Genomic DNA, 72,089 nt, shown 5'->3' on the forward strand with positions numbered 1-72,089 from the left:
GCGTGTAGCCTAGTAAGCGCGAAGGTTGAATCGCATACCAATCACCAAATATAAGACATAGCCAGGGTGCGGAAACTTGGTTCTAGCACCCTCCCATACTACTTCAGGTGAGACCTTAGTCTGCGTTCCATGGAATGTTGCTGAAAGGGCCAGTAGTACAAAGATTTGCTTGGCTAAATCAATTCCGAACATGGGTCAGGCCTCACTAAGCCAAAAAATGGTTCCGTTGTGGAGACCAGAATCTACATAAGGGATGTCTGATGTCGTGCCACTGGAACCCAACAAAGAAGGAAATTGAAGAGCAGTTGGATAAGAAGATTCACGAGTTCGCAGCACAGGAAAACAGAACTCTGCAAGTATCTGAGAAAAGGTGGCTGGATCGCTAGGTGTATATAGAAATCCACGAGATTTTCTTTGCATCCTTTCCATATGAACTGTATGAGTGGATCACGAGGTTAGCCGACAGCTAGGGGAGGTGTAGGCTCAACCAAGCGATAGTGTGGACTCCAAAGCTAGTGCGCAGACTAGAAGCCTCAGAGGATAAGATAACGCGAGCTATGGACCACTGGTGTTATAGACATTTTTGTGCCTTACAACTTTGAGCATGAAATGTCCATAATCCAAGGGATCCAAAGTCCCTAAAAGTGTTGTTCCTGCCCCTAAAGGAACAAGGTCAACCAATGACAGCTTCTCCCAGAAGTTCTCCACAAAAAACCACTCAGAACTAGTCAAATCAGGATCAATTCAGATGCTCCACTAGTTGCCTCCGTTGCAAAGCACCCTAATACACTGGCTAGGTGCGTTGCAACGCACTTGAATGCACTACCCAGGTGCGTTGAGTGGGAAAGGACAAGTGGCAGAGTCATTCAACGAGGTGGAAAGACAATGGAAGCTTCCAGAATCTTCTCCAATGACACTTGCCTCACTGAATTCGACCAGTGATGAGTAAGAGGCTCTCAGTCTCCAAGTGGAAGCAAGAACTGACAGAGAGAAGCCACAAGTCAAAACATAAGCTGACTCATCCTCTTTGCTTACATCTATATATGGATCCCTCATCCCAGAGATCCAAAGGCTGGAATTTTGTACTTTGCAGAGAATTGTTGTTGCTTTGAGATTGAGATTAGTACATTGGGTGATTTATGCTTTGTTGGAGGTGAGGAAGGGATTCCTTTGCTGGGAGGTAGATGCTGGATCGGGACTCACTTGGTTGTATCTCCTCTTGGACTTTCTTATCATATCAATAAAATTATTTGAGTTTCTCTTACATGATGCGTATCAATGATGCTTTGTTATATTTGCATGTTTAGCTTAATCTGATCTTGAGCTTTTTATGAATGTATATCTATATCTTCGTGTAGTTTCTCTCTTCTGTGATCTTGCAGGAACTTAGTGAAGCTGGGCCAGTAAGGGAGCAGGGAGTTGGGAGCTATTGAAGGGAGGAGCCATTGGATCAACAAACTAGCGCAAGACACAGGTTAGTTACATCCTTCCTCTTCATTTACATTTCATAAAGAAGAATACTCAAGTAGTTTTCCTTGTTTGTTGCTAAGGCACTGTCACACCTTAGAGTGGGATAGTGTTATAGACATTTTTGTTCCTTACAGCTCTAAGCATGAAATGTCCATAAACCAAGGGCTCCTAAGTCCCTAAAAGTGTTGTTCTAACTCCTAAAGGAACAAAGTCAACAAATTACAGCTTCTCCCAGAAGTTCTCCACCAGAAACTACTCAAAATTGGTCAAAACTGGATCAGCGCACTTGCTCCATGGCCAGGGTGCTATGCAGCGCAACTTGTACACACGGGAATTGCATTTCAGTGCACCTAAATACACTGTGAGGGTGCGATGGACGGAAAAAGACAAGTGGCAGAGACAGTTTGCGAGGTGGATGATCATGGAATCTTCCAGAAACTTCTCATGGGACACTTGCCTCTCAAAATCACCCAAGGATGAGTAAGAGATCAATGAGATCTCCAAGTGGCATCAAGAACTATCAGAGAGAAGACACTAATCAAAAACCCAGAGCTGACTCACACCTCTGCAAATATCTATATATAGATCTCTCATCCCAGAGATCCAGAGGTTAGAGGCTGGAATTTTGTACTTTGCAGAGAATTGCTGTTGGTTTGAGATTGAGATTAGTACATTGGGTGATTTATGCTTTGTTGGAGGTGAGGAAGGGATTCCTTTGCTGGGAGGTAGATTCTGGATCAGGACTCACTTGGTTGTATCTCCTCTTGGACTTTCTTATCATATCAATAAAACTATTTGAGTTTCTTCTACATGCTTGTATATCCGTGATGTTTTGTTATATTTGCATGTTTAGCTTAATCTGTTCCTAAGATTTTTATGAGTGTAAATCTATATCTTCGTGTAGTTTCTCTCTTCTGTGATCTTGCAGGAATTCGGTGAAGCTGGGCCGGTAAGGGAGCAGGGAGCTAGGAGCTATTGAAGAGAGGAGCGATTGGATCAACAAACTAGCGAAAGACACAGGTTAGTTACATCCTTCCTCTTCATTTACATTTCATAAAGAAGAATATTCAAGTAGTTTTATTTTAAATGGAATAATCATCACCTTTCCCTCGTTGATCTTCGAAGTTAGTCTCCCTTCATCGCTAGTTCTTGTGGAATCGCTAGAAAATATTTTGGATAGACTAGATATGTCTGAACAACCGTCAACATCCAAGACTGTGTCGTCCGACACAGCAGTGGCACAGCCTCGTACCGCTAGTCCAACGATGTTCAATGGTATACCATCTGTCCCGGCAAGTTATCAACAACAAGCCAGAGTCCCATTAGGGACTGCTTCGACGACATGGTTAGTTCCTATTTCTTCATCCGGATTATCATCTGGTATTTCTTATGTTGAAACTCAACAAATTGATCCAATGTGTCTTCAAAGGCCAATCTACCCTTTAAGTACTGGATTGCCACCATATGGAGGGCAGTATGCCTTTTCATTGTTCCCTCCCAGAGAACAACCATATGGGAGTTTACAACAAAGTTCAGGTCAAACTAGAATTACATCCAGTGGTTGGGTACCAATACTGCCTCAACAACCAAGGGTTGTATATTCAATGCAACCAGTCCACCTTGTGTCAGATATTCCCACTATACCTGCTATGGTGACTGCATCGCAAGTACAAGCGCTACCTGTTGAATGTCAACCCCAAGTTTCTCAGGTTGCAATACAACAACCTCTTGTCTCAACGACTCAATCACAACCTCAGGTTAGTGACTCCTTATCTGGAGCGACTCAGGCTCAAACAAGTACTATGACTCCTCATCTTGGTCAATCATCCAGTATCGGACAATAGCAAATGGTCCAACAACCAGGGCTAGTTCAATCTCAACAACCGCAATTCCAACAATCATATCAAGGACCTGAGCAACAAGTCTTTGTAAGTAATGGGCAACTGCATTTCCAAAGCGGTTATCAACAACCATACTATAATGGTTATGCCCATCAACCTTGTCAAAGTTGCCAACATCAAATACATTATGCTGGTATACAAAGACCCATTTCTCAGGCAATTCCATCTTATCCTGGGTATGCTTCGCCTAACCTGAATCAACAGTTGCCCTTTGTAGCAACTCTAGAATTACCAGATCTAAACCGGCTGACGAATGATCCAATTGCTTATGCCCCTTGGTGGCCAACGATTCCGCATAAACTTCCGTCAGATATTCCTAAATTTAATGGAAATCCAGGTGAAGATCCGTCGAATCATGTGATGACATTTCATCTGTGGTGTTCATCAAACACCCTAAACGATGATTCAATTAGGCTTCGCCTTTTTCAGAGGACGTTAACTGGTCCGGCAGCAAAATGGTATATCGAATTGCCTAGAGCTTCATTCGACAACTTCAGTACCCTAGCCACAACCTTTTTAACCCATTTTCAGTTACCGATAAGGTACGAAACGGGAACCGAACTTCTTACCAACTTCAAACAAATGACGGCCACTCACATATCTGATCATATACATGAATGGCGACGTCGTCGTAGAATGGTGAAAACGTATGTTCCCGATCAGCTTTTAGCTGAATGGTTTATTAAGTCATTACTGCCTTCCATCATGGAAGATGTGGCAAAAGGGGGAGTCGTCACAGAAGAGCAAGTTATCGCTCGTGCGCAATATTTGGACTTGATTTACACTCAGTCCGGCACGCTCTACGATAAAATACCTGACGCCCCTAGACCGGAATTCTCAGTTCCTCCTCCTCCTAAATCAAACAATGACTCTCATGCCATCGATGGCGTGATTGGCGCGACAGACACGAAATCGACAAAGGCTACATCTAAAAAGGCCTGTAAGATTTCTAGTCAAAATGAAAATGAGGAACTTCTTGCCTCGGAAGTAAATACCATGTCGACCGACAAGGGCAAACAACTGAAGCAACCAGGGGGCAAGAAGAAAAAGAAAGGGAGAAAAAGGAAACCCCCTGCGGGGCGTCATATATGCGATTAGGATCATTGGACGAGAGATTGTCCACATATAGCTGAAGTTAAGAAACTCTTTAAGAGTTCAAAAACCTCAGCAGTATTGACTGATCCGTTTCCAAACCCAGGAACCAAACTGGTTGCTAATCAAAATGCTTCCCGATCCCAAGTGCTTATGTTGTCTATCTCAAAGCAGCAAAATGATGCTTTGACAAGGAATAAAGATTACGGGAATCCACAGCTGTCAAATAACAAGGCTAATGAACAACCTAGTAATTCAACAATAACTTTGACCAAAGTTGTGCCACCCATCATTCCTAAACAAATGATAAAGTCGCCAAAGGGAGTAGTGCACAAATCGACATTTAATCCTCGTGCAAAAATAGCATAGAATTATAATATAATAGAAGACCTGGCCCAATCGCCGTCCGCTATGTCGACACTTGAGGTACCACACAATTGCCTCTCCCAAGAGCAAGCTTTATTATTAGCAATAGGTGGGATTGACCCAATGGATTTTAATCTTGTGGCCTTTGATCATAAAGGATATGACCCTCAGTTACCAGCTCAACTAGCTTTCCTTATTCAAGTGAAAGCCCTCAACAAAACTGTTCATCGAACCATTATTGATGAGGGGGCATCCACATGTATTATGTCGATGAGTTGCTGGAAAAATTTAGGGTCACCACCCTTGTCGCGATCGTCAACAATGTTAAAAGCATTTGATGGACGATCATACACTCCATACAGGATTTTAAGTAACTTGCAGGTTGAACTGGGGGGTAAAACAGTAGAAATTGATGTTGAAGTAATCGACGGAAACCTTGATTACAACATCCTACTGGGTAGGCCCTAGATATATGCCATGGCCGCAGTTGTGTCGACCTACTTCAGGAAGATTGCATTTCCCTTCCAAAGAGGAATTACAATCTTCGACCAACAAACATTTCTCCCCAACAGTTCACAAGTTACGGGAAGCATTCCAATGATCCATGGAAGCAATCATTCGCTCCAAAATATCGGAGTAGGTCTCCTAAAAGACCCTGCCTTAATGGGTACTTTTGCCCTACCACCTCCGAGTAATCTGGCGGAAATGGCCACAGTGGAATATGAAACCTTCTATATCTAATGGATTTGGACTCCGAGGACGGTTCTTATCTCGTGTCGACCTCGTTAAAAAATGAAACAAGGAGTCTTGAGGATGGTTCTTTTACTGTGTCAACCTCATTAAAAAATGAAAAAAAAATCCCCTTTCTCAAAGGTAAACCTTCATTCCAACCACCAAGTTGAATGCAATGAAGCTTGGGGGGCATCCACCTTGATTTGCGTTATTATGCTGGGGGCATACAAACTTATCACGAGCAGTGTTACTGCAGGGTTCAAGCTCGTTAAAAAATAAACCCGCATCGAGCAGTTTTAGCACATAGTTCATGCTCGTTAAAAAATAAACATAAGACCGAGCAAGTGTTTCAACCCGCGTTTAAGCTCGTTAAAAAATGAACTATCCTCTGGTAAATAACTACCGTGAATGTAACATTATCAACCATTAAAGCCTTGGTTGTGTTTGCACAATCACCTCCACTTTTCCATTGGCCGATCATTCACCTCCATTTGATTGTTTACCCATTTTGAGGAACAACTGCGAAGAGTGATTTCACCAGCCATCCTTGTGACACTGCCATGCTTGGAAAGTTCCAACCCTTACCTGGAATCAGCTGCTACCCATTTTATCACTCATTCCTCAAAAGACGAGTCTTCTTTAATCTCTTTTCATCTGACTCGTAAAATATGAAAAGATCGCCGAGTTTTGGCCTTCCAGCTCGTTAAAGCGACCGGAAGTGCTATCCATCCTCTAGATTTTAATCTTTTTGGACCTGAGGGATTATTGCACAAAAAGATCGAGTGCTTGTATTGTTCGGCTCGTTAAAACTATCGAAAATTCATCCCTTCTGTATTGTTTTATACTTTTTCGGACTTAAGGGATTAGATGACGAAAAAGGAATTCCGGAGTTAGCTTTACGTACCATTTCAGACTCTCTAAAAATGAAAAGGACTGAGTTATCTTTGTCGTTAAACTCGTTAAAAACATTAATAGCGACAAACTTGTCTTTAGACGAGAACGAGTTTCACTATCGCTAGGCTCGTTAAAACATAGCGATGGGTTTGCCCGAAGGGAAAATTATAGAACAAGCATATGTTATCCTCCTCAAGCTTGAAAAAAATAAAGAGGTACTGGTTAGCAATGATTGGGGAAAAATTGGGAAAAACTCAAAGAACCTTTATTGGTAGCAAGTCGCTCTTGAATATGACACTTCCACTCCGTGCCTGAGTCGGGTTGGGTTGTTTCATTCACCGGTCACATCACCATGGTCTCGCCATACCATCCACATTTGGGGTAAATGCTACCGATCCATCGCATAAGTGTCGCCGAAATGTTCAAGAGAAGTCATCCAGAGAAGTCACCCGTGTCCCATCCACTACCATACATTATACTCCATTCCTTCATGACCGCCACCCTGAACCATATATCACCAGATTGTTTTCACCTCCATCAAAATCATTTGCTCCATTCCATGTCATTGATGTGGGATACATCAAGGCCCTCCTTTGACGGATCGCTTCTTGTTGACATCAGCTCATTATCCAAGAAGTTGATCTAGGAACACCCCATTCAGTACTTTGAAGCTTACATGCCTCAATGGCAAGTTTCTCACTTCCGGCAACAGGTATACATCAATGACCTTCGACCGAAAGATTTTGCGTGGTGTTCGACGCGAAGTCCTTTATTCACACCACGTGAATTGTACTACGGTACCTTGAGGGTCATCATCCTTATCGGTGATTCCTCTCGCGTTTGTTAACAATTTACATCATTGACTGGTAATCAAGCGATGTCTTTCCATGTTCGACTTCAAAACATTTATCACATGGATCGACTTGTACTTCGAGTGGAGATCGGACGAGATTGAAGACCCCGGATCTAGTCTCATCCATCCGGGCTGCGATATATATTCAGGAGAATAAAGTCATTGAAATGTACAACATTGCAGCACAGATAATCATCCTACCAAAAGGATGATGGCTCTATCAGAATCACCAGTCTACCATCAGACGATTGTCTGTCCTATGTACATGAAAATGAATTTATAAAGCTGAGCATGGGAATGCCCGCCTCAGCTAGATCATGAAAACAGTATGAAGATAATGTATTGTATTGCATCTTATTACAGGTCTCCTTCCAGCATTGAAAGAACTTCGAATCCTCCTAATAAAGCATTTCACCCGATAAACGGCCTCATACTTTAGGGGGCAACTGTTATAGACATTTTTGTGCCTTACAGATCTAAGCATGAAATGTCCATAAACCAAGGGCTCCTAAGTCCCTAAAAGTGTTGTTCTAACTCCTAAAGGAACAAAGTCAACAAATTACAGCTTCTCCCAGAAGTTCTCCACCAGAAACTACTCAAAATTGGTCAAAACTGGATCAGTGCACTTGCTCCATGGCCAGGGTGCTATGCAACACACCTTGTACACATGGGACTTGCATTTCAGTGCACCTAAATACACTGTGAGGGTGCGATGGACGGAAAAAGACAAGTGGCGGAGACAGTTTGCGAGGTGGATGATCATGGAATCTTCCAGAAACTTCTCATGGGACACTTGCCTCTCAAAATCGCCCAAGGATGAGTAAGAGATCAATGAGATCTCCAAGTGGCATCAAGAACTATTAGAGAGAAGACACTAATCAAAAACCCAGAGCTGACTCACACCTCTGCAAATATCTGTATATAGATCTCTCATCCCATAGATCCAGAGGTTAGAGGCTGGAATTTTGTACTTTGCAGAGAATTGCTGTTGGTTTGAGATTGAGATTAGTACATTGGGTGATCTATGCTCTGTTGGAGGTGAGGAATGGATTCCTTTGCTAGGAGGTAGATGCTAGATGGGGACTCACTTGGTTGTATCTCCTCTTGGACTTTCTTATCATATCAATAAAACTATTTGAGTTTCTTCTACATGCTTGTATATCAGTGATGTTTTGTTATATTTGCATGTTTAGCTTAATCTGATCCTAAGATTTTTATGAGTGTAAATCTATATCTTCGTGTAGTTTCTCTCTTGTGTGATCTTGCAGGAATTCGGTGAAGCTGGGCCGGTAAGGGAGCAGGGAGCTGGGAGCTATTGAAGAGAGGAGCGATTGGATCAACAAACTAGCGAAAGACACAGGTTAGTTACATCCTTCCTCTTCATTTACATTTCATAAAGAAGAATATTCAAGTAGTTTTATTTTAAATGGAATAATCATCACCTTTCCCTCGTTTATCTTCGAAGTTAGTCTCCCTTCATCGCTAGTTCTTGTGGAATCGCTAGAAAATCTTTTGGATAGACTAGATATGTCTGCACAACCGTCAACATCCAGGACTGTGTCGTCCGACAGAGCAATGGCACATCCTCCTACCGCTACTCCAACGATGTTCAATGGTATACTATTTGTCCCGGAAAGTTATCAACAACAAGCCGGAGTCCCATCAGGGACTGCTTCGACGACATGGTTAGTTCCTATTTCTTCATCCGGATTATCATCTGGTATTTCTTATGTTGAAACTCAACAAATTGATCCAATGTGTCTTCAAAGGCCAATCTACCCTTTAAGTACTGGATTGCCACCATATGGAGGGCAGTATGCCTTTTCATTGTTCCCTCCCAGAGAACAACCATATGGGAGTTTACAACAAAGTTCAGGTCAAACTGGAATTACATCCAGTGGTTGGGTACCAATACTGCCTCAACAACCAAGGGTTGTATATTCAATGCAACCAGTATGGATTGTGCTCCCACGTACCGTCGAGTATATATTGGGAGACCCCTATAGGAATAAAACCTTTATCCATAGGAAGCCGTGTCGGCCGCCCTACTGATCGCAATGCACTGAACACAGCATTCAGGAAGATTGACCGCCCGTACCATAAAAAGTATTCTGCGATTTTGCGATTGGTTTGGCACACCCTCTACCTAGAACTCCAGAGCAGTCCCTTTCGTTCCTTTTCAGACTCCTTAACGGAAAAGGTCCATCTGAGCACTTGTCACTTCAGGCTCATTAAAAATCGAAGGAGACTAGAGTCATCTTTTGCTTTTTCTCGACTCTTTAAAATTGAAAAAGCAAGTTATGTCCAAGTGTCGTTAAAATTTATTTTAAACGGAATATTCATACCGTTTTTCCTGCGTTGATCTTTAGGTTGAGAAAATGGAGCCTACCAACCAAGGAATTCCCCTTGGTGGAAATCCTAGTCCCTTCTCCTCTTGGGGAGATGTTGGTGCGCCCCATATGGCCACATTGTCGCTTCCAGGACTGAAAATTAGCTTGCCGGTCTGGCTCTTCTCAACCAATGTCGTTCAGAACACCACTATTCCTGAATGGTCGAATCAGCAGTTAGACCAGTCTAGAGTTACCCACCAACCTTCTACTTCCTCTAATTCTTCCTCTCCTCCTTCCTCTTCGCTTGATGGGGCTGGCAAAGCCAAAAGTCAAGTTCCTAAGGAGAAGAAGGAAAAGAAGAAGAAAGAGAAGAAGAAGAAGGAGCCAAAAGCGACTGGGGGCAAACGAGTGTCGTCTAACGAAAATCCACACACTGCACTGACCAGGCCTAAATCGCCATGTGTGATTTGCAAGGGAGACCACTTTCACAGAGATTGTCCCTGCATCCCTCGGATACTAAGGGACTGGTCTCCCCGTTTGCACAATCCGGTGGCGTCAACCTCTGATAGCCATGTTGAAAGCACACCGTCAACTAGTGAAGGTGAAGTCCCAGGACAAAAAGGGAGAGCTAGATCTCCCTGTAAACTGTGCGAAGGCAACCACGCCATCCACCGTTGTCCCTTCTTAGACGAAGCTAAAAGAGTTTTGGATGATCGTCTGGTTTCACCGTTACGATTTCCTCCTGGATATAAAAAACTCTTGCCGAGTCCTTCATTAGTTGAGAATCCAGCTAGCCCGCTCAAGTGGTCAGCTGAAGCGTCGGTCATTGAAGATGAACCAGCTGAATCCATACCCGACGAAAGTCGAAAGGTCGAGGTGGCAGTTGACCTGGTCTTGCCTTCAGAGGTTTTATCTTCGAATGATACAGTCACTGAGGAGAGTAAGGATGACACCGTCCAAATTCTCTTCATCAACACAGACTCCGATGAACACGGGGGCAACCTACCCATTCCTTTATCGCAGGAAGGAAGTTCGTCAGAGCCATACCTAGCCGTCTACTCAGTCCCACCTCCAAGCAACCTAGTTGTCTCCTTCGACTAGAATCAACTAGGCAGACCCCGTTTACCAGCAAGCATACCATTCAGAATTATCGTCCAAATATACAGAATGGTCATGGATGGCACCATCATTGATGAGGGGGCATCTGTGAGTATCCTTTCCTCTATTTCTTGGAAAGTGCTTGGTTCGCCATCGCTTTTGCCTGAAATGAGAAATCTGACAGGATTTTATAAAGGAACCAGTCGACCTTTAGGGATCCTCCCCAATGTACCCATAACATTGAAAGGGAAGACCGTTCAAATGAATGTGATGGTCATTCAAGGACCCCTGGATTATAACCTACTCCTTGGACGAGACTATATTTATTGCATGGGCGCCATCGTCTCCTCACTCTTTAGAGTAATGTGTTTTCTGCACAAAGGAAGAGTGGTCAGGCTCGTGGACCAGCTTTCATTTCCCGGATCACGCATCGCAAATAGTCATATACCATCCCTAAATGGTCTCTTCGCGCAAGAAATGTCTCAACCCATGGTCCGTCCTCCCGATGAGCGCGAGTGATTCGGAAGGATATGACTGGAACCCAGGGGGCATGCGTCCTGGTCTGCTTCGACAGGAAAACTTTGGGTATAGGGTAGGTTTCTGCGGGAGAATATGACTAGTCCGTACCCCGTCCGTGATTGGAAGAGGGGTTGTTCTAGAATAAGATTCTTTTGTCAAAGTTATGTGTTTGGTGCTTGTTGTCACTCACCTTTGTCTATCTCGGTAGACATCGCCGAAGAAGTGTTTTGTTTGCTGCGCAAATGAGACAATCTTTGGTAACCTGAAAGAGGTAGGCTTCTCCCGGTTAAACAAATGTTTTTCCTGCAAATTGAGGGGTAACCTTGAAACTCTATTTTATACATGGGGGCATGCAAACCTTTTGGAATGCAAGCAAGGGGCGGCTGTTTATTTTTTTAAATTTTTAGGACCTCTAACCCTTTAAACTCGTAGGATTAGTCGTTTCCGAACTTGCATAACGAGAGGATGCGGGGCATAGCTTTGTAAGACGCAAGATCCATAAAAAATGGCATCTTACATGAGACATTCTTATCATATGACTGGATTATCGAGCAGTTTTAGCACATATTTCATGCTCGTTAAAAAATAAACATAAGATCGAGCAGTTTTAGTGCATAGTTCATGCTCGTTAAAAAATAAACATAAGATCGAGCAAGTGTTTCAACCCGCGTTTAAGCTCGTTAAAAAATGAAATATCCTCCGGTAAATAACTGCCGTGAATGTAACATTATCAGCCATTAAAGCCTTGGTCGTGTTTGCACCGTCACCTCCACTTTTCCATTGGCCGATCATTCACCTCCATTTGATTGTTTACCCATTTTGAGGAACAGCTGCGAAGAGTGATTTCACTAGCCATCCTTGTGACTCTGCCGTGCTTGGAAAATTCCAACCCTTACCTGGAATCAGCTGCTACCCATTTGATCACTCGTTCCTCAAAAGATGAGTCTTCTTTAAGCTCTTTTAATTTGACTCGTAAAATATGAAAAGATTGCCGAGTTTTGGCCTTCCAGCTCGTTAAAGCGACTGGAAGTGCTATCCCTCCTCTAGATTTTAATCTTTTTGGACCTAAGGGATTATTGCACAAAAAGATCGAGCGCTTGTTTTGTTCGGCTCGTTAAAACTATCGAAAATTCATCCCTTCTGTATTGTTTTATACTTTTTCGGACTTAAGGGATTAGATGACGAAAAAGGACTTCTGGAGTTAACTTTACGTACCTTTTCAGACTCTCTAAAAATGAAAAGGACCGAGTTATCTTTGTCGTTAGACTCGTTAAAAAGATTAATAGCGACAAACTTGTCTTTAGACGAGAACGAGTTTCACTATTGCTAGGCTCGTTAAAACATAGCGATGGGTTTGCCCAAAGGGAAAATTATAGAACAAGCATATGTTATCCTCCTCAAGATTGACAAAAATAAAGAGGTACTGGTCAGCAATGACTGGGGAAAAATTGGGAAGAAAATTAAAGAACCTTTATTGGTAGCAAGTCGCTCTTGAACATGACACTTCCACTCCGTGCCTGAGTCGGGTTGGGTTGTTTCATTCACCGTTCACATCACCATGGTCTCGCCATACCATCCACCTTTGGGGTAAATGCTACCAATCCATCATATAAGTGTCGCCGATATGTTCAAGAGAAGTCATCCAGAGAAGTCATCCAGAGAAGTCACCCGTGTCCCATCAACTACCATACATTATACTTCATTCTTTCATGACCACCACCCTGAACCATATATCATCAGATCGTTTTCACCTCCATCAAAATCACTTGCTCCGTTCCGTGTCATTAATGTGGGATACATCAAGGCCCTCCTTTGACGGATCACTTCTTGTTGACATCAGCTCATTATCCAAGAAGTTGATCTAGGAACACCCCCTTCAGTACTTTGAAGCTTGCATGCCTCAATGGCAAGTTTCTCACTTCCGGCGACAGGTATACATCAATGACCTTCGACCGAAAGATTTTGCGTGGTGTTCGACGCCAAGTCCTTTATTCACACCACGTGAATTGTACTGCAGTACCTTGAGGGTCATTATCATTATCGGTGATTCCTCTCGCGCTTGTTAACAGTTTACATTATTGACTGGTAATCAAGCGATGTCTTTCCATGTTCGACTTCAAAACATTTCTCACATGGATCGACTTGTACTTAGAGTGAAGATCGGACAAGATTGAAGACCCCGGATCTAGTTTCATCCATCCGGGCTGCGATATATATTCAGGAAAAATAAAGACATTGACATGTACAACATTGCAGAACAGATAATCATCCTACCAAAAGGATGATGATTTCATCAGAATCATCAGTCTACCATTAGACAATTGCCTGTCCTATGTACATAAAAATGAATTTATAAAGCTGAGCATGGGAATGCCCGCCTCAGCTAGATCATGAAAACAGTATGAAAAATAATGTATTGTATTGTATCTTATTACAGGTCTCCTCCCAGCATTGAATGAACTTCGGATCCTCCTAATAAAGCATTTCACCCGATAAACGGCCTCATACTTTAGGGGGCAACTGTTATAGACATCTTTGTGCCTTACAGCTTTGAGCGTGAAATGTCCATAATCCAAGGGATCCAAAGTCCCTAAAAGTGTTGTTCCTACCCCTAAAGGAACAAGGTTAACCAATGACAGCTTCTCCCAGAAGTTCTCCACCAAAAACCACTCAGAACTAGTCAAATCAGGATCAATTCAGATGCTCCACTAGTTGCCTGCGTTGCAAAGCACCCTAATACACTGGCTAGGTGCGTTGCAATGCACTTGAATGCACTACCCAGGTGCGTTGAGTGGGAAAGGACAAGTGGCAGAGTCATTCAACGAGGTGGATAGACAATGGAAGCTTCCAGAATCTTCTCCAATGATCCAGAGGCTGGAATTTTGTACTTTGCAGAGAATTGCTATTGGTTTGAGATTGAGATTAGTACATTGGGTGATTTATGCTTTGTTGGAGGTGAGGAAGGGATTCCTTTGCTGGGAGGTAGATGCTGGATCGGGACTCACTTGGTTGTATCTCCTCTTGGACTTTCTTATCATATCAATAAAATTATTTGAGTTTCTCCTACATGGTGTGTATCAATGATGCTTTGTTATATTTGCATGTTTAGCTTAATCTGATCCTGAGCTTTTTATGAATGTATATCTATATCTTCGTGTAGTTTCTCTCTTCTGTGATCTTGCAGGAACTTAGTGAAGTTGGGCCGGTAAGGGAGCAGGGAGTTGGGAGCTATTGAAGAGAGGAGCGATTGGATCAACAAACTAGCGCAAGACACAGGTTAGTTACATCCTTCCTCTTCATTTACATTTCATAAAGAAGAATACTCAACTAGTTTTCCTTGTTTGTTGCTAAGGCACTGTCACACCTTAGAGTGGGATAGGGGCGTTTGGAATAGATACTTTTCCCAACAACAACTGGCTCAACCGAATAATAAGAGGATTTATCACTGAGTTCGCGGTGGACACTACTGTCAGTTACAGCGAGGCAGAATGATTTTTTCTCAAGGGACCGCGAGGTAAGTATATTAAATCTTTGAATACCTGGATTAAGATTCTTTTATGTGAAAAGTAGGTTATGCAAATAAAGTAATGTTTGGGACTACGATTAGGAGAATAATCTACAAAAGCGGAAGTAGTGAAGAATTAGAAAAAAGTCCCTTAATTTCACCCTAAAGGGAGAGCGAGGACGAGCTCATGAAAGTTTCTCTGAGAAGCGCGATCAGTTTGATAAGGCAGCAGATTCCAAGGCTACCTCCACCCACTCTGCCACCCTGCCACCCGCTTCACCTCCCTCACCTCCATCCCCGCCCACTCCACCTCCACCACCTCCATAGTTTGGTATGGCGAGCGCGATCAAACTACCGATATTCAGAGGAGTAGGGAATGAGGATCTGGACCAATTCTGGTTCGTGGTAAGAGAAGTATGGGAAGCACAAGGTGTCATAGACGACAATATTAAGAAGGCTACCTTGGTGAGCGCGTTGCAGGATCGCGCATTAATGTGGTACATCAAGCACTCTAACGACCACCCAAACGTAGGGATAACAAAGATCCAGAATGCGTTGAACATAGAATTTAGTAGGCCTAAATTAGAGATGTAGTCAATCATTGGGTTTAAAGAGATCACCATGCTTCCAGGTGAGACTCCCTGGGATCTGGACCAAAGGCTGAAGAGTACAAGCCATGAAGCCAATATGATGGTAACAGATGCACAACATCATGCATGGTTTGTAGAATCTCTGACACCACACTTGAGAACAACACTGTCACAGAAGAAACTTTCTACCCAGGCCAAAGCATTGGAGATGGAAATGAGGTTTCATGAGACCTCGATACAAGACCCTGGGTTGGGAGTTCAACAAATCCACACGCAACTATAGAATCTATGCCTGGAAACGCAAAGTTGAAGTAGGATAGGGCACCGCAGGCAGAGCCGCGTGAGGAAGTATGGTGCATAAAATGCAAAGGCGAGGGCCATGACAAGGATCATTGTCCTGTGTTTGCGAACTACTTGGCAGGAGGGGGGCTAATGCCGTTGAGACTAGAGGCATAGGTAGGGCTGAGTGTGACACCCACATTATGGTGTGTGGTCTGTCAGATAGGAGGAAAACGCACGACAGATAATTGTCATTTGTTGCAGACATATACATAGACTTCCCTAACAGTTGTTTTGTAATTTCCACAAGTTGGTAGGCCATGACGAGTGCATTTTTTGTAGCTACGAGTTAATGATGGATCAGACCCCAGCCTATAGAATGCAGATAGAAACACGAGCCTTCGAACCAGCTGTGAGGATGGCACACACTGGATTTCAGGTGTGAGGTCAAGGACGAGGAGGAATGGGACCAGGAAGGGGCCACGAACAATTAATTTGTTACAATTGTGGAGTACCAGGGCACTATGCTCATGATTGTACCAACCTGATGAGGATATCTTGTTTGTACTGTGCTCAGTTTGATCATGAAACAATAGATTGTTCTATGTTGATCACACAGATGCACGAAAAAGGGGTATTCTAGCCTCCTCCGACTCAGAATATATAAATGATGAGGTCTAAACCATGTGAAGAAGACCCGAATGTGAACATGATGCTCAGAAGCGGTGTGACCATGGGGGAGGATAAGGGGAAGCATCCCGAGGGAGATACAGGGATTCACAAGGCTCCTACAAAGGAACCTAAGTTTGACTTAGAACATGCAAAGGAGACATTCATAGAAGCTAAGAAGAGCTTCATGGAGGCCTCCACTTCAGGTAGTAAGGATCAACCAGAGCCAGGGATGGATCCTTCTATGCTTACTACCTTTTTGGAGACATGCATGAAACTGCTGCACAACAACAAGGTAGTGAAGGGACTACAAGAGTTGATCACTAGGTGCATGGGGTCAGGAGAACTGCACATAGTCCAGAAATTGGGAAAGAATGCCTTAGGTATTGGAAGGGAGATGAGATTGACTGCACAAATTGGTGAGTATGAAATGGATCAGGTAATCCTAGATCTAGGTTCGGACATGAATGTGTTACCAAAGAAAACATGGGAATGCATGGGCAGGCCCGTGTTACAGTGGTCCCCTATTCAATTACGAATGGCGAACCAATAGAATATTTTGCCTATGGGGAGGTTGCAAGGGGTAGTAGTTGATATTGAAGGCGTGAGCACACAAACAGATTTTGAAGTGATAGATATTATCGATGACAACAATCCTTATCCTGCGCTATTAGGAATCATCTTGGCCACTGATATGAATGGATTCATCGATCTGAAGAAGCACAAAATGATCTTAAAGAAAAAGTCATACGCGTAGTAGTCCCACTGGACCCAGCCGAAGGAGTGTGCTACACTGAACTAGTGCACGATGATGAAAGTGACGATGAGCTGGATTTTATTTACAAGATAACTGCACGAGACCAAGATCGGGTGAATTTTACTGTAGATGGGAGAATCTCATGAAAGCTCCTACACTTAGAATTCAGACGAAGAAGTAGAGCACTGGTAGAATTAGTTGCATGAAGTAACAACGTTGAATTGCAACATGATGGTTAGATCACTGTGTTATATGACAACAGAGGCATGATAGATGCCAAAATATGATGGACTAACAACAGTGGATGAATTCCTGAGCAAATTTGAAAGTGCAGTACCAGAACAACAACGGTTTTATGTGTTGAAGTGGGCATTGTGCGCAACACCTACACGATGGTGGGGTACCCATCAAGGAAATTTTGAAGACTGGCATGGATGTAGAAGGATGATGTGCCTATGGTTTGGAAGCCCCCAGTTTCGAACAAGAGTCGGGCAGCCAGGATGGAGCAGCTTATGTGCCCACCTGTGTCGATGGGTACAGACATGTGTTGTGCAGTCCACACAAGCACACCGCAAACTAAGAATCAAAAATCGAAACAAGACATAGCAATAGAAAAAGAAATGTGCCCCACAGAGGTTCCACGTAGAAGCATTCAAGAAGGTATGCAGAATCCTAAACAAGGTCCACCAAGTAAGTCGAACCGATTGGGACCTGCGCGTACAAGTAGTCTGATGGGCCTATAGGGCCATGTACAAAAACCTGAGCGTGGAAATGATTCCGAAGCCGATGAGTAGAGTAGTAGCCATAGTTTTGGAGGAAAGGAATCCTCACAAAATAGCTACCATAATTGGGACAATACGCGAGGACCAGGATGAAGGAATTATGCAGCCACACAAGGACAAACATATGCAGATTCATAAAGCCATTCGGTGAGGAAACCTTAAGCTTCGCAAACTCAAAGAATATCGGGTATGACTGAGGCAGAAGAGCATGTTAAGGGATGGCGGAAATCAAAAAACTGGAAACTAAAATCGTGCAAGCATGTCGCATCGATAGAATGACATGACAAGATATGGGCTGCCATAACACTGCATTCAAAGATTGTTGTCGAGAATTTGTGGCTCTGCTACCATGACTGTGACTGCACCTCACTATACAGAGGAACCGAGGGAGCACACCACATAAGGAGGAACGTGCGTCGACGACTATCACAAGGGAAATTTAGGGGTACCTGCGGACCAGGATGAAAGGTAAATTGAAGCCTTACATAGGTGGTGTGACCACCTGACTATGCGTAGGAAGCACAGTCTCAGCGCTCCAAGCAGTGGAAAGAGAGCGCGGGACTATAAAAGAGTCTGTATGGGAGCTACGCAATAAGGAGGTTGCGCACAGGATCAGTATGTCACAAGGGCCGCATCCACACATAGAGGGCTACGTTGCCGCACAGGTAGGCTGGGAATTGACTGTTGGTGTCACTATTTGATGACAAGAGGTTCAATTTAAGGCAAAAAGGAGTGGGTGGCGGGAAATTAAGACACGAATTAAGAGCTAGATTTCAGATGATCTGCTGCCAAGAAGGAATTGATGGCTCAGAAGTGGGGGGAATGGTCGAATTCAAATTCAAACGATACTGTAAAATCCCCGGGGCTAGCCTTGAGGAAATAATTGGTTGTGTGAGAGTTGAGAAGTTATAGAGCTATGAGCATTGCATACTCTTACCACGTTTGACTATAGACACGATGTCTGCTGCTAGAACAAGAGTTCGATTCGCTGAAGATACCGCAGAGCCCCATATGACCCATGAGGAGACTGGAGAAGTGGTAGTTACACCAGAAGTTCCAAAATCACCATGAACGTCATGGCTGTAGAAAGATAAACAAACTATGAGGCCAATCCATGTATCCCCAAGAAACCCACGGTTTGGAAAATTGTTAATGGCAGAGAAGGGAAAAGCTGTCACCATTGAAACAGATGAGGAGGAGGAAGACTTGCAAGATCTAATCGCTCAAATTGAGCCGCAAGATGATGAGGTAGAGGATGTCTCACAAATGCCTTCCGTGACAAAGTTACCTCCGTACGTCCCCCTGTGGAAGGGGAAAGCCAAGATACCGAAGGACCTGGATGAGAGGAGCTATCCCTTTGAAGGAGGACCTAGTAACCTCTCTCCATTGCACTATAAATACATGCATTGGACTGGTTGCTAAGGAGGTTAGAAGCTGAACATTTTTTAGGGTAAATGCCGGTGAAATCAAGAATTCCTAGTTGAGCTTAAGAGGAGAGATCACACATCTTTTGGGCTTCATTGGGGAGTGAGTGAAACTTGTCAAAGTAGAGGAGACTTCTTGCTGGACCCTGGGAGGAGCTTGTACAAAATCAAGGCAAAGGTTGTAAAGTTCTTCTTCTTTTGAATTAATACAATCAAACTCATTTTTCTCAACAAGTATCTTATGTTATTTGTTTCATGGACTCCTTGACTTTCATCTTGAATATGGTTTATGCAATTGGCTTTTCAGGTGCTATTTAATTTGTTTGCCTTGTTTGTGTTTGCAGATTCGCGACAAGGAGCTCATTTGGATCAAAGGAGTGAGGGCATCCACAAGCTTGCATTGGACCTAAGGTAGGCCCTAAAAACACTTGTTTGCTATTGTTTATCAAAGCATATTTAGAGAAAGATAGTGTCTGGTTGGTTTTCTTGTCATTAGGTCTTCTTTAGATTCTAGGAAGGTCTATTTTGTCTGCAAGATCGACTTATTTGATGTGACTAAATGGCGACTCCACTGGGGACTTGATTTTTTTCCTTTTTTTTACTTTGACCTGAGAAACTCTATTTTTGTTTCTATTTTTGGCTTGTTGTGTGTAAAATTGGGTAGAGTTTGTAGATCCAGGGTTATTTTTCATTTTTCATAGCTTTGGGAGAGGACCGCACCCTAGCCGTTTGACACAGTGCGTACCTACCCGCAGCTTGGCTTTTAGCACAGAGCGGGACCGCACCTGTGCCAACTGTGGGCCTGCGGACCCTGTCAAATTTTTAAAAAACCTAAGATTTCCTCTGTTAGTCAGCTTAGTTTGTGTTTAGAAATCTTTATCCTCTACCCAGACCTGCATATAACTTGTCAGAAGCCTTCCTTGGATTGATTTCATTAGTGTTAGGGTTTTAGGTGAAATTCCTAGGAGTTTTGCTTGTTGGGTTTGTTTTTCATTGTGGTTGTGTAGTGGCTCTGAGCTTAGAAGTTGTAGGGACTTCAGATCACCTTAGTGTCTACCAGCCTTCTTATGAGTCTGACCATTGATGAAATCTCCCCTTGTTTGAGGAATCCGCTTTGAGTTTTCTCTTTACAAAAATTCGAAAAGCTTGTGTTTGAAAGTTTGGATTTTCATTTTCAAAAAGAAAACAAAATTGGTTGTTCTTGACTTATTTGTGATTCTGCATAAATTGGTCCTTAGCTTACATTGAGCTAAGTAAAACATCCTTAAAAAAGACTTTTAGTAGGCTTTGACTTCAAATAGGTTTTAATAGTTTATAGATCTCAAAGTTAGTCATTTTCATAGTTTTGAGTGTTTTATTAAAAAATATAAAAATCTCTTTTGGAAAAAAGTTTTTTTTGTAGTGTTTGAGTGCTTTGAAATGAAAAGGGAAATTTTTGTGAAATAACTAGTTGTCTCGTTTTGAGTGCTTTGGAAAAGAAAAAACTCTTCTTTTAATTTGTTGAATTAAGAAAGATTTGTGTTTAAAAAGTATTTGCATTCTCAAACTCTTTCTTGGTTAGAAGTTCATCGAAGAGAAAAATATTGTTTAGATCATCTTAGGTGCATTTTTAGTGATTTTGAGTCGAGTCTTCATACCACGAGTTTCATCTCCGCACCTTTGGACTTAAACAAAAACCACTGAAATTAACGCTTAAAGTAAAATTCACCTAGTAACATTTTTATTTCTAGGGCTCTGATACACCAACTTAGCTTAGGCTAGTGTCTTAGAGTAGGAGAGTAATTAACTCTCCAAGACAGTGAAAACAAACAAGTAGTTGTATCTTGTGGTAGGGAAGAAATCCAATTATTGCATTTATGCTCTCGGAAAGCTCCTCTTAAAGGAGAAGCACGAGATCATGTCCGAACCAGTGTGGGAATCAATCCTTCCTCATTGGGAACGACGCGATATATTCACGTATTAAAAATGGTAAACCTCGGATTAACCATTGTCGAGGAGCCTGGGGTCACTTGTTGGTAAACCTTGGATTATGTCAAGGAGCCTTCAAGGGGATTGAGCTTGCTACTCTACCCTTGCGTGCATATCAGATCGTAGACTGTTCCCCCAGGTATATTTGTCTCAGTTGGTAACCTTAGTGGCCATATTCTTTAGGACTCTTCCTGAGGTGACAGTGGTGGGAAGATCCCACTGTACCTGGAGCAGACGTCGGCTAGAATCACTTGTATTTTCTGGGGTTTCTCTTCACTCGAGACAATTAAGTGGAGGAACTTGTGCCAGTCTATTCATTAAGCAGGTTTCCAGGGTAACTATTCCAACCGCCATTTCTGTATTGAACTCTGCGACATTGGATTTCATCACCAACTAGTGTTTTCGGTACGGAAATTTACTGTTTGAGTGTGTTTGATCTCCTAGATTCTTTAGGCGTGTGATTCAAATTTGTTTGGTTCTTTAGAGACTTTAGGTGCTTTTCATTGAGATTTTACTTTGTTTGCATGTGAAGTAGTTAAAAGTTTTCAACTGTGGCTGAATTACCAAGACAGTCCTGTAGACTTCGGGGCCAGTCTCCTGAGTTTGTAAACGTGGCTGAGTTATTGAGGAAGTCCCATAGACTTCGGGGCCAACCTCCTGAGGAAGTATCGAGCCAGCTTGAAGACTTGAAAGTCCTCGTAACTCCTAAAGACAGTAGAGTTGGGTCACCTGAGGAAGGAGAATCTTCTTTGATAGTACATCCTGATTTTCAACCTTTAGTAGCAGAGTATAATCCACAGTCAGTGTCTGTTTCCGAAATCGCTGGTAGCTTTTCATCTACTAGTGATATAGGTGAAGAACTCGAAATATCTGAACCTGAAAGTGAATTTGCTGCTACTCCGACATCGGGGTTTGTTTCTCCAATTTCTAGTGGTCCTGGTTCACCTAGGGTAGAAAGAGTAATCACCCAAGATCTTCCTTCTAGACTTATTGCTATTGAAGAACTTGCTCCAGAAGAAGAAGTAGGCATCCCTATCCCTGAAAATCAACCTGTTATTGAACTAAGGGAGCGTGAATCAATTTTTTACAGTCCACCTAGGAGTAGTTCTTGGTATCTTTCTTTGACTAATTTTCTAGAAAACGCAGGGTTAAGTTTTTCACCACCTCGTGTTCCTTATCACCCAACACCTAGAGGTTTTTATACTCCTGTCAATATGGCAGGACAATCATCCATGTTTACTCAATCGGCCGAATCTTTTTTGTACGGCGATCCTTCTGTTCCCTCCGGGTATCAGTCACTTTCTGGTACTTTTTCGGGAGCATCTCCTCAACCCATTGAGCAAGGGTTATTAACTGGAAACAATGGTACTAAGCTATTGAGCGTAGAAGACATTCTTATGATGTCAGGTTCTATTCCCAATCCTCAACCTCAATGTTATAGACATTTTTGTGCCTTACAGCATTGAGCATGAAATGTCCATAATCTAAGGGATCCAAAGTCCCTAAACATGTTGTTCCTACCCCTAGAGGAACAAGGCTAACAAACCACAGCAATTCACAGAAGTTCTCCACCAGAAACTGCTCAAAAACAAGTCAATTCAGGATCAATTCAGTGGCTCCACTAGCTGTCTGCGCTGAATGTCAAAGCCAACACTGGCTACCTGTGCTGAATGTCAAAGGAAACACTGGCTACCTGCGCTGAGCGAGAGTTGACATGTGGCAAGTTCATTCCACGAGGTGTTAAAGCCCAAGAAGCTTCCAAAATCTTCCTCAATGACACTTGCCTCAGGGAATTCGACTGGTGATGAGTAGGAGGTTCCTAATCTCCAAGTGGAAGCAAGAACCTCCAAGTGGAATCAAGAATTGACAGAGGGAGAGGACACTAGTCAGATCTCAAGCTGACTCATCCTCTCTCCAAACATCTATATATGGATCTCTCGTCCATGAGATCTAGAGGCCGGAATTTTGTTATTGCAAAGAATTGCTGTTGGTTTGAGATTGAAATCATTGGGTGCTTAATGCTTTGAAGGGGGTGAAGATAGGAATTCTATTTGCTGGGAAGGAGATGCTGGATTGGAGCCCTCTGGGTTGTATCTCTTCCTGAACCTTGTTATTCATCAATAAAGCTATCTTGGTTTCTCGTATATACTGATGTATATTTGATGTATGATTGCATTAGTATGTTTAGTTTATTTCTAATCCTGAACTAGTTATGAATATGAATCCATGTCTTGTGTAGTGTTCTCTTCTTGCGATCTTGCAGAAACCTCTTGAAGCTGGGCGAGCGAGAAGGCAAGTAGCTGGGAACTCTCCAAGAGAAGAGAAACCAGATCGAGGGACAAACGGAAGACACCGGTTAGTCCATCCATCTCTCTTCATTCTTAATTCATAAAGGAAGAATACTAGAATAGCTGTCTCTGTTTGTTGCTAAGGAACTGTCACACCTTAGGTGGATAGGATCGTCTTGCATAGGCATTTTTCCCCACAACAAATTGGCGACTCCACTGGGGAGATCTGTTTAGTCATTTTATTTGTGTCTCTATCATTGTTTGTTTCATAGACTCGATAGCAACAATCGAACTGCATCTGCTATTCCCGGATGCAAAGTAGATAGTTGCTGCTTTGATCCAACCACTGGACTTGTCTATGATCTGAACAATGGACTCACAAATGATTTGATGATCCTTTGTGATAGATCTTAGTACTCCCAAAAAGCATGCCTTTGATTGTACCTTGCTTGTTTCTTTTATTTGGCCTGAAACAGTAGATTAAATAGCAATCTGTGACCCAGAACCCAGTGAGGAACTCTTGTTTCTCCTTCATCGCGACAGCTATGAAGAGGTTCTGCATTTTAACGCAGGTCCCGTAAAGGCTACCTGCGCTGAATGTCAAAACCCCTATGTTGAGGTTGCGTTGAACCAGTTTGGCCTTGTGCAGCTGGGGTTCTCTGCTCTTTTTTGCCCTGTTTTGATCTCTGATTTTTGCAGCCTGTAACCAGCATAGGTACCAGTCTGATAACTCCTTTTCTCTGCTTAAATTCCGCCTCCTTTTGTACAAAAAGACTGTGAGTGTTTTTATGTGTTTGTGGCGTCATTCGCAGTTTTCCTTTGCATGAGTGAAATAATCATCCTGTAGCCCTTGATTCAGATCTGTTGATTGTGATCTTAGGAGAGAGTTCATTGGCTGTTTACAGTTGGTTATACATTCATTCTTGCTTTTGGTTTGAGTTTGTCTCTTTTAAAGTGTCGAAACAAGAGTTTATTTCGAAAATCGTTAAGTGTTGTAATCTCTTCTACCCTTTCTGATTTCGAAAAAGTAAACTTGTTTGTATTTGTCATTTAAAAGCAAATTCAAAGTTGTGCAAAAAGCTTTCTTTGTAGGCATCAATACTAAGAAAGCGGAAAACAAACACCTGCATTGTGCATTTGCATCTTGATAGTTTGCATGTTTGATTTAGGAAAAGTGCATTAGAGTGTGCTGATTGCTCTTTGAGAAAAGATGGTGTCTTTCTTTTCCCTTAGTAGCTAGGATTTTCAAAGTTGAAAAGATATAAAGCTTGCTTATCATCTTTAGACTGCATTTAGGAATTGTATCATACATCTCGTGGTGAACCTTGAAAGGAAAACTTCTAAAAAGATCAACCTAAAATAAATTGAATGAACTTAACAACGCTTTGCAACATAACGCACAACATAGAGGTCTAGGCTAGAGACGTGTTCCGGCGTCGTAAAGCTTGGTGACTATCGATCTCGTGGATGGTGGGTGATTCCTCCTGAGGGACGATAGCACCAGTACGGATTGTGCTTCCACGTACCGTCGTGTATATATTGGGAGACCCCTATAGGCATAAAACCTTTATCCTTAGGAAGCCGTGTCGGCCGCCCTACTGATCGCAATGCACTGAACACAGCATTCAGGAAGATCGACCGCCCGTACCCTAAAAAGTATTCTGCAGTTTTGCGAAACGTTTGGCACACCCTTTGCCTAGAACTCCAGAGCAGTTCCTTTTGGCCTTTTTCAGACTCTATAACAGAAAAATTCCATCCAAGCATTTGTCACTTCGGGCTCGTTAAAACATCGAAGGAGACTAGAGTCATCTTTAGCTTTTTCTCGACTCTTTAAAAGTGAAAAAGCAAGTTGTGTCTAAAAGCGTCTAAAAAATTCATTTAATTCAGAAACACACTTTCCCCTTTTGTATTTTGGTTGATCGAGTAATCCGCAATCGTGGAAGAAAGTCAATTGAAACCTTGTCGTTCGCGGAGGCTTACAAGTCAACCATCTTTGTCTCCAGAATCGAAAACAGTACGGACAAAGAGAACTCGTTTAACTGGTTCGGAATCTCCTATCAAAGTTAGAACAAGTGTTCCAACAACATCTGAGATTCCGGTTACTCCAAACATTTCTGGAAACCCTGCCTCTACAGAAGAAGTTCAACAGCCACAGAAGGATAGTAACACTGATCCTAGTCTGGGAGAAAATACTTGCGTTACTGAACCAGTTCCATCTATAACCGGTTCAGAGAGTCTTGCTCCTCAAACAACTGTCGCTGTTGATTCAACCCCTTCTTCGGCACCAGAAATATTTTACGGACCTGACGGTCTTCCTCTTCCACCTGGTTTGATTGCGATAGAGGAAATTGTAGAGGATCCGCAAGAAAATACTCCAACACATTTTGGAGTCGGGGTCACTCTATTTCCTTCATCAGAAGTTAGTCTACCACAAGTGGAAGTTCCTGTAGAATCGCTAGGTAATCTCTTGGATAGACTCAAAATGTCTGAACAACCGTCAACATCTAGAACTGTGTCGAATGACACAGCGACAGCAGAACCCCCTGCCGTCGCTCCGACAATGTTTGCCGGCATACCATCTGTCCCAACTAGCTCACAACCGCTAGAAGGAGTCCACCCAGGGACTATTTCGACAGTGTGGTCTGTTCTAGTTTGTTCCTCTGGAATAATATCCGGCAACTCTTATGTTGAAACTCGCCAGATTGATCCATTTGGAGGTCAATTTGGGCAATCCAGTCCCCAAGGACAAACAATCCCCTTGAGTTCCGGATTGCTACCGTATGGGGGGCAGTATGCCCTTTCACTACCCCCTCCGGGAGGGTATCCATACAGGAGTTCACAACAATATTCAGGTTATACTGGAGTTACATCAAGTGGTTGGGTACCTATGCTACCTCAACAACCAAGGGTTGTATATTCTATGCAACAGTGTGTACCTATGTCGAACATCCCGACCACACTGGCTATTGTGTCAATGTCGCAAGTTCAAACATTGCCTGTTGTATGCCAACCTCAGATTTCTCAGGTTGTAATGCAACAGCCCCTTGACCCTATGACTCAACCACAATCGCCTACTGGTGGGGCGACACAGGTCCGAACGAGTACAATTACCCCACACCTTGGTCCAACGGTTAGTATAGCACAACAGAACATGGCTTCACAACCATGGCTGGTGCAATACCAACAACCACACTTCCAGCAAGTGTACCAAGGTTCTGAGCAGCAGATCTTTGCGAACAGTGGACAACCGTATATTCAAAACGGTCAAAACCAACTGCTTTACAGTGGTCAAGTCCACCAACCATATCAGTCATACCAACATCAGTTGCATTATGCTGGTATGCAAAGGCCAACTGCTCAGGCAATTCCATCGTACCCTGGGTATGCTTCACCTAACCTGAATCAACAGTTACCATTCGTGGCCACTTTAGAGTTACCCGATTTACACCGGTTAACAAACGATCCAATTGCTTACGCCCCTTGGTGGCCAGCGATTCCTCACAAACTTCCTTCGGACATTCCTAAATTTAATGGAAATCCAGGTGAAGACCCATCGAATCACGTGACGAATTTTCATCTGTGGTGTTCATCAAGCACCCTAAACGGTGATTCGATAAGGCTTCGCCTTTTCCAGAGGACATTAACGGGTCCAGCGGCTAAATGGTATATTGAATTACCTAGAGCCTCGTTCGACAATTTCAGCTCCCTAGCCACGACTTTCTTAACCCATTTTCAATTACCGATAAGGTATGAAATAGGAACGGAAATCTTAACCAACTTCAAACAGACAACGGCCACTCATATATCCGATCATATACATGAGTGGCGTCGTTGTCGTAGAATGGTGAAAACATACGTTCCCGATCAGCTATTAGCTGAATGGTTTATCAAGTTGTTACTTCCTGCCATAACAGAAGATGTGGCCAAGGGGGGAGTCGTAATGGAGGAGCAAGTTATTGCTCGTGCACAATATCTAGACTTAGTCTACACTCAGTCTGGCACGCTCTATGACAAAATACCTGACGCCCCTAGACCGGAATTCTCAATTCCTCCTCCTCCTAAGTCAAATAGTGACTCTCATGCCAGTGATGGTGTGATTGGCACGGCAAACACGAAGTCGACAAAGGCCAACTCCAAGAAGGCCCGTAAGACTTCAGATCAAAATGCAAAAGAAGAAATTCTTGCTTCAGAAGTAAATGTCGTATCAACAGATAAAGGCAAAGAAACCAATCAACCAGGAAGCAAGAAGAAGCAAAACAAAGGGAAGAAGAAGAAAAAGGGTGAGTCATCTCCTGAAAAAACTTCTTCAAACCCTCCTGGGAAAGGGAAACCAAAATATCCATGTCAAATATGTGATGAGGATCATCGGACAGGAGAATGTCCGTACAAAGCTGAGATTAAAAGATTCTTTAAGAGTCCGAAAACTTCAGCAGTGTTAACTGATTCGTTTCCAAATCCAGGTCAAAATCTGGTTGATAGTGGGAATGCTTCCCCGTCGCAAGTGCTTATGTTGTCAGTTTCAAAACAGCAGAATGATGCTTTGATTTCGACAAGGAACAAAGATTACGGGAATCTGCAGTTGTCGAACGGCAAGGATAAAGATCAACCAAGCAGTTTGACAACAACTTCGACAGAAGTTGTACCGCCCATCATTCCTGAATTAACAATAAAACCGCCAAAGGGAGTAGTACACAAGTCGACATTGAATCCTCGCGCCAGAGCAGCGCAACATTATAACATAGTGGAAGATTTGGCCCAATCGCCATCCGCTATGTCGACTCTTGAAGTACTACAAAATTGCCCATCCCAAAGGCAGGCTTTGTTATCAGCCATTGGTGGGGTTGATCCTAAGGATTCCAATCTTGTGTCCTTTGACCACAAAGGATACGATCCTCAGTTACCAGCTCAACTAGCTTTCCTTATCCAAGTGAAAGCCCTCAACAAAACTGTTCACCGAACAATTATTGATGAGGGGGCATCTACATGTATTATGTCGATGAGTTGCTGGAAAACTTTAGGATCTCCGACCTTGTCGCGATCATCGACAACATTAAAAGCATTCGACGGATGGATGTATACCCCATATGGTATCCTAAATAACTTGAAGGTTGAACTAGGGAGGAAAACGGTAGAAATAGATGTTGAAGTCATCGATGGAAATCTTGATTACAACATCCTACTAGGAAGACTGTGGATCTATGCCATGGCAGCTGTTGTGTCGACCTATTTTAGAAAGATCGCATTCCCCTTTCAAGGAGGGATTACGATCGTCGACCAACAAAATTTCCTCCCTAACGGTTCTCAAGTTACGGGAAGCATTCCAATGATTCATGGAAGCAATCATTCGCTCCAAAATATCGGAGTAGGTCTCCTAAAAGACCCTGCCTTAATGGGTACTTTTTCCCTACTGCCTCCGAGAAATCTGGTGGAAGTGGCCACAGTGGAATATGAAACCTTCTATATCTAATGGATTTGGACTCTGAGGACAGTTCTTATCTCGTGTCAACCTCGTTAAAAAATGAAACAAGGAGTCATGAGGATAGTTCTTTTACTGTGTCAACCTCATTAAAAAATGAAACAAATCCCCTTTCCAAGTCTCAAAGGTAAACCTTCATTCCAACCACCGAGTTGAATGCAATGAAGCTTGGGGGGCATGCACCTCGATTTGCGTTATTATGCTTGGGGCATGCAAACTAATCGAGCAGTTTTAGCACACAGTTCATGCTCGTTAAAAAATAAACGCAAGATCCGAGCAGTTTTAGCACATAGTTCATGCTCGTTAAAAAATAAACATAAGATTGAGCAAATGTTTCCACCCGCATTTAAGCTCGTTAAAAAATGAACTATCCCGGTAAATAACCACAGTGAATAACATCAGCCGTTAAAGCCTTGGTCGTGTTTGCACCGTCATCTCCACTTTTCCATTGGCCGATCGTTCACCTCCATATGTTTGTTTACCCATTTTGAGGAACAGCTGCGAAGAGTGATTTCACTAGCCATCCTTGTGACACTGCCATGATTGGAAAATTCCAACCTATACCTGGAATCAGCTGCTAACCCGTTTTATCACTCGTTCCTCAAAAGACGAGTCTTCTTTAAGCTCTTTTCATCTGACTCGTAAAATATGAAAAGATTGCCGACTCCTTGGCCTTCCAGCTCGTTAAAGGGACAGGAAGTGCTATCCCTCCTCTAGATTTTAATCTTTTTGGACCTGAGGGATTATTGCACAAAAAGATCGAGGGCTTGTTTTATTCGGCTCGTTAAAACTATTGAAAACTCATCCCTTCTGTATTGTTTTATACTTTTTCGGACCTAAGGGATTAGATGACGAAAAAGGACTTTTGGAGTTAACTTTATGTACCTTTTAAGAATCTCTAAAAATGAAAAGGATCGAGTTATCCTTGTCGTTAGACTCGTTAAAATCATTAATAGCGACAAACTTGTCTTTAGACGAGAACGAGTTTCACTATCGCTAGGCTCGTTAAAACATAGCGATGGGCTTGCCTGAAGGGCAGGTTATAGAACAAGCATATGTTATCCTCCTCAAGCTTGACAAAAATAAAGAGGTACTGGTCAGCAATGACTGGGGAAAAATTGGGAGAAACTCAAGAAAAATTTGATGGTAGCAAGTCGCTCTTGAACATGACACTTTTCCTCCGTACCACAATCAGGTTGGGTTGTTTCATTCACCGGTCACATCCATGGTCTCGCCATACCATCCATATTTGGGGTAATGCTACCGATCCATCGCATCAGTGTCGCCACATGTTCAAGAGAAGTCGTTCAGAAAAGTCAACTGTGTCCCATCCACTGCCGTACATTATCCTTCATCCTTTCATGACCACCACCGTGAATCATATGTCACAGATCGTTTTCACCTCCATTAAAATCATTAGCTCCGTTCCGTGTCACTGATGTGGGATTCATTAAGGCCCTCCTTTGACGGATCTCTTCTTGTCAAAATCAGCTCATTATCCAAGAAGTTTATCTAGGAACAACCCCTTCAGTACTTTGAAGCTTGCATGCCTCAATGGCAAGTTTCTCACTTCCGGCGACAGGTATACATCAATGACCTTTGACCGAAAGATTTTGCGTGGTGTTCGACGCCAAGTCCTTTATTCACACCATGTGAATTGTACTGCAGTACCTTGAGGGTCATTATCATTATTGGTGATTCCTCTCGCGCTTGTTAACGGTTTACCTCATTGACCGGTAATCAAGCGATGTCTTTGCATGTTCGACTTCATAACAATTTTCACATGGATCGACTTGTACTTAGAGTGAAGATCGAACGAGTTTGAAGACCCCGGATCTAGTTTCATCCATTCGGGCTGCGATATATATATTCAGGAAAGATAAAGACATTGACATGTACATAATTGCAGCAGATAATTATCCTACTCAAGGGATGGTAATTTCATCAAAATTATCAGTCTACCATCAGACGATTGTCTGTTCTATGTACAGAAAAATGAATTTATAAAGTTGAGCATGGGAATTCCTGCCTCAGCTAGATCATGAAAGCAGTATGAAAAATAATGTATTGTATTGTATCTTATTACAGGTCTCCTCCCAGCATTGGATGAACTTCGGATCCCCCTGATAAAGCATTTCACCCGATAAACGGTCTCATACTTTAGGGGGAAACTGTTATAGACATTTTTGTGCCTTACAGCATTGAGCATGAAATGTCCATAATCTAAGGGATCCAAAGTCCCTAAACATGTTGTTCCTACCCCTAGAGGAACAAGGCTAACAAACCACAGCAATTCACAGAAGTTCTCCACCAGAAACTGCTCAAAAACAAGTCAATTCAGGATCAATTCAGTGGCTCCACTAGCTGTCTGCGCTGAATGTCAAAGCCAACACTTGCTACCTGCGCTGAATGTCAAAGGCAACACTGGCTACCTGCGCTGAGCGAGAGTTGACATGTGGCAAGTTCATTCCACGAGGTGTCAAATCCCAGGAAGCTTCCAAAATCTTCCTCAATGACACTTGCCTCAGGGAATTCGACTGGTGATGAGTAGGAGGTTCCTAATCTCCAAGTGGAAGTAAGAACCTCCAAGTGGAATCAAGAACTGACAGAGGGAGAGGACACTAGTCAGATCTCAAGCTGACTCATCCTCTCTCCAAACATCTATATATGGATCTCTCCTCCATGAGATCTAGAGGCCAGAATTTTGTTATTGCAAAGAATTGCTGTTGGTTTGAGATTGGAATCATTGGGTGCTTAATGCTTTGAAGGGGGTGAAGATAGGAATTCTATTTGCTGGGAAGGAGATGCTGGATTGGAGCCCTCTGGGTTGTATCTCTTCCTGAACCTTGTTATTCATCAATAAAGCTATCTTGGTTTCTCCTATATACTGATGTATTTTTTATGCATGATTGCATTAGTATGTTTAGTTTATTTCTAATCCTGAACTAGTTATGAATATGAATCCATGTCTTGTGTAGTGTTCTCTTCTTGCGATCTTGCAGAAACCTCTTGAAGTTGGGCGAGCGAGAAGGCAAGTAGCTGGGAACTCTCCAAGAGAAGAGAAACTAGATCGAGGGACAAACGGAAGACACCGGTTAGTCCATCCATCTCTCTTAATTCTTAATTCATAAAGGAAGAATACTAGAATAGCTGTCTCTATTTTTTGCTAAGGCACTGTCACACCTTAGGTGGATAGGATCATCCTGCATAGGCATTTTTCCCCACAACACTCAAGGTACACAATTTGCATCTGGGGGGCAACCTCAAGGATAGTACATACCTATGGGACAGTACGTTCCTCAAGGTCAACCCCAGACTCAATATGTACCCCAAGGTCAACCCCAGCATCAATTTATACCTCAAGGTCAACCCCAGTATCAGTATGTGCCTCAAGGGTATCAACCCCAAGGTCAATACTCGAACCAAGGTTTCCAACCACCCCAAGGTCAAACGTATGTTCAAGAAACGGGAAATGTACCTTTCAATTATCAATCCTACCCTCAACCCGGTTATGGTCCTCAGTATTCTCAACCTGTTATGGGTCAGTACCCCGAAATGAATATAGTGTGGGATCCATCGCAAACTCAACAGGTATTGCAGCCAAGTGTACAGCTGTCATCTCAAACTGGACAACCCTTAGTTTCTGGTTCACCCCGGCAACTAGTCCAGTCTAACATTCAAACTTTTGTACCTTCGGTAGTTTCTTAGCCTGGGCCTAGTACACCTCGTACTCCGCCTCAAATGACTGCTACAACTGCCGCAACATCTATTCAATCTACCCCACCTACTTCTAGAGTATCGGCAGCTCCGATTTCTACTGTTCATGTATCTACTCCTCAGACTTCTTTACCACCGTCTGGATCTATGATTCAAACTTCGGTTCAGATGCCTGTAGGACAACCTGGTTTAAGTACGGTTGTCACAAGTAAACCACAATTCACCTATCAACTGTACAAGGGACAGTACCAATTCGGTCCTGTTGTGCAGCAGCCAGTCTATCAGTATCAATCGTATCCTGGGTACACTTATCAACAACCTCAACAACCCCAGTACAATCCAGTTAATCCTAGTTTTCCGGGAGGATACAATATCCCAAACGCGATTCCTATTTCTAGTTATCCTGGATATCCTCCTCCTGGGGCTGGTCTCATGACCCAGAGTTTTAGGGATCCTAATCGGCGGTTACCGTTTATCGCAACTTTGGACTTACCTGACTTGTCGCACCTAATGAACGATCACATTAATTATCTTCCCTTTTGGCCGCCAATGCCGAATAAGTTGCCCAGTGACATTCCCAATTTCAAAGGTAAATCAGGAGAGGACCCGTCAAACCATGTGATGACTTACAACCTATGGTGTGTGTCTAACTCAATCACAAATGATTCAATCCGTCTTAGACTTTTCCAGCGCACTCTAATTGGTCTCGCAGCCAAGTGGTACATTGAGTTACCGCGAGGCACTTTTTATAATTTTAGTCAGTTAGCTACCTCGTTTTTAACTCATTTTCAGTTTCCAGTCCGATATGACAATGGCACGGAATTGTTAACTTCGCTAAAACAATTGACATCCACTTACATTTCAGATCATATTAATGAGTGGAGACGTCGACGACGTTTAGTGAAGGTATTTATTCCGGATCAAATCTTGGCTGAGTGGTTTGTAAAATCTTTGTTGCCAAAGATCATTGAAGATGTTGCTAAAGCCGGAGTTGTTACTGAGGAGCAAGTAATTGCTCAAGCACAGTACCTTGACTTGGTCTATACTCAGTCGGGTAGGTTACACGAAAAAATCACCGATCTTCCAAAGCAAAATCAAATCACTGCAGCTCCTTCGGGATCTCATGCCGCTGATGGTATGATTGGTACGGTTAACACTAAAAGTAAGAAGAAGTCTTCCAAGAATTCTTCCCCTATCATAACCTTGCCTGATTCCCCAACAGGAGATTCTTCTGCAGAGATTTCCACCGATATTCACGTTGTAGAGTCATCTACAGCCAAATCAAAATCCGATGGGAAGAAGAAAGGAAAGAAGAAGAATAAAACGGACAAAAATTCAAAGGAGAAACCTGAAAAGGAGGAATCCAATGATGAAAAGCACAAACCTCGTTATCCTTGTCTCATTTGTGACGATGAACATTTTACAAGAGACTGCCCTCATCGTGCAGAGGTTGCGAAGATTGTCAAGGGTTCCCAAACTCCTGCTGTTTTGAAGGATCCTTTTCCAGTTCAAGACAATAAGATGATAGGTTCATCCTCGAATGCCAATGAAGAACCCATACTGATGATGTCCCATGTTAGGATTGCGACTCGATCGCAAGATTATGGTAGTAAAAGTCCTGTTGACGGTAAAGAAGCAGAATCTTCTCATTCTAATCCATCAACCTCAGCTCCCAGTTTCGATCCACTACAAATCGAGAAACCTAAACCAGACTTGGTAATCAAACCGCCTGCCAAGGGTATACTTCGAAAGTCAGCTTTCAATCCACTTGCGAGAGTGGCTCAGAATTATAACATTGTTGAGGATTTAGCTGTTTCACCCTCAGCAATGTCGGCTTTGGAAGTGCTGCAATCATGTCCAGCACAACGTAAATTACTTTTGTCGGCTATAGGAGATGTTGATGTTCAGGACCTGAACCTAATAATCTTCGATCTAGAAAATAGTACACCGCATTTGCCTCATCAAATGGCTTTCCAGATTCCAGTGATAGTAAAAAACAGGCCTATTCATCGGACTGTAATTGATGAGGAAGCCTCAACGTGTATTATGTCGATACAGTGTTGGAGATCGCTTGGTTCTCCTTCGCTAAATTAATCCCCGATGATTCTAACGGCCTTTGATGGCCGTGGGTTTCATCCTTTTGGCATTCTACAGGATTTTCCTATAGGGGTTGAAGGAAAAACCGTTATTCTAGATGTGGAGGTGGTTGATGCCCCTCTAGATTACAACCTTCTCTTGGGTCGAAGTTGGTATTACGCTATGACAGCGGTCGTTTCATCGGTATTTCGAGTAATAAAGTTTCCACATAATGGAAAGATCATAACAATAGACCAGCTAGCTTACTTTTCATCCAACCCAACCCCTTTGGAGAGTATTCAGCATGTAGGTAAAACGACTATCCCATATAAGGATGTTGGAGTAGGATTAGTTAAAGATGCCGGTTTACTGGGAACTTTTCCTTTTCCTCCAATAAACACATCATATTCATTTGCAACCATTAATATGATTACATCAGACACTATTATTTATGATGATCCTTGGATTGTCCCTTCTGAATCTGAGATAGACTCGTTTGGTAATGCCATGCCTTTGAGTCCATATGAGATTGCCTATGAAGCCGTGCAGTCGTTTGCTGACTCATGTTCAACCGAAAATGACTTAATGAATGTGGTCCGTGAGGAATCACTTTTCACATCAACCTCAGATTTAACTACGTTTCCTAAACTTGTTCACTCTGATGAGCAAATTCGTGAAATCCTATGTGTAGATGATTTACCATGGGAAGATCTCCATCACTGATCTTCGTTTTTACCTGAGGATGATCGTTTTGAAAATGATTTCTCATCAATTTTTACAACTGAATATGTCAAGGAACCTCAAAATCCAATGAAACATCCCAATTCAGAGTTAAATTTGGGAAACATCTCTCAAACTATTCCTATTGACATTTCGGTTAAGCTCGAAATTGTTGAGAACATTCATATAGGTGCCTCGTGTACAGATGACGAAATTCAATTATATAAGGCCCTATTTAAAGAATTCCGCGACGTGTTTTCCTGGTCCTATGAGGAAATGCCAGGAATTGATTCCGAAATTGTTGTTCATGAGATCACGACTTACCCGGACATTAAACCCGTCCAACAACGTTTGCGTCAGATTCACCCACAAAAAGCTGCTGCAATTAAAGCAGAAGTTGAAAAATTATTGAAAGTAGGTTTCATTTATCCGATCCTATTAACAGATTGGGTATCAAATATTGTTCCGGTTAACAAAAAGCAGGGAACAATAAGAATATGCATCGACTATAGGGACATTAATCGAGCCTTTCCAAAGGAAAATTACCCAACTCCCTATATCGATCAAATCATTGATGATTGTGCCGACAGCGAAATATTCTCCTTCATGGATGGTTTTTCGAGATACAATCAAATCAATATTCTACCCGCCGATCAACCAAAAACGCCTTTCATTTGTCCATGGGGGAAATTTGCTTATTGCAAATTACCTTTTGGGCTTAAGAATGCCAGAGAAACTTTTCAAAGGGCGATGTCTTATGTGTTTCATGACATCAAACACATTGTGCAACCGTATCTCGATGACTTGCCTGCTCATTCCTTATGTCGAGCTGATCACCTCGTCCATTTACGAGCAATTTTTATGAGTTGTAGGCATTATCGAATTTGTTTGAACCCACACAAATGTGTCTTCTGTATAGAAACATGTCGATTACTGGGATTTGTAGTTTCGAAAGTTAGCATTCGCGTTGATCCCTCGAAGGTCGAAGCTATCATCAAATTGCCTCCTCCTTCGAGTCTTCGCCAACTCTAAAGTTTGCAGGGGAAAGCAAACTTTTTACGACGATTAATTCCTAACTACGCCGAGGTTACAAAGGGTTTTGCCCGGTTGTTGAAGCAAAATACTCCATTCTATTAGGATGAGATAGCTCAGAAATCTTTTGATGAACTCAAACACGTGTTGACCCATGCACCGTTGTTGCATCCTCCCAATTACAACCAGGATTACTTCTTGTATCTCGCCACCTCTCATTCCACCATTGGAATGGTTTTAGTTCAGGAAGATGAATTGGAAATGAACATGTGATATATTACCTTAGTCGAACTTTAAATCCAACTGAGCTAAAATACTCACATGTGGAGAAATTGGCATTGGCAGTTGTTCAAGCTGTCCAACGTTTTCGTCACTACATTCTAGTACGCAAAACTACGGTAATTTCGGATTGCAACCCTATGATATACATTTTGACCAAGCAATTGCTAGGGGAAAAATACTCTAAATGGATCGTTATCCTATAGGAGTTCGACTTGGAATTTGAGAAATCTAAGTCTAAGAAATCTTTAGTTTTCGCGGAGTTAATGTGTGACTTCCCGCGTGCTGACACGGAAACTGTGGTGGAGGAGCCCATTATGGACGAATCCTTGTTTCTAATCAGCACTTTAGATCTGTGGTATGGGGATATCATCGTTTATCTCTAGACCCAATCCTTTCGGCCAGAAATTTCAAGGTCAGAACGTCGAAAAATTCAATTCCAGTCCCAACAATTCAAGATTATTGGAGATACTCTTTATCGTCGTGGGGCGGACTCTGTTTTTCGACGTTGCTTAACTCACAAGGAAGCTAAAAGGGTTCTAAATGACTGTCACTCTGGAGCATGTGGCGGTCATATGTCTGGGTTTGCCACAGCCCAAAAGATATTGCGCGCTGGCTACTTCTCGTCATCTTTATTTAAATATTGTATTACGGCGGTCTGAAAATGCCACAACTACCAAATTTTTGATCGTAAGATGCGTGCTCCACCTGCTCCTCTCCACCCTATAATTTCCGTTGGTCCTTTTGCCAAATGGGGTATCGATTTTATTACATGTAACCCTCACTCAGCTGGGGGGCATGCGTATATCATCCTTGCGGTAGATTATTTTACTAAGTGGGCCGAGGCGATGCCTACATTCGAGGCAGACGGCAAGACAACTGCAATTTTCATGTTCAATCATATAATTGCTAGGTTTGGTGTCCCACAAGCGATAATCATTGATCATGGGCGTCATTTTCGAAACGTTATGATGACCGAACTTACGGGCCAGCTTGGTTTACGTCACGATAGTTCAACCCCTTATCATCCACAAGCGAATGGTCTAGTTGAATCCATCAACAAAGTTTTAGTCATCATGATCCGACGAATCATTGGGATTCATCGGTCGAATTAGCACAACATGTTATTTTCAGCGCTTTGGGCATACCGAACTTCAGTAAAAACATCAACAGGGTTCACTCCTTTCCAACTCGTCTATGGTTTGGAAGCCGTGTTACCCATTGAATGCGAAATCCCGTCACTGCAAATGGCCATCGAGTTACTTCCAGCCACTTCCGAAGAGGAAAAGTGTTTGTTATACTTGGCTCAATTAGATGAGAATCAACGTGATGCTACATTGGTGATCGAGACTCACGCAAAACGAATGAAAGCTCAGTATGATCGAAATGTGACCCCTCGAAATTTTTCGGAAGGAGATCTAGTCTTAGTTTATGATCAAGCTAATGATAAATTAGGCTCTGGAAAATTCGTTCCTATGTGGCATGGTCCCTATGTTGTCAAGCGAAAGCTAGCCAAAGGGGCCTATGAATTGGTAGACTTTGACGGGGACTCTTTGGGTAAACCCAGAAATGGCCTTTACTTAAAGAGGTATTATGCTTAAAATAATGGGTATGGAGATTTAGTTAGGATAGTTTTTCTTTCTAGCTGGTGTGTTTTAGTTTAAACAGTGTGCTTAGCTTAGAGAGTGTTTTTCGTCATTATTCCTTCTTATCTTGGTTTTACTCTTGATATTGCAGATGTCGATGCCTCTCCAAACATACATTGGTTTCGCTGATGGTGCTTGTCGTAATACACGGAACATCTCTTCCGCAGCTTGGGTTATCTATTCGCCCTCTGACGAGTTAGTATCTATGCATGGGGTAAACCTCGGTCAAACAACAAACAACATTGCCGAGTATAGTGCAGTGATTGAATTATTATCTGAATCTATTTCATTTGGGATTCGGAGTTTGATAGTGAGGTTAGATTCTGAACTCATTGTATTATAGCTTAATAGAGTGCATGCCATTAGAAATCCAGTGTTATTAAGATTATTTTTGAGAGTGCGTCTCTTGCAACGTGAATTTGATTATATTGAATATCAACATATTCCAAGGTCTTTAAATACATTAGCAGATGCAATTGCTTCTCGAATGTTAAATAGACATTTGCAATAATCATACATGTAAATTTAAAACCATTCCATAACATGATTTACAAGATAAGCCGGTAATAGTGATATATATATAGGAGTGTGTCAAAAAATACATCGTCCTCGATCATAGGTTGAAAAACACCTTATGATCGGCAAAAATGATAAGTACAAAAAGAAAAAATGTCACATGTGCCCACAATAGGCGATCATCCTATCACTGGTGATGATCTCTATAAGAAACCACTGCACGGGCCACCTTGCAAAGGAACCTCCTAAAAGGTCCCGGGACCCCAATCACATAGTGCTGAATTCGACGAGGAATGTCGTCTATAGTAGTCTCAGGAATATCTCCTGTCAAGCGCTCGAGATGACCCTCCAACTTGGCCAAAACCTCTGCTGATTCATCCTGTGGGGCTGGCGCGGGTGCAACTGGTTGCCTCCTCTCGTAAGGCTGGAGAGCGGCTGGTCGCTGTGGACCCACATCTGCATTTGAAATTTTTACTATCATTTTTGAGATGATAAAAAAATAACAAAAAATTAAAATAGAAAAATGTTGAAAAGGATTTTACCTGACTCGTCCCACTGCTCTCCTAGTGGAAGAACCATGTCTGGGTCACCACGAAAATCTATCCCAGCGTAAGGGAAGTCCTGAATGGAAAAGACCTAGTTTTCCAACCATTGGAAATACTCAGGTTTTAATCGAGCAACCTCTGTCCTCTCGTCCGGGTGACGGGCCATGACTGCAACCCATCGCATCAGTTTGGGCTCTCGAGGAAGCCCAGCTCCAACAGTAAGGCACTGTGGGATCAGCATAGGAACCCTCTCTAGGCCAAAATTCACAACCAAAACCCCATAACCAAAGGTATTTAGTTGTCCGTTTTTGGCCCTGGTCAGTTGGCCTTTCAGATTGGCCAACACAGCATCGCACCAATTGAAGATGGTGCCTCAAAAGCAATCAACTGCCATACGCATCTGGGATCCAGTGGCAATATGTAATGCAGCAGCTCCGCAAAGTCTGGTGACAGTGAACGCTATCACCATGAGCTCAGGACGGGATATGGTCTTTATGTCTATCCCTTTGTCTCTAGCATGGCTGTTGCAGTACTCTAGCCTGAGGCTATCGACAGACTGGCCACCTGGCCTAGGCCCAAACAGAGTCAAGTCTTCGCCTCTCTTAGGCAAACCAGTCAAGAAATATATGTCTGCCGGCTCGATTTCGAGCTGGTGGCCACCAATGAAGAAGCACTGGTCTTGTATGCTCCATCTGTCAACCAACCACTGTAAGAAATCCACCTGAGCCCTCATGCCAGGAATGGCCCAGTATTTGTACAATCCGCATGCCCTCAAAGCATCAAGTGAAGGCTGATGATTCCATGTGGCACCATCCACGTCCTCATGCTCTCGTTCACACCAATCTAGCATGATGTACTCTCTCCATCAAGTATAAAGACAAATTAAAATGCTAGAAAATATTTTGTGTGGTCCATTTTTGAGAATTTTTGGGTTAAAAACCCTTGCGGCAGGGACCGCACCCTTTGGGTTAGACACGGTGTGTGGGACCATACTTTTTCTACACAGAAGGTGCGGACCTCGAGCTTTTTCCCAATGGAGAAAATGTCGGGGTCCACAGGCCCGTAATGGTAAACCTGCGGGCCCCCGCCCGCGGGTTTTGTGCCTAAAAACCCTCCCAAAAATGAAATAAATGACTAAAACAAAAAAGTAAATGGTTAAAATGAAGAGTGGGATGATGTGGATTACCTAGAGAAGACGGCGTTCGATTCTGACAGTTGGATTTTCTGCAATATTCACAGGAAGTTTTCTGAGCAAAAACACTATTTTCTCACCCAAACTCAAACGGTAAAAATGAATTGACAAAGACCCTTTTTATAAGTTTTTTGAGTAAATAAATTGCAAATTTGTTTATGTTTCACTTTGAAAAGGTATTTTTGTGACATTTTTATCTATTTCAAACAGGTATGAGTAATGTTTGTGTTTTTGTGCAGAATAAAGGATTATTCAGGCGAAATCTATCATTTTCAACGAAAAAACATGTAGAGTCATCTTTAAGCTCTTTTCTGACTCCTAAAACATGAAAAGATTGTCGAGTGTTTCTTTTAGACTCGTTAAAACGGAATTAAAAGACAGTCCACTTACAGCTCTTTTCCGACCGTAAAAAACATGAAAAAATTGTTGGATTTTTGTCGTTTCAAATTCGATATCGGTCATAAAACGACGTGTCGTTGATTGCTTTTTTACTTTTTTGGGTCAAAGGCACTAATGACGAAAAGTACTCCTTGGTCGTAAAAGATAAAGCGGTTCTCTCAAGTATTATTTTATACTTTTTCGGGCTTGGGTGTTGTTGGGAAAAGTATCCAATACGGAATGACCCTATCCCACTCTAAGGGTGATAGTACCTCAGCAACAACTGAATGCAAAGCTATTCGAGATTACTTCTTTATGAGATGTAAGAGAGGGGAGAAAGAGATCCACTAACCGTTGTCTTCCGCTAATGATTGATCCAATCTTCTCTCTTTGCTGCTTGCTCCCAACTCCTTTCTCTTTCACTGGCCCAGCTACACAAAGATCCTGCAAAATAGCAAGAGAGGGAAACTACAAGAAGCATACATTCATAACTGATTCAAGGATTAGAATAAATCAAATATACAAGTATCAAAAAGCCATTGAGACACATGCATATAGAAGAACCTCAAATGCTTTATTAATGGAAGAAGTAAAGTTCTAAGAGTGTTACAGCCATAAAAGGCCCAATCCAGCAACACCTCCCAGCAGAAAGAAATCTCCTCTTCATCTCCTTCAAGCAAATCACCCAATAGTTCTATACTCAAACCAACAGCACTTCCTTTCATTCACAAAATTCCAGCCTCCCTAGACCTCATGAGAGAGCTCTATATATAGGAGTTTTGGAGAAAGGATGAGTCAGCTTGAGGCTGGCATGAAGCTGACTAGTGTCCTCTCCCACTTCAGTTATTCTTCAGTTCTTGAGTCCACTTGGAGTTTCTTGCTTCCACTTGGAGATCTAGATCCTCTTACTCATCACAAGGCAAATTCCTTGATCCAAGTGTCATTTTGGAAGCTTCCTGGGCATTTGACACCTTGAGGAATGACTGTGCCACTTGACCAATCTTGCCCAGCGCAGGTAGCCTTCATTGCTTTTAACATTCAGCGCAGGTACAGAGTGGAGCAGTTGACATTCAGCGCAGATGCTCAGTGGAGCAGTTGACATGATCCAGAATTAGCTTGTTTTTGAGTGTTTTCAGGTGGAGAACTGATATTTAGTGTTGTGGTTTGCTGACCTTGTTCCTCTAGGGGTAGGAACAACATGTTTAGGGACTTTGGATCCCTTAGATTATTGACATTTCATGCTTCATGCTGTAAGGCACAAAAATGTCTATAACAGTTGCCCCCTAAAGTATGAGGTCGTTTATCGGGTGAAATGCTTTATCAGGAGGATCCGAAGTTCATTCAATCGCTGAGAGGTGACCTGTAATAAAATACAATACAATACATTATTTTTCATTCTGCTTTCATGATCTAGCTGAGGCGGGCATTCCCATGCTCAGCTTTATAAATTCATTTTGGTACATATGACAGACGATCGTCTGATGATAGACTGATAATTCTTTGCTGAAATTATCATCCTTTGAGTAGGATGATCATTTGCTGTAATGATGTACATATCAAATGTCTTTATATTTCCTGAATATATATCGCAGCCCGGATGGATGAAACTAGATCCGGGGTCTTCAAACTCGTTCGATCTTCACTCTAAGTACAAGTCGATCCATGTGAGAATTGCGCTGAAGTCGAACATGGAAAGACATCGCTTGATTACCGGTCAATAATGTGAACCGTTAACAAGCGCGAGAGGAATCACCGATAATGATAATGACCCTCAAGGTACTGCAGTACAATTCACGTGGTGTGAATAAAGGACTTGCCATCGAACACCACGCAAAATCTTCTGGACGAAGGTCATTGATGTATACCTAGCGCCGGAAGTGAGAAACTTGCCATTGAGGCATGCAAGCTTCAAAGTACTGAGGGGGGTGTTCCTAGATCAACTTCTTGGATAATGAGTTGAAGTCGACAAGAAGCGATCCGTCAAAGGAGGGCCTTAATGAATCCCACATCAGTGACACGGAACGGAGCTAATGATTTTAGTGGAGGTGAAAACAATCTGTGAAATATGATTCAGGGTGGCGATCATGGGTGGATGAAGGATAATGTATGGCAGTGGATGGGACACGGTTGACTCTTTATGAACAACATCTCTTGAACATATAACGACACTGATGTGATGGATCGGTAGCATTACCCCGAATGTGGATGGTTTGGCGAAGACCATGGTGATGAGACCGGTGAATGAAACAACCCAACCCGATGTGATACGGAGGACAAAGTGTCATGTTCAAGAGCGACTTGCTACCATTAAAGCTTTGAGGTTCTCCCAATTTTTCCCCAGTCATTTCTGACCAGTACCTCTTTATTTTTGTCAAGCTTGAGGAGGATAACATATGCTTGTTCTATAACCTGCCCTTCGGGCAAGCCCATCGCTATGTTTTAACAAGCCTAGCGATAGGGAAACTCGTTCTCATCTAAAGACAAGTTTGTCGCTATTTAATCATTTTAACGAGTCTAACGACAAGGAAAACTCGGTCCTTTTCATTTTTAGAGAGTCTGAAAAGGTACAGAAAGTTAACTCCAAAATTCCTTTTTCGTCATCTAATCCCTTAAGTCTGAAAAAGTATAAAACAATACAGAAGGGATGAGTTTTCGATAATTTTAACGAGCCGAATAAAACAAGCGCTCGAACTTTTTGTGCAATAATCCCTCAGGTCCAAAAAGATTAAAATCTAGAAGAGGGATAGCTCTTCCGGTCACTTTTAACGAGCTGGAAGGCCAAAACTCGGCAAACTTTTCATATTTTACGAGTCAGGAGAAAAGAGCTCAAAAAAGACTCGTCTTTTGAGGAACGAGTGATAAACAGGGATAGCAGCAGATTCCAGGTACAGGTTGGAATTTTCCAATCACGGCAGTGTCACAAGGATGGCTAGGTGAAATCACTCTTCGCAGCTGTTCCTCAAAATAGGTAAACAATCATATGGAGGTGAACGATTGGCCAAATGGAATGGAGGTGGCGGGTGCAAACACGACCAAGGCTTTTTAAGGCTAATAAATTTACGATCACAATGGTTATTTACCGACATAGGTTCATTTTTTAATGAGCTTAAACTCTGGAGGAAACTTTTGCTCACGTTTTTCTATTTTTTAACGAGCATAAATTCCACGGTAAAACTGCTCGATCTTATGTTTATTTTTTAACGAGCATGAACTATGTGCTAAAACTGCTCGGATCTCGCTTTTCTATTTTTTAACGAGCATAAATTCCGCGGTAAAACTGCTCGATAATACCAGTCATAAGATAAGAAATGTCTCCTGTGAGATAGCTATTTTTTATGGAGCTTTATCTCACGAAGCTATGCTCCTAATTTGGCAAATTTTGACCTTTGCCCCACATCCTTTCTTTATGCAAGTTAGGAAACGACTAATCCAAAAAACAGATAAATAACCGCTCTTGGCTTGCACTCCAAAAGGTTTGCATGCCCTCAGGTATAAAATACAATTTCAAGGCTGCCCCTCCTCTCCCCCACCTCTGTTTTTCTTTGGGTGTTCACAGCTACTTGTCGTCTTGCCAGTCTAATGTTAACGATACTTGTCTTCTCGTTATTTTTAACAGGTCTCATGCGGTACTTGTCTTCCCATCAGCCTAACTTTTGACAGCTCTTTTGCAAGATCGCAAGAGAATAGCTACTTGTGACAAGAGAGCAGCTACTTGCGACAAGAGAAGAACACTACTCAAAGACAAAACATTAATGTTATTGAGGGAGGCTTGCCTCTTTCTGGTTACCCAAAGATTGTTTTGTTAACACCATCAAACGAAAACATCTCCTCGGCACTGTCTACCGAAGTAGACAATGGTGAATGACCTTTGTCAAACAAGTAACCTTAACAAAAGAATCCTGTTCTAGAACAACCCCTCTTCCTTCTTTCGGACGGGGTACGGACTAGTCATATTCTTTCGCGGAAATTCTACCTTATACCCAGGGTTTCCTCTGCCCGAAGCAGACCAGGATGCATGCCCCCTGGGTTCCAGTCCCATCTTTCCGAATCACTCGCACTCATCGGGAAGGAGGACTGGGGGTGGAGACATTTCTTGGGTGAATAGACCATTCAGGATTGGTATGTGACTATTTGCGATGCGTGATCCCGGAAATGAAAGTTGGTCTACGAGCTTGACCATTCTTCCTTCGTGTGGAAAACACATTACTCTAAAGAGTGAGGAGACTATAGCTCCCATGCAATATATATAGTCCCGTCCAAGGAGTAGGTTATAATCCAAGGGTCCTTGAACGACCATCACGTTCATTTGAACGGTCTTCCCTTTCAATGTAACAGGTACATTGGGGAGGATCCCTAATGGTCGACTGGTTCCTTTATCAAAACCCGAGAGATTTCTTATCTCAGGCAAAAGCGCCGGGGAACCCAGTGCTTTCCAAGCAATAGAGGAAAGGATACTCACAGATGCCCCTTCATCAATGATAGTTCCAGCCATTACCATTCTATAAATTTGGACAATGATTCTGAATGGTATACTGGCTGGTAACCGGGGTCTGCCTAGTTGGTTCCAATCAAAGGACACAACCAGGTTGCTTGGTGGTGGGACCGAATACACGGCCGGATATGACCCTGACGATGTTCCTTCCTACGATAAAGGAATGGGCGCATTGCCCTGATGCTCATCAGAATCTGTGTTGATGAAAAGAATCTGGATGGTGTCATCCTTATTCTCTTCAGTGAGGGTGTCATTTGAAGATGAATCTTCAGTGACGGTGTCATTTGAGGATGAAACCTCTGAAGGAAGAACCGGGTCAACTACTGTATCGACCTTTAGACTTTCGTCTGGTCTGGATTCAGTAGGTTCATTTTCAATGACTGACGCTTCAGCTGACCACTTGAGCGGGCCAGCTGTATTTTCAACCAACGAAGGACTTGGCACGAGTTTTTTGTATCCAGGAGGAAGTCTCAACGGTGAAACCGGGCGATCTTCCAAAACTCTCTTCGCTTCGTCTAAGAAGGGACAATGGTGGATGGCGTGATCACCTTCACACAGTCTGCAGGGGAATCTTGCTCCCCCTCTTTGTCTTGAACCTTCACTTTCGCTGGTTGACGGTAAGCAATCAACATGGCTATCAGAGGTTGATGCTCCCGAATTGTGCAACCGAGGGGACCAGTCCCTTAGTATCCGGGGAATACAGGGACAATCTCTATGGAAGTGGTCTCCTCTACATATGACACATGGCGATTTAGGCCCGGTCTGTGCTGTGTGTGGATTTTTGTCAGATGTCTTTTGCTTTCCCCCAGTCGCCTTAGGCTCCTTCTTCTTCTTCTCTCTCTTCTTCTTCTCCTTCTTCTCCATGGGAGCTTGGCTTTTGCTGGCTCTACCTTGCGAAGATGAAGGATTAGAGGAAGAGTTATAGGAAGTAGAAGGTTGGCGGGCAGCTCTAGACTGATCTAACTGTTGACTCGACTATTCAGGAACTGTGGTGTTCTGAACTACATTGGTTGAGAATAGCCAAATAGGCAGGCCAATTGTCAGTCCTGGAAGCGACAATGTGGCCATGTGGGGTGCACCAACTTCTCCCCAAGAGGAGAAAGGACTAGGATTTCCATCATGTGGAATTCCTTGGTTGGGGCGTTCCATGTTCTCAACCTACAAATCAACGCAGGAATAGGAGGTGATTATGTTCCGTTTAAAAATAATTTTATAACGACGCTTTAGACACAACTTGCTTTTTCACTTTTTAAGAGTCGAGAAAAAGCTAAAGATGACTCTAGTCTCCTTCGATGTTTTAACGAGCCCGAAGTGACAAATGCTCGGATGGACTTTTTCAGTTATAGAGTTTGAAAAAGGCCAAAAGAAACTGCTCTGGAGTTCTAGGCAGAGGGTGTGCCAAACTTTTCGCAAAACCACAGAATACGTTTTACGGTACGAGTGGTCGATCTTCATGAATGCTGTGTTCACTGCATTGCGATCAGTAGGGCGGTCGACACGGTTTCCTATGGATAAAGGCTATGTTCCTATAGGGGTCTCCCAATATATACACGACGGTACGTGGGAGCACAAGTCCGTATTGATACTTATCGCTTCACCGTGGAGGAATCACCCAACCACTCAACGCTAAGATATCACGTTTAACGACGCCGGAACACGTCTCTAGCTTAGACCTCTATGTGTTTGCGTTATGTTTCAAAGCGTTGTTATGTAAATTCAATTTATTTTAAGGTTGATCTTGTTTAGCAGTTTGCCTTTATGGATCACCACGAGATGTATAGTAACACTCCTAAATGCAGTCTAAGATGATAAGCAAGCTTTTCAATCTTTCAACTTTGAAAATCTTAACTGTTGAGGGAAAAGAAAGACAACATCTTTTTCACAAAGATCATAGAGCACACACTAATGCACTTTTTCCTAAATCAACATGCAAACTGTCATAATGCACATGCACAATGCAAGTATTTCTTTTCCCTTTCTTAATGTTTGTGCGATACAAAAAGAAAGCTGTTGTATAACTTTGAATTCAATTTCAAGTGAAAGTAAACAAGTTTGTCCAAAATCAAAAGACACCTTAAGATTTACTTGTTTCGACACTAGAAATATGTAAACTCAAACCGTATGACGAAAGGAAAAGCTCAATCAGCTATGAACAACAAACAAACTAACTCTTAAGATCAAAATGACACTTTATCACAGGTCCAGATCTAAGAGGCCACAGCAAGACTAGTTCACTTTCGTTATGGGAAACTGCAAATGATATAAGAAATACACAAAGAACAAATACAGTTTCTTTATACAACCGAGGCGGAATAGTGGCAAGGAAAGTTGGTTTCAGATAGGTACATTGACTGGTAACAGGCTGCAAAAACAAGGGTGAAAACAGGGCAAGAAACAGCAGGAAACCCCAGTAGCACAAGGCAAGACTGGTTCAGCGCAGGTGGTACACTGTCACTTTGACATTCAGCGCAGGTAGCCCCTTCGGGAACTGCGCTGAAATGCAGACAACCTTCACACAGCCTGCACTGAAGAATGAAACTTTCGTTTCTCTTGGTTTCCGGGTCACAGATTGCTCAAAAATTCACAGTTTTTGGCCAAATCAGAAGCTATCAGTCAAGTACACACTAAGGGATGACAAGGAGGATGAAAAGCTATCACTAAGAGCTTATTAGAGTCCTTGTGGATCAGCTCTTCAAATCATAAACTTGCCTAGAAACTGAGCTAGAGTAGTTGCCCTCTACTTTGCATTTGAAAAATCCAAATGCAGTTCGATTCGGTACTCCCTATGTTTATGAAATGAATAGCAAAAACACAAACAACCAACAAGATACGATCCCCAGTGGAGTCGCCAATTTGTTGTTGGGAAAAGTATCCAATACGGAATGACCCTATCCCACTCTAAGGGTGATAGTACCTCAGCAACAACTGAATGCAAAGCTATTCGAGATTACTTCTTTATGAGATGTAAGAGAGGGGAGAAAGAGATCCACTAACCGTTGTCTTCCGCTAATGATTGATCCAATCTTCTCTCTTTGCTGCTTGCTCCCAACTCCTTGCTCTTTCACTGGCCCAGCTACACAAAGATCCTGCAAAATAGCAAGAGAGGGAAACTACAAGAAGCATACATTCATAACTGATTCAAGGATTAGAATAAATCAAATATACAAGTATCAAAAAGCCATTGAGACACATGCATATAGAAGAACCTCAAATGCTTTATTAATGGAAGAAGTAAAGTTCTGAGAGTGTTACAACCATAAAAGGCCCAATCCAGCAACACCTCCCAGCAGAAAGAAATCTCCTCTTCACCTCCTTCAAGCAAATCACCCAATAGTTCTATACTCAAACCAACAGCACTTCCTTACATTCACAAAATTCCAGCCTCCCTAGACCTCATGAGAGAGCTCTATATATAGGAGTTTTGGAGAAAGGATGAGTCAGCTTGAGGCTGGCATGAAGCTGACTAGTGTCCTCTCCCACTTCAGTTATTCTTCAGTTCTTGAGTCCACTTGGAGTTTCTTGCTTCCACTTGGAGATCTAGATCCTCTTACTCATCACAAGGCGAATTCCTTGATCCAAGTGTCATTTTGGAAGCTTCCTGGGCATTTGACACCTTGAGGAATGACTGTGCCACTTGGCCAATCTTGCCCAGCGCAGGTAGCCTTCATTGCTTTTGACATTCAGTGCAGGTATAGAGTGGAGCAGTTGACATTCAGTGCAGATGCTCAGTGGAGCAGTTGACATGATCCAGAATTAGCTTGTTTTTGAGTGTTTTCAGGTGGAGAACTGATATTTAGTGCTGTGGTTTGCTGACCTTGTTCCTCTAGGGGTAGGAACAACATGTTTAGGGACTTTGGATCCCTTAGATTATTGACATTTCATGCTTCATGCTGTAAGGCACAAAAATGTCTATAACATTGGGAGACACAAATTTACGACAAAGGTCAACCCTGGAGTCTTCTTAAGTTTTTTAGACTCTCTAAAATTGAAAAACGCCGAGTTTCTCCTATACTGGACTCGTTAAAATTTTGCAGTAAAGGACCTATTCAATTAAAAACAGGAACGAACCACTCCTTCTTAGGATTCGAATTTAAACTAAGTTGGACTCATCCGAAGGATGAGTTTATAATCAAGCAAATTTTATCCTCCTCGAGCTTGTCAAAAATAAAGAGGTACTTGCCAGAAATGGTGGGGGAAAAGAGAGAAAAATGAGCCTGTTTGTCATACTTTGTAACCACTCTTGAACACAACACTTTCATTCACCTGGGTTGGGAAATCCTTTGCCTAACAGTTGATCAAACCACATTGAAAGTCTTCAGCCAGTTTCTGGTTATTAACTTTGGGTCAATTGTCACCAAGCCATCTGTCGTGTCGTTATGAGTTCAAGAGGTCACTGCCAATAAGCCATTCATTTGCAAAATATCTGTCATCCATATTGACCATCTTTGAGTCAATCCTTGCAACTAAATTTCTTCAAATTGATATATGATTTTGTGTTGTGGGCTTGCCTATGACGGATCACTTTCTATCGACATCAGCTCATTATCTAGAAATATGATCTAGAAATCGTTAGTACCTTGAGATCTGCATGCCTCAATGGCAGGTTTCTCGCCTTTGACGACAGTTTACATCATTGACTTTCGATCAAAGGATTCCGTGACATGTTCGACATCAATGCATTTATTCGCATCTCATGGATTGTACTGGGTACTTTGAAAGCCATTGACATCACTGGTGTTTTATCTCACACTTGTTAACAGTTTACATCATTGACTGGTAATCAAGTGGTTTCTACCATGTTCGACATCAACACATTCATTTGCATGGATAGAATTGTACTGTTTCGGGAAGTAGAAATGAAGACCCCGGATCTAGTTTCCACAATCCAGGCTGCGAGGAATTTTGTATTCATTATATAATGGACTATTCATAAACAGATGGCTGTGTCCATACTGTGTCCACATGATTCTATACTTGTGATGTTTTACAAGATCATTCCTGTATCAGAGCAGTAGTTAGTTTTTCTAGTCAGTTTTGATCTGAGTATGGGAATGCCTACCTCAGCGATGATATGATCTCATATATATATATCTTGCATTGAATGTTTTTGCAGGTTCCAACCGGGCTCTCCACAAGATGATCCTCGAAATGATAAAGTACTTCACTCTTCCTAAATGATAAGAAATCCTCATCTACTACAGACTTCGCACTTTAGGGGGCAATCTGTTACACAAAAATATCGTCACCATGATTATTTGCAGTCAGTATGGGTCTATCATCACTTGTAATATCCTCCTAAGCAAGTCTCAGACCTCAGCTCTTCAAATCAAGCTTTGGAAATGAGAGAGAGACATTAAAAATCAATGTAACTCTGGTTCCACACTTTCTCTCATGGTCACTTGCGGTCCCACACCTTCTGTGTACAAAAACTGCGGACCTGCCCACTCTGTCCCTAACGGTGTAGGTGTGGACCCCTGTGAAAGTCAAAAGGCGCAAGTTTTATCTTAAAAAACTCACTTTGGGTTAATTGTAGAGGTTTCTAGAAGGAATTTTGACGTGGATTGTTCACTCTGAGGTGGTTCATGCATCCCAAAAGAGAAGGAGCTAATCCCTTGATGAGAGGAGCTATCCCTTTGAAGGAGGGCTTTATCCCTTTGAAGGAGGACCTAGTAACCTCCCTCCATTGCACTATAAATACAGACATTGGGCTAGCTGCTAAGGAGGTTAGAAGCTGCACATTTTTTAGGGTAAATGCTGGTGAAATCAAGACTTCCTAGTTGAGCTTAAGAGGAGAGATCACACATCTTTTGGGATTCATTGGGGAGTGAGTGAAACTTGTCAAAGTAGAGGAGACTTCTTGCTGGACCCTAGGAGGAGCTTGTACAACGTCAAGGCAAAGGTTGTAAAGTTCTTCTTCTTTTGAATTAATACAATCAAACTCATTTTTCTCAACAAGTATCTTATGTTATTTGTTTCATGGACTCCTTCACTTTCATGTTGAATATGTTTTATGAAATTGGCTTTTCAGGTGCTATTTAATTTGTTTGCCTTATTTGTGTTTGCAGATTCGCGACAAGGAGCTCATTTGGATCAAAGGAGCGAGGGCATCCACAAGCTTGTGTTGGACCTAAGGTAGGCCCTAAAAACACTTGTTTGCTATTGTTTATCAAAGAATATTTAGAGAAAGATAGTGTCTGGTTGGTTTGCTTGTCATTAGGTCTTCTTTAGATTCTAGGAAGGTCTATCTTGTTTGCAAGATCGACTTATTCCGTGTGACATATACCTACCATGAAGTTCAAGGATGAGGACCTCGTGGATAGCGAGAAGTTCCCACACTTGGCTGTGGAGAAGTTAATAAAGCAGAAATGGTTGCGCGGTGTGGAGAATGCTGGGTTACTCCATCTGTAATGGATACCCCACTACCACCATGTGCCCATCACCATTTTCATCATCAGGCAGCTGCTGTGCCTAGTGCATGATGGGTATCTCTGGCTGGAGGAGCCTATCCCCATCACGACTGACCTAATTCACCGAATTTCTCGACTGCCATTCAAAGGACACGACCTCGCGGCCATAGCAGGGAAAAGCAGTGACTTGACCCTTGTAGAAGCCATGAAGGCCAAGTATAAACTAGAGAAGAAAAAGTGAGGGTATGCAATAGCAAGCATCAAGGACAAAGGGGTGCGCGTAGCCACCCAGCTACTGGCCGAAAAGCTAATGTGGAAATTCTGCACCGACAAAGTACTAGCATCTGTGATTGCATTGGCAGAGTAGTGCGTAGAGGGGGTCCAATTCAAATCGGCGTAGTTCCTCTACGACGAGATTTTGACGAACTCCAGGGAGGCCCAGGAGCAGGGTAAGACCTTCCACTATGTGTGGTTGCTCTTATCTATCCTGTTGGTTGTAGGAGAGCTGTTGGAAGACAGCCCGTTTCCCACTATTGAGGGTGATCTACCCGAAGCCATGAGGTACACCTTGTTATCACCCCAAGAATCTCTCCTAGGTTGTATCTCAGAGATGCTCAGGAACATTAGAAACTCAACAAAAATGTTGGAAATAGGTGGATGAATGGAAGGTATGATGCATATTCAAGCCAGATAACCACTTCTACTATGCTTAACCCCAGACATGGGTGAACACCCATAGACTACAAGGCTTTAGACCACCAATCATTCACAGTTTGAGGATTAAGTGAACATGGAGAATACTGACCACACCAGTAGATGCACAAGACCATGTGATGGCCGACTGCAACCAATAAAGAGGTCTGGAAATCTATTTCCTAATGCTCAGACAGGATGACAACTCTCTGGCACTAAGTAAACAGAAACCTGCATATCACATTTAATGATACATACTAGATTCTAACAAAAAGGTGGGATGACAGCCCCTCTAATGCTAAACATCAAGAGCACATGAAAAACACATAACAGGCACAACCTAGAATAGAGTAGAAATGGAAAGTGAGCAATTAACAACAAAAGAAGCTTGTATTAGCTGAAGATGAAGACCAGAAGCTGCAGGTATCACAGTAGTTACAGTCTCCAGAAGTTGAACCTTACATCAAAACTACAACCATCAACCCTCATTACATCTGTGATCTGGGTATATATAGAGTTTGTTTACAAAAATGCTTCGCTATTCTATGCATGGAGGGGTCATAATTGACCACCAACCACATTAACTGTCTAAAATGGGCTTCTACTATGATCTGCTGCTTCAATGAATGAATTTGAAATTCTCTGGTACTTTGTTGTACTCCTTGAGTAGGTGGAGTTTTGTATGAATAAATTTCCATAGCTGCTGAAGGCGTTTAACTACTCGAGGATTGTCCTTTCTCTCTCGGCCATGCTACTCTTGAACACGGTTACTGAGGAGTAATGGCGCAGGGTACTGGATTCCGGCCTCCTTCTTCCTTTGGGAACATGGTACAGGTTGGGGCACAAAGACTACATGGCGGATGCATGGGTGGGACGGGAATAAACATCAGCCATTAGATCAAGAAAATGAACGGCGGAGATCTTCCGGTGGGAGGTATCGGATGGGAATGGGAGGCAGATAGTCGTGAGTCGTCGGATCTCGGGTGGACAGATCCAATGGTGATCGGGCTGGAAAGCTGCGCGAGGATTAACGGCCCGGGAGAATGGTTTCAAGTGGAGGGTGGTATTGCTCGCACCGCTTTTGGTGTGTAAGTGGTAATTGTACATGGGGTAGCGATTCCACTCAGGCGTTGATGCGTGGCGGATGGGACAGGATCAATACCACTTTCCCTGCGAGCTAACGTGTGATTAAGTTACGGCATCGGGAGGAGTGAACGTCGTCTGATCGCGGCGGGGTTTGATCAGATGGTGCAAACATGATTGCACAGATTTACGTGGATGTGACAGGAAAGGATGGTGCAAAGCGCGCGGTTGGGTTAACATGGTTACATGATGTTTAAACTCAATGCCGGGAGCTAAGGAAATACAGGTTATGCTAAGTTTTTGGAGGAGAATCAGGGAAAGCGGGGAGGTTATGAGAGTGTGATCAGAGTGAGGGGAGCGAGGAGGATAACCGCTACAGGCTTTCCTTGAACAGCAGCAGCACGGGGGGTCTGCATTTGGCCCTCAAAATGTTCAAACATGTAGCAGAGCTAACACTGGCTCCTTCTGGGGATGAGATCCTCCCTGTGAGGTCTCAAGAACCTGCAGATCAATGCCTTTCTGATGAAAACAAATTAGCAAAATTCCTAGTGTTCCATTGGGCATGGAGTCTGACTAAAACTAATAAAACAACATATTTACAACTTTAAGGCCAAAAGACCTTAAATCACATAAATTTTCAGAAAATGCCCATTAACTGGGCCATCAAAAACTGCTTCTCCTCCCATGCTTTTCAACATGAAGGTATTGTTTCCTTGAATCTAAGAAATGATGAAAGGCCCTATCCAGAATGCATCAAAATTCCCATGATTTCCTTTCTTTTCTTTTAATGCATCCCACTTCAGCACCAAGTCTCCAACTTGAAAATTATCTATCTTTGTTTTCCTGTCAAAAGCATCCTTGATCTTTTTCTGATGTGCTGTAGCCTTTTCAACCAGCTGTTCCCTGATTTGTTGTACCTCTGCTAAATCAGTGATCCTTTTTGCCATTCTTCTTCCTCGCTATGTTCTTCTTGTAGGAATTTTGCCACAGGAAGAGTTAACTGAATTGGAAACACAACCTCAATACCATATACCAACTTGAAATGAGAATTCCCTGTGGATTTCTTAATAGTCACTTTGTCAGCCCACAATGCATATTTGAGCTTGGAATCCCAATTCTTTTTATTTTCCTCCAGTAGCTTCTTAATTATCCTTATCAGGCTTTTATTAGAGGATTCTGCTAGACCATTGCCTTGAAGATAATATGAGGTATAATGAACCAGTTTAATACCCATTGAATCACACAAATCCACCAATTCCTTTGCTCTGAAGGCTGCTTCATTGTCTGTGACTAATTTATGTGGACAACCAAATCTAGCGAAGATATTTTCTGTCAAAAAATTCATGACCACATTATGATCAGCCTTTCTAGTAGGGATTGCTTCAATTCACTTAGTGAAATAATCAGTGGCTACTAATATCCATCTGTGCTAGCCACTGGAATGTGGATTGATTTCTCCAATAAAATCCAAACCCCACTACTGAAAAGGTCCTTTTGCATGTATTGGTTTTAAGGGCAGGGACTTCAACTGCTGCTTTCCTTCAAATCTTTGGCACATGTCACAAGATTTAACAAATGAGAATACATCAGAAAATAAGGAGGGCTAGTAATATCCAGCTCTGAGGATTTTATGGGCTGTAGTCTTCCAATAATGGTTCCCTCCACACATGCTGGAATGAAATTGCTGCATAACCTCCATTGATCTTTCTTTGTCCAAACACCTCAAAAGCACTCCATATGGATCCCTCCAGTAGAGCAGATTTTCATTAATGCAATATTTAGTTGCCCTAAGCTTTATAGTTCTGGCTTGACTTTGAGTAAGGCTTGGAGGGATTTCTATCTTCAGCAAGAATTTAACTATTGCAAAATACCAATCACAAGAAGCTAGGTTTTCTTCCACTGGCTGCTTTCTCTCTGGTTCAACTACTTCCTCTTCTTCTACCTGACCAGTTTCTACAATTGTGCCCATGAAATGTATGTCCAATGTTCTGTAATTTTCTTCAGCTAACAACCTGGCAAGACCCTGACCTCTGACAAGTTTGGTGGGCTTTAGTTCTATATTAAATTCAATTAGCTTTGCAATCCATTTATCCCTTTTTCCATCAGCATTAGGTTGTGTGAAGACACCTTTTCTTGTAGCAGAGGGTACATATGCAATTATCTTGGAATGCAGAATGTAAACTCTGAAAGCTTTCAAGGATTTGATAAGAGCATATGCTTGTTTTTCAATAATGTCATACCTTAGTTCAGCATCCCTTAAGTTTTTACTAAAAAATGCCACCAGATGCTCTGAACCTTCTTCATTTGCTTGCAATAAAACTGCTGCAACGGTGTCTTCAGAGGCAAATTAAAATACATGGAACTCCTTACTGTAATCTGGACTTATTAAAGTGGGAGCCTCCATAATAACTTTCTTAATGGACTAGAAAGATCTTCTTGCTGAATCAGTCCATTTGATTTCCGACCCCTTCTTCAACGTGGAGGTAATATGCTTCACCAGTTCTGCAAAATTTGGTATAAACCTCCTCACAAAATTTATTTTTCCCAGAAAGGATTGGATATCTATTTTTGATCTCGGGACAGACAAAGTTTGTATTGCTCTTACTCTTTCTGGGTCAATTCGGACACTTGCAGCAGAAACAATATGCCCCAACAGCTTGCCTTCCTCTGAAGAAAATTGTGATTTTTTATGATTGACTAAAATCCCAAACCTTCTGCACTTCAGGAATGGTCTCTTCAAATGTTTCAGATGATCTTGATGGCTGCTGGAGTATACTGTTATATCATCTAGGTAGATGAGGACAAATTTATCATTCTCTCCCACAAATGCTATATCCATAACTCTCTGAAAGGTGGCTCCAGCATTCATCAATCCAAAAGGCATCTTGGCATAGATAAAAGTGCCCCAAGGAGTGGTGAATGCAGTCTTCTCTTGGTCATCTTTATGCACAGAAATCTGATTAACCCTGGAAATCCATCCAAGAAAGACATTACTTTGGCTCCTGAGACTTTTTGCAACAAATTCTCCATCTTAGGTAGAGGATAGTTGTCTTTCTTAGAGCATTTGTTTAAGTTTCTGAAATCAACACAGAGCCTAATTTCTCCACTTTTCATCCTCACCACTACTAGGTTGGCTAACCACTTGGAATATCTAAGAGGGACTATGATTTTGGCAGCCAGCGACTTTTTAATCTCTTTTTCAATCAAAGGAAGGAGCAAGGGATTTATTAGTCTCAGCTTCTGCTTGAAAGGAATGGTATCTTTCTTTAGAGGGATTTTATGCTGAATAATATTTTTATCATAGGTTTTCAGGTCACTATACTCCCAGGAAAAGACATCAACAAATTGCTTCATTAAATTGCAATATTCAGAACTTTGGTCAACAGACAGATGGGAAGACAGATTTATGTATCTAGGCTGACCTGGACTCCCTATGTCATGCTTACAGACTGCAGATTGGTCTTCTTTCTGGGCAGCCTTGTAAGGCACATCATTTTGGTCAAACAGTCTTTCTAGAGGAATTAAACCCTTAGGTATATGATTGCTGGGAAGCTGGACAATGCTATTTTTGCCAATTCTATTCCTAAGCTAGGATCGAGGGTTTTTTTCCAAGGCTTCATTTTCTTCGTCAATTTTCATTTCAGAAAACTCATAAATGACTTGTAGAAGCCTATTTATCTCATCATCATCTTCAAAAACTTTCTAATTCTGGACATTATCAGGCAAGGATGGCCTATACTTCATTTGGACTTCATAAAGTAGTCTAGGAGGCATGGGGGGAATAAATAGACTAGCAGACACAGCAAGTGAATCAGAAAGCTGATTTTTGGCTCTAGGGATATATGAAATACAGAAATAATCAAAGGAATCTTTGAGTCTCCATACCTCATCTCTGTATGCTTTCAGCCTTAGGTGCTTTGCCTGAAATGTTTTATTTACTTGCTGAATGATCAAATCAACATCTCCAAACACCTTCAGGTTCTTGATTTCTCTGTCTTTTGTTGCGTTAAGGCCCAATAGTAGAGCCTCATACTCTGCTATATTGTTTGTGACTTGAAAATCAAACTTAAAAGACAGTTGTGTGCTTTTTTGTTCTGGAGATATCAGCACCACCCCTGCTCCTGCAGTTTCCCTGGAACATGCTCCATCAAAGAACGTCTCCCAAACCTGACTTCCTTTCTTTTACTCAGCCTAAACTAATGGTTTCCTAATCTGCATTGAGGCCTTCTGTGATTCTTCTATTTGGAGGATACATGCTCCAAAATCAGTGTCCATAGCATATATGGGATGATTAGTAGGATTCTTCTCATCTCTGATGATGTATGCCAACTGTGCTTCTCTGTATAACCTCCTTCTTTCTCCTCCAAAAACTGGGACAGTGGCATAAGATAGATCATTCTGTAATGTCCCACCTAGTCTCTTAATCCATCCTCTAGACAGCAGCATGCCAAACTTAGGAGGGACATCTGCTACCACAGTATCCATCATCACACTCTTCATGGGCAGCTGAGTTAAGGTAATGGCCAGGTCTTTGATTAATCCTAGGAATTTCACTTTCCTTGAATCAAATGAGAATAAATCATGATATGGTCTGGTGATGTCAAGGCCTAACTCTTCCATGACAACTTTAGGCATTAAATTGTGGCTAGCCCCGGTGTCTAGTAGGAAATTGTGGAGGATTTTGTCATGAATTGTCAAGGAGACATAAAATGATGGGGAATTATTATCAGCAGTTTCAATCATAGGTCTAAGCACAATAATAGGCTTGTCATCTTGCAAATTGATAGAGTCAGTGGAGGTTTGTGTGGTTTCCAGCTCAAGAGCTTCAAGGATAGGCTTTCTAAACACTTCACTCTTTACCAATTCTACCAGAGGCACAAATAATTTTAATTTCCGGACTTCTAACTCAAATCTAAAAGAGGGAGGTAACTTATCAGAACCTGATACCTCTTGAACTGGAGCTTTGAGGATGACTGGATCAGCTGCTGGTCTTCTCTGCCTGATATTCTGTGACTCTGTTTGGGTAGCAGCTCTTTGGGCAGGATTCTCTTTGACACTTTTTGCATTTGACCTCAGATTATATCTCCGCTGCTCCTCAATTTTTAGAACAGCTTCTCTGTCCCGTTTTTTACTTATTTGGTCCTGCAACAATGATTCTTCATAAGCATCCAATGTCAAAAAGGCAGTACTGCCTTTATCTTCCATGCAATGAATTTCATCCTCATCTTCAAATTGTTCCTCCTCCATGACTACATTCTAGAAAGGAGCTTTAACATTTTGTTCTTCATTTGTTTCGTTACCCCTCTGAATTATTTGTAACTGTTCATTTTCTCTTTTGAATGGATTTTGATTTCTTGGAGCAAATGTGTTATGCTGCCTTGTCTTTCCTGAATTCTACTCAACCTTCAACTTAGATATTTCAGTAGCCAATGAATCTATCATTTTAGTCATTTTATTCAATTTGGGTTTTGAAGATGAAGCAGAGGAAGAAGAAGCCTCACCTCTCTGCCTCCTTCTATTAGCATGACTCTTAAGATTTTCTGCAGCCATAATATTATATTCCACCTCTAGTGTTGCATCCTGCATGTCAGCTAGAGTGGCACATCTTCTTTCTCTCAACAATAGGTAGAAATCAGAGTCAAAATCATTGGCATAAGTGAGTTTAGCTAAGGTAGAGGTTGGATTTACCTCAGCTGGTATCTTACCATACATACAATTGAATCTTTTATTAAAATTAGGAAATGATTCCCCATTTTCCCTCTTCACGTTACCAAACTCAGTATGATAATATAGCAAGTCCTTTTTATCTCCCTAGTGCTTTAAAAATGCTTCATCTAAGGCTTCAATATCAGCAATAGATCCAAGGGGAAATTCTCTGAACCACTTCCTAGCCTCTCCATCAAGGCTCTGTACAAAAACTCTCATCCAAACATCATTTTCACTTATATCTAAGTTATCAGCATAACTATAGAAAGCCTCAAGGTGTTCTTCAGATGTTACTCCCTCTGTGCCAGTGAATTTGGGCATATATTTATGATATTCTCCTGCAGGCATATCATTCAAAGGAGCGGGCAAGACCAGAGGTCCATACCTGGCAGCTACAATTCTTTCTATCTTCGTAGGTGCTTGCTGTCCTGCCATGACTGGGGTATGTGGAAGGACATTGGCAGATTGAGCAGTATGAAACAATGAAATGGATGACAAAGACAAAAGGATGCTATGGACTATATGGGAAGCTTTCTTTGGATTGAGATTCAAAGGGGAAATAGATGGACAAGGGGCTGTATTAATCTCTGAATGAATTTCCTTACTAACAATGTTGGACTCTAAATCTTCAAACAGTATATCTTCAGCTATAACTTTGTATTTCAGGGATGCATAAGTTTTCTTAGGCTTACCTGATCTTGATGCTCCTTTCTACTATGTTTTCCTTGGTTTAATAATCTTCTCAGGGTCAGGCACTGGTTTAGCTGGTTATTTCTGAGGATTTCTTTGAGTGTGCCTCACAAACTGAGCCAAAACTGCAACGTGGAGTCGCCAAAGGTTCGTCTTCCTCCAGTAGAGTTGCCAGATAGATGATTACAACCAAAAATGTGCCCAGACATTGTCTATCATCAAAATCTAGAATTGTGTCGTCTCCCAGGGAAGCTGAGCTTCAATCTCCTCTCCCGAGAAACGGCGCCAATTAATGTTATCACCCCAAGAAACTCTCCTAGGTTGTATCTCAGAGATGCTCGGGAACATTACAAACTCAACAAAAATGTTGGAAATAGGTGGATGAATGGAAGTTATGATGCATATTCAATCCAGATAACCACTTCTACTATGTTTAACCCCAGACATGGGTGAACACCCCCAGACTACAAGGCTTTAGACCACCAATCACTCACAATTTGAGGATTAAGTGAACAAGGAGAATACTGACCACACCAGCAGATGCACAAGACCATGTGATGGCTGGCTGCAACCAGTAAAGAGGTCTACAAATCTATTTCCTAATGCATAGACAGGATGACAACTCTCTAGCACTAAGTAAACAGAAACCTACATAGCACATTTAATGATACATACTAGATTCTAACACAGAGGTGGGATGACAACCCGTCTAATGGTAAACATCAAGAGCACATGAAAAATACATAACAGGCACAGCCTAGAATAGAGTAGAAATGGAAAGTAAGCAATTAACATCAAAATAAGCTTGTATTAGCTGCAAATCAAGACCAGACGCTGCAGGTATCACAGTAGTTACAATCTGTAGAAGTTGAACCTTACATCAAAACTACAACCATCAACCCTCATTACATCTATGATCTGGGTATATATAGAGTTTGTTTACAAAAATTCTTTGCTATTCTATGCATGGAGGGGTCATAATTGACCACCAACCACATTAACTATCTAAAATGGGCTTTTGCTACGATCTGCTGCTTCAATGAAGGAATTTTACATTCTCTGGTACTTTGTTGTACTCCTCGAGCAGGTGGAGTGTTGTATGAATAAATTTCCATAACTGTTGAAGGCGTTTAACTGCTCGAGGATTGTCCTTTCTCTCTCGGCCATGCTGCTCTTGAACACGATTGCCGACGAGTAATGGTGCAAGGTATTGGATTTTGGCCTCCTTCTTCTTTCGGAAACATGGTACAGGTCGAGGCACAAAGACTGCATGGCGGATGCATGGGCAGGATGGGAATAAACATCAGCCATTATATCAAACAAACGAATGGCAGAGATTTTCCGGTGGGAGGTATCAGACGGGAATGGGAGACGAACAGTCATGAGCCTTCAGATCTCGGGCGGACAAATCCAACGGTGATCGGGCAGGAAAGGTGCGTGGGGATTAACGGATGGGGATAATGGTTTCAAGTGGTAGGCGGTATTGCTTGCACCACTTTTGGTGTGTAAGCGGTAATCGTATGCAGGGTAGCGATTCCACTCAAGCGTTGACGCATGGTGAATGGGACAGGATCAATACCGCTTTCCCCGTGAGCTAACGTGTGATTAAGTTATGGCATTGGGAGGAGTGAACGTCGTTCAATCATGGCGGGGTTTGATTGGACGGTGTGGATGTGATTGCACGGATTTATGTGGATGCGACGAGAAAGGACGATGCAAAGCGCGCGGTCGGGTTAACATGGTTACATGACGTTTAAACTTAGCACTAGGAGCTAAGGAAATACAGGTTATGCTAAGTTTTTGGAGGAGAATCAGGGAAAGCAGGGAGGTTATGAGAGTGTGATCAGAGTGAGGGGATCAAGGAGGATAACTGCTACAGGCTTTCCTTGAATAGCAGCAGCATGCGGGGTCTACATTTAGCCGTCAAAATGTTCAAACATGGAGCAGAGCTAACACACTTGGCTCTGGGCTACAAAAGACGTGAAGAGGATTCGCATGACAAAAGTGTTTTGGGTGTTCATGGAGGCAAGCATCCAAATGTGGATCAACCGATGGCCACGCCTGTCTCCTACAGTTCATAACAACTTGCAAAGCGTGGCAGAGTTCAAGGTGGATATGCATAATCTATATATCTGGGCGCGCAAGGATCCAGCACAGAAATGGTGAAGCTTCCATTCATGACAATAGATGATGCGATCTTTGCAGTAATGGCATCATGGCCTCTGGAGTGGCGTGCTTCAGATGTGGTAAAAATGGAGAAGGCCACAGCCTAGCAGAGAAAGAAGGACACTAAGTTGTGGATCGCGCAGCTGGCTGAAAAGAGGCCCCAAGAACAAGAAGCAGCCACATAGCAGAAGGCGGTTGATGTAGTAGCAAAGCGCAGACGACAGAAACCACAAGAACACCAACCAAAGAGCTGAAGGAGGGCCAGGAGATGTCCACGGGGCAACAAATTGGGGAAGTGAACAGGGCAAAAGAATGCATGGACCCCGGTTCTGCATCGACCCAACTCAAGCGGGTGTGCGACCTTGAGAAAACAACTCCTAAGAAGAAGGTAAAAGTGACAAAGACATTCGTCAACCCGATCATGCTCACAGATGGTGATCTATTTGACATCAACGAAATGATCTGCGAGGTCACGAAGGACGCGCTCCAGGAACTGAGGATGGAGCAGAACACTGTGTTGGGGGCGCTCAGCACAAAGTTACAAGTCTTAGAGGTACAACCCCCCCAAACAGGTACAATGGCTCAGTGCGCTGCAACTGGAACCACCGAGGTTGAACAGACGCTGCGCGCTCGTATGGACAACCCTTTCGTATTTCCCAAAGGTGAGCTAGCAGTAGCAAGTGAGGGTGACTGGGTTGTGATGAGCAGCATGAAAGACATCGAATTGAACTTGGCCACCCTACTGCATGAAATTCTGTACCAACTATAGGATGGGGTCATCGCAGAGCTTCGCGCCCGGGAAGGCCACGCGATCTAGGTCCTGAACAAGCAGAAAACCAACATGGACCAGCTTAGCCTTAAGCGCGATGAGTTGGTTGCACAAGCTCGCAGATTAGAGCAGGTGGTAGAGGATGCATGTAGGAGCATCCCAAAGTTGGTCGTGCCGGCAGAGCTACCAGCAGTAGAGTGGGTCCATAGATTGGTGGCTAGAGTCCGCGAGGCCAGGGAAGAAACGACAAAGGTTCAGTTGGAGCTGAACCTGCAGATCGCCAAGCTGTGATTGAAGGCGCAACCCTCCACGCCCCTCGAAGTCAGAGAGCAGTGCGCCTGTGCTATCCAGATGGGGTTGGAACGAATTGGCTAGGCAACACAGGATTGCACCAGGATGTTGGAGCAAGCACTAGCCATGCTTACGCACCTGTAGGAAGACCCGAATCTACAGCGCCTAGAAACCGAGGCACGCGAGTTGCAGTAGGAGCACTATAGTGTCAGGGACACCGTGCAGATGGTTGTCCTTACTCAACGACTCACTAGACTACAACAGGCAAGGGCACTAAAGAACCAATTAGATGTCGTGCGCCAAAAAGAAGCCCTGCTTAAAGCATGAATCCAACCATGGATCGATGAAGTGTTCACAATTACAACTACCGTTGAAGGGAAGCTAGCACAGATGTAGGAAATTTATGCGGTTGGACAAGAATGTGACCCTACTCATGAAGATTCAGAGCTACGTGTGCAACAAGTACAACAGACAGCCAAACAGTGTGCTGCAGACACCCAAGCTGCGCAAGACCTACTGGATGGGCTTCACGCAAAGATCATCTCACCAACAGAGTGACTCGAGATGAGTCACAATGATTGTGTTGGGGGCTTGTTTGGCATAGGATCCCCCACATCAAGTTTTGGGGCTTAAAGCCTGAGTTTTTGTCAATGTAATGTAAAGACTCTGCGAAGTATGGACACAGAGTGCGAAAGTTTAGGATGAGTAATAGGGTTGTCTACCCTAAGAATTGTAAAATAAGATAAAGTTGTGTCGGCCTACCCATGGTCCGTGGACCATGGGATTGTATAAATAAAGCGAGGCTCTAAGTGTAAAGTTAGTTTTTGGGCAAGTAAGAAAGTAATAGATAGATGCAAAGGCATGGTTAGAGGATAGAAGTGGAACTAAAGTGTATTGGGTCATAGTAGTAGGTAGAGGCTCTGCAGCTGAGTGCACGGAGGCCTAGTAGAGTCCGCAGCTATATGCGTGGACCCCTGCAACTGATTGTGCAGGGCGGAGTCAGGTTTGTACTGAATAGAACTTGAAAAGGATTATTAATAAATATAAGTTTGATTCAACATATTGTGCATCTGTTTCGTGGATCTGTATTTTGATGTTATGTGTTAATTGTATCTATTTATTTATATGCATGCACTTGGTAAACATTGATATGAATGCTTATGTATGAAAATCCTCTAAGTAATTAGCGAACAGAACCTAAGTAAGGAAGATTTGGGTAATTAACACTAGTCACGCTATGGCTAGAGCTGTGCGAAGGACGCAAAGGGATCGTTGGTGCGCATAGCCCAGTAAGCGCGAAGGTTGAATCGCGTACCAATCACCACATATCAGACATCCCCAGGGTGCAGAAACCTGGTTCTAGCACCCTCCCATACTACTTCGGGTGAGACCTCAGTCCACACTCTACAGACTATTGCCGAAAGGGCCAATAGTACCAGGATTTGCTTGGCTAAATCACTTTTGAACCTGGGTCAGGCGCCACTAAGCCAACAATCTAGATCATCTATGTATCATTATCTATTTGCTGGCTGAGAAACTGTTCATTGATATATGTTTTGATGTTGTGTTTTAGTTATGTCTATACATGCATATGTATGTAAATACCACATCGAGCTATCTTATAAAGATCCAATAAGCAGTATGGTGTTCATGATATGTTGGTTATGTTTAGCAGATGGATATGATGTAAATGTTGTATCGATCTTTGTTATAAATATTCATAGGAAACATGTGTTTTCTTGTTTATAAGTGTTATTGAACACCAAGGATGATGTTCCCCCAAGGGTGAGGGTTATGTAACAAGGCCAGTTAAAAATACATGTAATAAAGTTAATAAAGGAAAAATAATACCAAAGTTATGGACACGTATTCCAAGTTGAATGTTGGTCAAAAAAATAATGATGGGGATCATTTGTCATTAATAAATGGCTATGGAAATTGGCAAAGGCAATGGAAAAGGAAAAGAGGCATTAATTGACATTTTATTTATGAAAATAATGGAAAATAGGAGAAATAGAAGGTGAACGGTTAGAGGTTGCATGTGAGAAGGAAATTTAAGGAAAAGAGAGGAAAAATGAAGAAAATAGAGGCCTCAATGATAAAAAGGCTTATGAGGATCATTTCACAGTTTTTGTCAGTACACTCTTTTGTAAGTTTTAGCTTGGATCTCTCTTCTATTCTCTTTCATACTCTTGCACACTTAGAGTTTCTTGGAGAATTATGGCATACTTTGGATTTGGAGAAAGAAGGGAAAGGAAAACCAAGAAAGGGCAAGGGGACAACATGATCAACAACTACAGTGGGTTTATTTGTAGGTACTGAGTTGCATGTATGATTTCCTTGCTAGTTTTGGCATGTGTGGCATACGCATATGGTTATTTGGTTATGGTTTGTCAATGGAATGGAGGATTTCTAGGATTGATAGTGGTTTTTCCTAGATTTTCCATTTCCTAGATAGCCATGGTGTTGTGGGTATCCCACTTAATTGTTTCTGATTAGTGCTCATGTTCCTTATGGTTGTGGGTTGTGTTACTAGTTCCTAGAGCCTTAGTTTGAAAATCATTGTGGAAGCGCTGGAACAACTTGGGTTGAGCTACCAGTCCTGGAAGCCTTAGTTGTAAAAATGCTCTGGAGCCCTTGGTGGGTTGTGTTACTAGTCCTAGAGCCTTGGTTGGACAAACGCTCTAGAGCCCCGTGACAATTGTGGGTTGAGTTACTATTCTTGGAGTCAGGTTGGAACAAACACTCTCAAGCCCTAGATAGCTTGGGTAGAGACCGATCTGGTGATGGTCAGTGGTGTCCGACCATGAAGTGTAATAACTAGTTGAGGGTTGAGGTGGTTTGACCTCTAGAAGCCCTTTTTGTTTTGGTTAGTTCATTCCATGATATCCCACATTCACACTTGGAATATGGAATGGGTGTGATTGGGTGAAAGATATTTTTGGTTCAACCCAATCTATGGTCTAGTGGTACGTAGAAGTCCCTGACTTGGTTGGGTTTGCACATGTTAATACATCTCTTTTCCTCTTGTATTTCATGAGTATTTATACTTTTTATGATCTGGATTTAATGGTTTCCCTATCAATGTTATTGTTTTGGTTATATGATGGTTATAAGAATGGTTTCATGACATATTTTAGTTATGGCTCTTAACATGTTTTGATAGGTAAATGAATGGTTATTGAATGCATGACTTAATAGATGTTATGTGCCAGCTACTATGAGAGGGAATTAGACCTTCTTGATGATTCCTAGATAAGTATCACTCCCCTATGTTAAGATATGCATTTATGACCTATAGATTACATGATCACAATTTGTTTGACAAAATGTCTGCCATGGTTAGGTCTGGTTAAGTCAAGTCCTTATCTAAGTTTTTTGTTAATGGATTTGTCTTGGCGTCATTTATCATTTTTGAAGGTCTCATTAAATTATGGGAAATGGTTAAAAGTTAGGCCCTGAAAAGGTGGCTCAAATTTCAGGGTCGATCACTCATAATTAGGTAATCTGGATTGCTGTCACTCAGAATTAGGGCCATCAGAGAAAATGGAGGGTTAAAGTCACTAGCTTGCCTTGTCATCAGAGAGACTGGGGCTCTATATCCCTGAAAAATAAATTTAACCTAGGGTTTGGTCACGTGGAGTGGTTGTTTAGCTCATGGGGGTCCTATAGCACCTGAGGGAAGTCAGTAAGTTTCTAGTTGTCGATTATGCTTCCTTAATTGTATTTAGGGAGTTAATTCATTTCATATTAGATCATCCTCTCATGTTTACCCAGGTAGGGCAGTGAAACTGGATATATATTGGAGGAGTGGCTACACATACGATCATTACCAAATTGGGTGGATGGAAAAATTAACTTGTAATTCAAGTAAAATGATTCCTAGGGCTAGACTTGGGTAGGTATAAGAGTGTAAAACTCATGGTCCTTAATGGATGGTTTAGCAATGACACAAGCAATGCATGATCTAATATATCGATGGACATCCTATTAAAGCTTTGGACAGTAGAAATACCTCTTAACTATTGCTAATTTCTTCTCCATGCTAAAGTTCCTTACCCCCCGACTATAATGTGTCTCCCAAATCAACTCGGTATGCTTTCTTGAAGGAACAAAAAGGTGGCCCATGTAGCATAAGATACCAAACTAGATGTAATATTCCTTAGCTACCCAGTTTGGGTGATGCCAATGATAGTGTTGTTAATAAAATATAGCACAAAAAACATATCACATAACAAAAAAAAAATAGTCACAATAATTATGAATATTATAAACATGTTTGGGAAATCGTGTGATAAAATCCCTGAACTAGCTATAGACCTGTTACACAATAATTTTTCACTCTCCTGTCATTCCCCATTCCTAATCCTAGGGAGCCATAGTAGTGACTACTAAGTTATTATTTCTCCATGAAACCTATGCTATTGCATCCCTTGAAGTTTGAAGAAAGTAGTCCCCACTCCCTTCAAAACATTTCTAGAGAATCCTTCTTAAAACCGAGTTTTTAAGACAACGCTCTTTCCCAGTGTCTCACCTGCACCGATGATAGATTTTTACATTCTGACCTGCATCGATCGACGCTACTGTTAGCCCAATACCCGTGCTGATCTACTTCTGGACTGCTTTTATAAAATGAAACAAAGTTTCATGTCTAGAAACTTCTAGTGGCGATGTGTTGGATGTTCATTTGGTTGGATAAGGGCCGAGAACTCCATATAAGTTTCTTTCCCCCTTAAAAGTGGACCTTTCCAAGGAGGTAAGACCTTCTTCCCCCTTGAGTGGATCTCATTATTATCCTCCTCCCCCTATGTAAACCACTTCCTCTTACCCTTTTTGGTCAGAATACAACACATAGTGAAAGTGGTGGAGAGATAGAACCAGCTGCAAAATTTTGAAATCTTTAGCTTTTGATAGAAGAAGATTAGTCTTAGGTGAAAAAAATATTAGTCTTTGGTAGATAAAGCATGAGGGGAGAGAGCTAGAGCTTGGAAGCCATTTCATGTCAAGCTAGAGGAGGAAAAGGTGGTGAAAAGGCATGTAGAAAGACATGGATACTGCAAAGGAAATCTCCAACGTCAAGGCTTTGGTTGTATTTCTCTATGAAGTTTATTTTAATACAACTAATGGTTTATTTCCTATATTGGGTGTAATATTACATTTGATAGCTTAGAACTCCTTGACATTTTAAGTAGATTGGATTCAGTTTTATGCTATCATGTTTGCTGTTGTTTCTTACATGTTTGTTTCAGCTACTTGAATGAAAGGAATGAAAGGAAGTTGGAACAAGGAAGAAAGATCAAGTGGATTAGCATTGTAAGAGGTAGGCCCTGTTATTCAATTCTAATCTAAGGAAATTCACATTAGATTGTCTTGTTTGTGGCTATTCCCACTCCCTTGGGCTTGAGGGATCGTCTCTATCCGCAAAGAGGATATTCCTACACCACAAATTGGTGACTCTACTAGGGAACTACATCTCCTTTTCATCACTATGTTTTTTCTACTTGTGTGCCTAGTTTGTTTATTTATGGTCTTTTGGATCTGTATTGACCTGTTTGAAGGCATACAAACACTAGCCCACACTTTGATGTGTTAAGTCTAGCCCTGTGTGAAGTTATTTTTTATTTTTTCTTTGAATCCCTCGATCAATGCTAGTTTCAGCCAAACAGTTGCGTCAATCCATGATCAACGCTAGTTTCAGCCATAGAGTCACATCGATCAGCTCCAATTTTAGCTTGACAGTCACATCGGACCCCTTTTCAATGCTAGTTTTAGCCAAAACGTCATGCCAGTTTCTGAGTTTAAAAAAATTAGATTTTCTCCCATTTTAGTGCCAGTGTGTCTTCACCCTTAGTCTCTCTTCTTCCGCACCAGAAGTGACTAAGATGCTTTGTTTGCTGGGTTTGATTAATTGATTGGCTTGAAGTTTCATTGCTTGATTTTTTGAGTTTTTTTGGATGGTTTCTATGACCCTAGGGCATCTAGGTCAATTAGCGTTCATTTGTTTGTTTACTCATTGTGTCAAGTTTTTGATTTGTTGCTTCATTTAATCCATATTTTAGTCACAACATCTTCATTGCTTCATTTTCAATTGAATGAGTGAAAGAGTCTCGTTTGTTCTCTTATGTCGAGTGTCTCTTTTCTCTTTCCGAGCATAGATTACATTGCTTGGTTTCTCGATTGAAGCATTTATATGTTTGGTTTGTTCGATTCAGGGAAGAAGTTGATTTTAATTTCATTTATCATGCTTTGTATTTGATCGATGCTTGTTTGTTCGGAATTGTGAAAATTTTCATTAAAGTGCTTTATGTGAAAAATTTATTTTGCATTTTATGAAAAAGAAGAACATTATTCTAGTTTACTTAAGCAAAAATATTGCATTAGTAGCGTTATTGAGAAGCTAGAATTGCAGCATCATAGGCATGAGAAATGAAATAAACTTTTTTTGTTGTTAAAGGAAGATTAAGTGCATTTAGGACATGTATTGGTAAAAGATTTCATTCTTTGGTTGTTGCATTGTTTGTGTGTTCTCTATCCCTCAATTAATGTAAAATTTCATTGAAAACAAATATTTATTTTCTCATATAGCTGCATATAGAAGTTTTTAGATTACAATAGTAGGGCCTCGAAATTGAAACCTAATTCAAGATAAATCGTTAAAATTTATTGAATTAACCTAAGGAAGCATTGAAACTTAACGCTCACATTTAGTGTTCTAGGTTAGAGACATGTTCCAATGTCTTTAAATCTAGTTGTTGTCGTTCACAATGATCTTGCATTAGACAACACTAGCACAGACTTGTGCTCCCCATACCATCATGTATATAAAGGGATACCGCTACAGGTTGCAATCCTTTATTGATAGGAAGCCGAGTCTGCCGCCTTGTAAACGTGATACACTAAACACAACATTCGGGGAGATTGCCTGGTCATACTTTTCAGTTCACATGGAGGTATTATGCATTTAACGGTTACCTGGTAATCCTTTATGCCGAGAGTGCCTTGAGTAGTCATTTTTGATCTTTACTGACTCTTTAAATTTGAAAATATCATTGAGAACTTGCCCTTTCGAGCTCATTAAATTTGTAAGCGACTAGAGTCACCTTTTTTCCTTTTCTCGACTCTTAAAACATGAAAAGCCAAAGTTTTGTTTTAGTGTCTTAAAATTAACTGCCCACGAAATATTCCTGGGCAAAGTTGTCTTCCTTAGTGATTCTTTAGGTTCAATTCCAATGGAAACATTTCTAGGGTTTACCAGTCAAGGATTCCCCTTCGATGGGAGTCATAGTCCTTTTCCTTATTTTGGAAATGTTGGCGCTCCTTATATGGCAACGTTGTACCTTCCTTGGTTAACTATTGGTTTACCTATCTGGTTATTTTCAACCTCTGTGGTCCCGAGTGTCCCAACTTTTGTCCTGCCATCTCCTTCACTTGAACAACACCATCTTGATTCGAAGGTTGACCTCTCACCTTCTTCACCTATTTCTTCGCCCTCCTCTTCGACTTCGCCTGGTGAAAATTTGAAATCCAGTAACTAGGAGCCTAAAAAGAAGAAGAAGAAGAAGACGAATAAGAAGAAGTCAGATAAGCGAGAGGCCAACTGTGCATATATTGCTCCAAATGCACTTCCCGTCGCCAAACCTTTCAATCCTTTGCGGAAGGTAAAATTCCCTTACAGGTTATGTAAGGATGACCATCTCCTTCGATACTATCCTGGTATTCCCAGATTCTTAGAGGTATGGTCTCAAAATTTGGATTGACCATCCCCATCGACCTCTGGAGATCATGTCAATGCTACACCCTCGGCTAGTGATGGTAAGAAGAAGGGAAAAACTAAATTCCCTTGTAGGTTATGTGAAGAGAGCATCTTCTTCACCTTTTTCTTCTTATGGATAAAGATTCCAAAGTTTTGGAAAACCTTACATCTCCTCAACCCCAACTTCCTATTTGTTATTAGAGACTTTCTTCTAACCCTCTCCTAGTTGGTAAAGAGATTGACTTGGATTAATCTCTTGCCCATCCTTCTCTTCTTGAGCATGACTCTCTTGTGTCTGCTCCTGACCAACCATTGGTCGAAAAGAGTGTTGACTTGGCTCTACCTACATTTTTTCACTCTGTTCTCGAAGAGAGTAGTGATCATATTGTTCATGTTCTTCTCGTCTCTTGAGATTCTCATGAATCGAAGAGTGGCCCTCCCATCCCAGTTGTTCAGGAGAGTCCTTCTCCTTTTCTTGTAAAGCATGGGGGCAATCCTATGGGACCCCCATCAAGTAGTTCTGTTGTTTCTTTTGATTGGAGTCAAATGACTGCATTCCGCCTCCCATCTTATGTTTCTTTCCAGATTACGATACTTGCTTATAATATGGTAGTATATGGCACTCTATTAGATGAAGGCTTGTTTGTTAACATCATGTCTTCTCCTACTTGGCAAGATTTGGGATCTCCACAACTTGTGCATGTCACCCAGAATATGTTTGGATTTAATGGAGGAGCAAATCAACCTTTAGGGATCCTTCTAGAGTTCCCTATTAATGTGGGAGGAAAGACCATCTATATAGACATGATGGTAGTCCAAGGTCCCTTAGACTTCGATCTTCTCCTTGGGCGCGACTATGTTTATGTCATGGGAGCTCTTGTTTCTTCACTCTTCCATGTGGTTTGTTTTCCACATGAAGGGAGAATAGTGACCATTGATCAATTA

This window comes from Pinus tabuliformis, chromosome J, assembly GCF_031772625.1.
Source record: "Pinus tabuliformis cultivar Carrire ecotype Pingquan chromosome J, CPIR1, whole genome shotgun sequence".
Lineage (NCBI taxonomy): Eukaryota > Viridiplantae > Streptophyta > Pinopsida > Pinales > Pinaceae > Pinus > Pinus tabuliformis.